At 38.7% G+C, this 72,089-nt stretch overlaps 2 protein-coding genes across 4 annotated transcripts in view; both read right to left on the bottom strand.

The window, feature by feature from the left end:
* Window positions 1-2,918, bottom strand: part of ADGRG6 (adhesion G protein-coupled receptor G6) — a 141,726-nt gene extending 138,808 nt beyond the window's left edge. For all 3 annotated transcript variants that reach the window (XM_014939586.1, XM_014939583.1, XM_014939584.1), the window contains exon 1: window positions 2,757-2,918. In XM_014939586.1, coding sequence (XP_014795072.1) covers window positions 2,757-2,758 — 2 coding nt within the window. In that variant the 5' untranslated portion in view covers window positions 2,759-2,918. The remainder of the gene's footprint in view (window positions 1-2,756) is intronic.
* A 43,298-nt stretch (window positions 2,919-46,216) lies between these two features.
* VTA1 (vesicle (multivesicular body) trafficking 1) lies at window positions 46,217-70,089 on the bottom strand. Its single transcript, XM_014939572.1, has 7 exons — window positions 69,995-70,089; window positions 66,195-66,322; window positions 65,402-65,477; window positions 63,162-63,273; window positions 55,925-56,104; window positions 53,891-53,971; window positions 46,217-46,373 (listed from the first exon to the last, which is right to left on the bottom strand). Exons 1-7 carry the CDS (start codon window positions 70,073-70,075, stop codon window positions 46,228-46,230), a joined length of 804 nt encoding a protein of 267 aa, XP_014795058.1. The 5' UTR covers window positions 70,076-70,089; the 3' UTR covers window positions 46,217-46,227.
* Window positions 70,090-72,089: the final 2,000 nt, after the last annotated feature.

Genomic DNA, 72,089 nt, shown 5'->3' with positions numbered 1-72,089 from the left:
ATATTATTCACCTATTAATATTATATTAAATTAATATAATATGTTTACATTCGTTTTCTTGATTATTACTGTTAATTAACGTCTAGATCTGAATCCAAACAGCATATAAATAATTCAACTGACAAAAAACCAGCAAACAGTTCTGGGTCAGTTAATAGCTTATCAAGGGCTGATACACTCCCCTGCTACAACAGCACTGCCTTGATGGCCCAAGAGACCCCCTTTGGTCGTGTGTTCCTGTTTTAAATACTATTAAAAGGATGTGTTCTGTCATTTAATATTCATCAGCAGCACAGAGAATGGGTACCAACAGAGCAACGTACTAAAAGACACCAAGAGTTTAAGCAAGCAAAGCAGTCCTTAACAGAGATCTCAGAACACAGACGGATTATTTCAGTCTTTAACCCTGGCTACGTTGCTGAACAGCGTTCATAGTGGGTTTTCTTCTCTGGTTTGTTTCAATTTAAAAGAAAAAGCCCTGTTCTGTCCCCAGCTGGTAAAGTGCTAGCAGCTCTGAACAAATCATTGTTGGTTGTCAAACACAGAACCGAAACAGTACGTTACTCAGTATATTTGGGGACTATTAGGACACCTACGGTAGGAGTACATCTATTACAGTTGCATGTACTCTCACAACAGCAATCCCTCTTAATGCAGTTTTTAATAATAAAAAAGTAGTGCATGTACTCTCACAACAGCAATCCCTCTTCATGCTGATTTAAAAATAACAATAAAAAAAGTAGAAAAAAAAAAATCAGAAAGTGACCTTGTATGGAGTCTGATAGAAGAACTACTTATTTTTCTATGGACTTGCATTATTCCCTTGTAGACACTGTGTGACATGACCAGCTATGCACTCTAGCTACCAACTCAATAAAGCCCAGTCCACAGCTACTCTCATTTCCTATAACATAGGGAGACAATGAGCTTATTCACAATTCATTCCAGAAGAGCAAAATAGACATGTAATTTATCTAAACCATAAATGGAGGGTAACTTGACATAGTTCAAGATGAAATTAGTGGCAGCCTCGCTACATCTAACTACTAAACCTTTTACACTAGGTGCCAGCAGCCAGATAACACGACACCATCACCTTTTGAGGGAGTATACAGCTCTGCAAGAAAACACACTCAAAATGTGAATAATCCTGGAACATTTCATTTGTATGATCTCAAAACATGCAATGCACATTTGAATACACCATTTTTCTTGTTCAAAGCTTCGGCAAAGTTCCCTGGAGTAGGATGTGAACTCTGCCTCAGGCAGACTGGCATGACTTTCTTTGGTCTTTGACATGTCTAGAGCTATTAAGGAAAAATGTTGCTGACACTTTAAAATTAAAAGAAAGATAACATCAATTTCACATTATTTTTTTTTTCTCATATAGGTTGTAAACAAAAAGATTTTAAGCTTAATCACTCTGAAGTGGAACTGCAACAAGAGAAAGGTAATTACAACTCACAGTTTAGTTTGGGCAGGTTAACAGAGGAGTCGCTTTTCACTTTGAAACCCTTGCTTTAAAGCGTAGTACACGGATGTCTTGAAAGATTAATTACACAATGCCACTTCAAACTTCCTTTTTGTCAAGCATTACTAGTTCCTAGTTATTCTTACAGTCAATCTTGAAAGAACCCTCACTCATCGAAAGAGATGTAAAAAAATGACACTGCCTTTTAACATAAAGGGTGCCAGCTGCACCAGATCCATCTCAGTCCCTTGGCTTCCCGTTCCAAAGGGACTTTTCCCAGTTGCAGGCAGCAAATCTGCTGGCTGTTTGCGACCCTGAAGCATTAGGTTTTAGGAACTTCTTCTCATTTCTACCTTAACTTCACTGGGCACTGTTAGGAAGCCCTACCCTTCTCCCCTCGCTCCAGCCACACATCCCCTCTCTCCCCCAACCGAACCCCCAAATCCCCAAACCTTGGTACCTCTCCTTACCTTACCTTCAGAGACAGCCTCTCAGTAACGGCAAAACATATCGAGGAAGGCGCCCAGAGGCCACGGCGGTGGCCCGCCAGGCGGCGACGGGACAGGAGAGAAGGCCACCGACTACTCCCGCGGCGCCCACCCCCGACCGCCCCTCGCCCCCCGACGGCGGCGGAGCCCGGCGCTGCCTCCGCTCCTCCGTGCGCTGCGGGGAGGAGCGGTGGGGCCGGGAAGGTTTTATGGAGCCCGCCCGGCCCTCCCTCTCCTTATTTATTTTTTTTTTTAAATTTTTGTGTGCTTGGCACCGCACCTGGAGGGCTGGGAACGGTGCCTGGGCTGGGACGGGGCCCCTCGACGTGAGCGACCACGGCCGGTAGGAGAGAGACCGGACAGGGCGGGTGGGGGGCAGCGTGGGCAGCGAGCGGGACGGAGGTTTTCGCCACTTCCCTTCGAGCAGGGGGGGAAACTCACCAGAGCAGCCCTAAGGAGGGGATTAGAGCGCTCTGAGAAGAAGCGGCAGCCCCCCAACCCCCCTCCTCGGGACCCTACCGGCGGCCCCACAGCCCGGACGGGGCAGAGCCCTGCCAGCCCTGCCCTCCCAGCTCCCGCCGTGGAAAACTCCCTCGTTTCCCCATTCCTTCAGCCCTACCTATCTGCGCGGCTCAGACCTGACATTACTCATCACCTACTGCGGAGAGGGAGGGGGGGAAAACCCTGTCTCATCTGGCCCGGGGGGTTTCTCGCCCCACCAAGATCCCCCCACGGGGGGTTCTCCGCGCTCCCCCGACGGCAAACCCGCCGCCCCTCGCCCCGGAGCAGAGACTTACATGGTGACATTACGGGGCGGCTCTCCTCCGGGTCTCAGCAACCACCATCCTCCTCCTCCTCCTCCTTCTTCCAGGCTCTCCCTGCCTCTGGCCCGCTCCCTCGCAGGCTCCTCGCAAAGGTCATCGCTGCTCGCCCACCTCTCCTCCGCGCCCGCCCCCGCGCAACGCCGCCCGCCGCGGACGGGACCGCGCCGCTCCGCTCCTCCTCCTCCTCCTCCGCCGCCGATGATGATGATGATGATGATGATGATGATGCCCGCCCCGCGCCGGGACCTGCCTCTCCGGGCACGGAATCGGGGAAAACTTCGGTGCCGAGGGAAGCCGCCCCCGCGGAGGCGGCTTCCAGGTGGCGGCCCCGAGGGCTGGCCCCGATCCCGCCGCCGCACCGGGGGCAGGACGGCACCCCCGGTCTCCTCCGGGGGAACCTCCCTCCCTCCGGGGAGCCTCTCCTGGGAACTGGTGAAAAGGGGTGGCTACCGGCCCCCCCACCTCAGCCTGAGACCCCCGGGAGAGGTGCTCCTTGGGCAGCACCAGATGCCATCTCTTACTTGGTCGCCCACTGGTTTGGGGCTAGCCCAGGGGTGTGCAGTCCCCAAGCAGGGGAGCCCAAAGCCATCCACAAAGGACACAGGTCACGTCTTAGGAGGTCCCATGCAGGCAGCACCAGATGCCATCTCTTACTTGGTCACCCACTGGTCTGGGGCTAGCCCAGGGGTGTGCAGACCCCAAGCAGGGGAGGGTAGTTACAAGCCCAAAGCCATCCTCTGAGGAGGTCCCATCCCAGGTTCACTACCCTCAGTAGTTGCCAAAGCCATCCCCAAAGGATGCAGGTCACCTCCTAGGAGATCCTATCCCAGGTACACTACCTCCATACATGCCAAAGCCATCCACAAAGGACACAGGTCCCCTCTGAGGAGATCCCATCCAAGGTACACTCCCCCCATACTTGCCAAAGCCATCCTCAAAGGATGCAGGTCACCTCCTAGGAGATCCTATCCCAGGTACACTACCTCCATACATGCCAAAGCCATCCACAAAGGACACAGGTCACCTCTGAGGAGATCCCATCCAAGGTACACTACCCCCATACTTGCCAAAGCCATCCACAAAGGACGCAGGTCACCTCTGAGGAGGTCCCGTCCAAGGTACGCTACCCCCATACTTGCCAAAGCCATCCTCAAAGGATGAAGGTCACCTCTTAGGAGGTCCCATCCCAGGCACACTACCTCCACAGTTGCCAAAGCCATGCCCAAAGGACGCAGGTGGCCTCTTAGGAGGTCCTATCCCAGGTACACTACCTCCACAGTTGCCAAAGCCATCCTCAAAGGATGAAGGTCACCTCTTAGGAGGTCCCATCCCAGGCACACTACCTCCACAGTTGCCAAAGCCATGCCCAAAGGACGCAGGTGGCCTCTTAGGAGGTCCTATCCCAGGTACACTACCTCCATACTTGCCAAAACCATCCTCAAAGGATGCAAGTCACCTCTTAGGAGATCCCATCCAAGATACACTACCCCCATACATGCCAAAGCCATCCCCAAAGGACACAGGTCACCTCTGAGGAGGTCCCATCCCAGGTACACTACCTCTACAGTTGCCAAAGCCATCCCCAAAAGATGCAGGTTACCTCTGAGGAGATCCCATCCCAGGTACACTACCTCCATACATGCCAAAGCCATCCACAAAGGACACAGGTCACCTCTGAGGAGGTCCTATCCCAGGTACACTACCTCCATACATGCCAAAGCCATCCACAAAGGACACAGGTCACCTCTGAGGAGGTCCTATCCCAGGTACACTACCTCCACAGTTGCCAAAGCCATCCCCAAAGGATGCAGGTCACCTCTTAGGAGATCCCATCCCAGGTACACTACCCTCAGTAGTTGCCAAAGCCATCCCCAAAGGATGCAGGTCACCTCTGAGGAGGTCCCATCCCTCGGTAGTTGTACCTCCTGGTCACAGCACCTTGCAGCAGGTCCCAGGGGGCAAGCACATGCTGCACACCCACACTGTACTGTGTACCCAGTACAGTAGGTACCAGCAGAGGTAAGCATGCACAGGACCTCCATACATGCCAAAGCCATCCACAAAGGACACAGGTCACCTCTGAGGAGGTCCTATCCCAGGTACACTACCTCCACAGTTGCCAAAGCCATCCCCAAAGGATGCAGGTCACCTCTTAGGAGATCCCATCCCAGGTACACTACCCTCAGTAGTTGCCAAAGCCATCCCCAAAGGATGCAGGTCACCTCTGAGGAGGTCCCATCCCTCGGTAGTTGTACCTCCTGGTCACAGCACCTTGCAGCAGGTCCCAGGGGGCAAGCACATGCTGCACACCCACACTGTACTGTGTACCCAGTACAGTAGGTACCAGCAGAGGTAAGCATGCACAGGCCTGCCTGCACACCTTTGGGAAACATGCCCACCACGCTGTGTCCCAGAGTGGCTGACACAGACCCCATAGCACTTAAGAAAAAAGAAAGGCATATTTTTTTTTTTTTTCTGATGTACACAACACACTACACACGATGGAAGATTGGCAGGTGGAGGTGACGCATCTCTGAGCCTTTTTCTGAACCATACAAGGCTGTTTGCTCCTCACACGACACAGTGCTGGCCCACACCTCACTCCTGGCTAGCATTTTTGGAGGACAGTAGTTTGCACCGTCTGCTAATGATCCTGAGTTGCTTTGCTCAGTTAAAATCTGTGGAACACAGTACTGCACTACAGCTAGGTAGGAAAACGTTGAAACGACAGAAAGGGAAACACAGCAAAACAAAAGGTCACAAAAGAAGCCCAACGTTTTCACAGTACTCATTGGGTCTGAGCTGGCAGGATTAGGAAGGATGGGGGAAGAGAAGACTTGGCATAGTGAACCATTCAATGAAGTTATCAGCAGGCAGTGGCAGTTAAAAGCAAACAGAATCTCTATTAAAAAAAATAAATAAAGAAAACGTCACTAAATTTTTCATGAACTTCGTACTGACCATTAATATTCACTCATTCAGGTCAATTTTTAGTATCTGTCTTTAAAACTTGCTTTCAGTGTAAGTTCCTGGCACTGACCACGGGTGCAGGAACCGCTGGGGCTGGAGTAGCCAAACTGACCTGGCCAACTGCGACTGGGGTGCAGTTATGGACAATTTTGTACATGCTTGTCCTTTTCTCCATGTCAAGAGCTCTGACTTGGACTGACCACGGGTGCAGGAACCGCTGGGGCTGGAGTAGCCAAACTGACCTGGCCAACTGCGACTGGGGTGCAGTTATGGACAATTTTGTACACACTTGTCCTTTTCTCCGTGTCAAGAGCTCCGTATTCCAAGTTGATACTGCACTGCTTTCCACCCTGCTTCTGGGCCTGGTGTCACTGGGGGGATCCCCTGAGGGGACTGTGGGAGACACAAAGAGAGGTCCGTGCCAGCCTTCCTCCAAGACTTGGAGTCACCTAGTCAACTGCCCTGTTGCTTTCTGTAGCAATCTGCTCTGTTTCTGCATACAGCCTGTGTAGATCAACTTGATATTGCATTTTCAACGAGTCCAATGTATCAGTGCACTCTTTCACGGGGAAGTCAGTTTGTGTTTGGGCAATAAACCTACCAGTTCTCCCCGCCTGGGTTTATTGTAGGCAGGCAGATTGCTTTCACCTCACATGCACGGCGAAGTCGGTGCGCGTAGAACGCGTTGGACTCACCGTACATGTGCAGATCAATGGAAGATTAAGCTCAATATCTCCCGGGCATATTGGACCCAGGGTGTACGTGATGCACATGGCAAGTCACGAGCATCTGGAAGAAGTCAATCTGCTGTTTGTGCAGAGATTAGTGATACCTGCGTACTGCGTATCTGCTGGCTGTGTTGGAAACTTACATCTTCCTTCCCTATTTGGAGGTTTTTGGAGATGACTGCAATTCCAGAATCTGGGAGACAAGCAAAAAAAAAAAAAAATTAAAAAAAAAAATTATGGGATTCTTCTCCTGTCATGGTGTTGTTAAACTGTTTGTTGGCTAATTCTCCTGTTCTGAGTTTTCTGTTGTGTACTTTTTGAATCATCACTCTGCTTTCCCCGTCACAGCATCAGCACTGCTGCTTCTGGTCCCCCAGACTGAACACTGCCAGTGCTGTCCCAGGGGGACAATGTGCAGTGCAGATTTTGTGGGTGAGGAAGTTGCTGGAGATAGATCTTCTCAGAGCTGCCGAGCAGCCTAACTGCTCCCAAGCAAATGCCCATCATTATCTGGCAGCAGCTCTCTCTGCCACATCTGCCTCTAATCAACAGAGAAACAACTCAGTGTGGGGTCAGTAGTCAGAGGGGGGCTACTCTTCTGAAGAAGACATTTTTACACCAGTTATTTGGCCCAATATCATCGTTGAAACAAATTCTTTGTAAGGGCAACGATCTCTTTAACAGACGTATTTCTTACTAACTTGGTAATGTGGTTAATCATCGTGACATGTTCGCCCTTGTTAACAGGGGATGACACTGAAAGGTTCAAGCTGCTGGGAATTCACCACTTCCATGTAATGAAAAAAAAGGGAACATTTGCTTTCAAAACCAATATGGACATGAATCATGTTAACGTCCCTTCTGTAATTTTGAGAGAATCTGCTTCACCAGAGTTTGAGTGTGTGGATTACAGTAGTTTTAAATCTCCATCTCCCAGTGAGAAACCTTACAACACCCACCTCAGGTTGACATTGCAAGCTGTGTTTTGCACGATGAGTGAGAGAAAAAATAGTACCAAAGTCTGGGAAACAGTGCTATAATCAGCCAGTGAAAGGTTTTTACATGGACAGCTAGTGAGCCATACCAACAGAAAGGCGAGGAGATCTTTTTATTCTTTTATTATTGTGGCAATGTTGCTTTATGCTTAAGGCCAGGCTGGATGGGACCTTGAGCAACCTGCTCTAGTGGGAGGTGTCCCTGCCCAGGGCAGGGGGGTTGGAACTGGATGATCTTTGAGGTCCCTTCCAACCCAAACCATTCTATGATTCTATGATTCTGCTACATTATATAGTAGTACATTACTACATTATGTATTTTATTATACTACAAGCAATGGAGTCTGAATATTGTTAGTTTTTCCAGAGTGTTTCATGAATATTCCAAGATGATTAGTGAAATATTTTGCATGAATTTTATAGGCCCCCAATTTTTATGGCTTTGTTAATTTATTTTTTTTTAACTTACAGTTAGGATGGTTTCCATATGTTTTCCGCAACATTGCATGGACCTCTGAAAATATTTTATATGAATGGTAAAGAATGTTTCATGAAGTATCGTATTTTATGTCTGGATACTTCATTTTAATGTTTGAGAAACGTGATTTCTCTTGGAACTTTTCTTTTGAAACTTTCCTCCTTATTATACCAATTACATTTAGGAAAACCTTTGTTTGTTTTCCAAAGAAGTGCAAATACTGAAGCTCTATTGCCTGTAACTGTGCAAAAGAAAAAACGGTTAACACACAACAATAAAAAGGAAGCTTAAGATAAATAGTGCAATGCTATAAAGTTATGAAGAAAAGTCAAGGTCATAAGCATTCCCCGAAAGCCCAAGGGCAAAAAAAAAAAAAGGCTTTGCACTCTACAACCATTCCTGGCTTTCTGCCTGGTCACTCTCCTATCTTGGAGAAAAAGTGGTAGATACCCCCAGCTGAGTCTCAAAGTTCAAAGGTGAGCTCCCAGAAGCTGGTTTTGAGAATCAAAGTCTGGGCGTTGATCTAAAAGGTGAAGTAGCTGAGCTGATGTGAACTGCTGCTCCCAATACTTGTAATTCAAGAATTACTTCAGACTCTTGAGATGTAGTTGACAGGGGCTCTGTTTCCCTATGCTTTTACATAAAGTAATTTTACAATCCTGCAGCTCTTCTTTTTGAGGGTCTCCGATCTCTCTGAAGACAACCTAATCAGCTCCCAGACTTCCCAGTCCCTGTCAGCCTTGTTTGCCCCTAGTTGGGTCACATCAGACTGTGACAAAGATGGACCCAGAGGAACATCTGCCTGAACTTCCTGGCTCTTCTACTGAGTCTGCTGCAAGGCCTCTTAACAGTACCTCTTTCCTTATTTTGCCTTATTTGGGAGATTAGGAGCCTTACCTTTCTGTTTCAGGTGTAGATGAGTTGAGAAGAGGATCAGGCAGGTCTTCTTTGTTCAGTTCTTTTATCTGGAGAGATGTTCTCCCTTCAGATTTGAGGTGCCATGCAGACAGGGCTGCTTCCCACTACTAAGAGGCTGAAGAGGTGGCACGTCAGTTCTCACTGTGAGAGAATCCATCTCTCTTTGTGAGAGAATCCATCTCTCTTAGTGCAATGGATTCACGTACATTCTGGGCAGGGATGGCTGAATGCTGGGTGAGGGAATCTTTCTTAGAGGCTGCTGATTCAGGAGACAAGGGGAAATGGCAGGCAGTTTCCATGTCTGACCAAGTACCAAGCAAGCATGGGCTTCCAGGGACTTGGGAGGCAAGGCAATTGGAAGGACCTTATTGACTAAAGCTAGTAATTGGTGATACTGCTTATAAACGATTGCACTGACCTCTATGTTCTTGAATTTAGTATTTTGTCTCCTGAAAACAAGCATAAGGTGAATTGTAACTCCAAATTAAGTTTACAATGCATGTACAGAACTTTAGGGGCTAACATACACTCCTGTGTTTGCCTCATTGGTACTTTGTGTGCTTTCATGTGCATAAAAATTAGATTATGAAATATTTCCTGTCAGGGAGGTTACCAATGGCTAAAATGCTGTGCTTTGTGCCAGCTGAGATGTCTTTGATGAAGTGTTGAGAGCGTGGCACATACAGTGCCTGAGAACACTGCACTCCATAAATTTCTGTAAACTCTGTGACCTCGAGCAAAGCAAGAGACAGATTGGGCAACAAACTAATTTGGATGGTTTTCACAAAATGTTTCAGGATTTTAATCCCTATCTTTTTTTTTTCTGAGCCCATTTCAACTCCTTGCTCTAGATGAAGCACTCTGTTCCTAAGGTCCTAAACCTTAGCCTGCTGCCAGGAGCACCAGAGCATGCTGCCACTGGTGTTCTTGCACGCATTTCTGGTCTGTGTGGTTGGGAGGAGACTGGAGGTCCTTCCTTGCCCACTTGTAAAGGCTTCCTGAACTTTCATTTCTCTCAAGGAGCCCCAGAACTTTTTCCCAGCTTTGGGTGAATGAACTCGGGAGCAGCGCTCGCACTGCATGGTGATGGACTCTGTTGCTATAAGGAACCTGTAGGATGATGTTTCACCAGCAATGAACAATTATCGGCAGCCTGATCTGAGCTGGCGTCTGGTATTCAAATAGGAAGATAAACCTGGGGAGCAAGAGCTCGTAGAATCAGAGGGTATGCAGGGAGAGCCAGCCATTCCTTGTGTGATAAGAAGCACGGGGCAAGAAGCAGAGTAAACAGAAGATCATGGGTAGTGAAAATAGGGCCTTCATCAAAGAGATCATTCATTTCTGCAAAGCAGACTTTGAACTTATTAAATACCAACCAACCAGGGTAGAATGCATTAAGCTAGCCAACTCTTTTGTCTAAAAATGTGTTTCAAAGTCATTTCAATGCTAAGTTCAACACCAGCTAAACCCAACCCCACCCCACTCCCCCACCTTCTCAATAGCCTAACTCTGAAATTAGAGCTATTTCAAGAAGGTAACACTGATAGCCAGAGTCTCCCCCAGAGTATTAATACTGGGAGGAAAACACACAGATATTTTTTGTAGAAAACAAGAGATAATCTTTTCCCATCAGGATCTGTGTACTACCCTCTCATGAATGAATAAATACTTGGCTGGAATGAGGGAAAATGCTCATCCCTGAGAGCTTCTAAAATGTCACCAAATTTGAATTTTGCTCTGCACGTGTCACTTCACTAACAACCAAATTCTAAGGAGAAAAAGGTTTTAGCTGAGCAGGCTATAGTTTCTGGTACCAGTTAACCTGATTCATCTCCAATTCTGGAGACTTGATTTTTTTCGGTCATGGATCAACCGGTTTGGAGGAGTTAAAAAACCAGTCATTTTTCACCTATTTTAAGAACCCAACTTTTCCTATAATACAAAACTTCTGGGCAAGATTTCTCACTTCCGGTTTCTGTCCAGATGTTAAAGATTTGGAACAACTGGAAGAAAAGCTGACCTCATGGTATTTCCATCAGGTTCCACTAGTGGAACAACTGGAAACCTCATGAGGAAAGCCCTTCTCTGTCTAACTGTTCAGACTAGTTTTGCAGACTCAAAAGCTTAGGAAACTTTGGATAAGTTTTGAGTAAGCATCCAAATATTTGGATGCTTATCAGAACTGAAACCAAAGTGAACATTATGAAGTTCATTCATCATTCTTTGTAAAAGCCACACAAGTGGTAACAAAATCACAGGATCACGTAGAAACGGAAATAATTGCACATTAATCATAATCAATTAGCTTTTTCCCATGCCATAAAAAATAATATACTTCTCATGCTGAATGGAAATTAGACGCTGAACACCCCTGCAACATTAAATAAAAAAAGTTTTCAAAGAGCAGTGTCGCCTTTGTAAGGTGGAAGCAGTAACCATACAGATCTATAACCCCTTCTGAATTTTAAGAGAAAGAAAGAAAAAAAAAGCAATTGTGCCATGTTTGAGATTAATTTAGGTATTGACTGCTCTTCTAAAACTTTTCACTGTATTCAGGCTGAGACCACAGGAGTTACACAGTCAGTACTGTAAAGTAATGTTCTGAAGGTATGAGAAAAAGTTCTGGCAATTCCACTTTTCAATAAATTATACCAAAAAAAAGAGAACAATATTGGTTCAAAACTAAGTGAAAATTTGACCTGCCTTTATATCTTAAATTCCTTTCCCTGTGCATGCGCATTATTATAAATCACACAAGCACAGTCTATCTGTTCCACACGACAAGCAAGAAACACAACAGTCTCTTGAGCCTGAAGCATAAAATGGAGTGATACAGGTAACATTTAGTTAGAACCTTCAGCTCCCCAAACCGAATAACGGGGAATGCTTTAAAAGCTGAACTAAATAGGGCATACTCTGTATGAATTCAGTGTAACGATTAAACTCATGCTTCAGACTGAATGCTTTAAAAGCTGAACTAAATAGGGCAGACTCTGGTGCAAATTCAGTGTAACGATTAAACTCATGCTTCAGACTACCAGACCCCAAGAACAGTTAATTAAAATTAAAAAAGGCTTTCCATTAAGACTGTGATCTGAGAAAAAAAATCCAAAACCCCAGCTTTTCAAAGTACATTTTAAATCACACTCACCATAATATCACCCTTGAGTGAATACATGGACTTAACCTTATTTTCCAAATAGGGAACTGACAGAGAGAGAGATTAAGGGCAAAATTACAGAAAAGTGCCCACATACTAAGTGTCCAGCCTGGAATTCTTAGGATATTATTTTCCCTTGTGGTTTTTGTGCTGTATATATAACACTTCTATATTTTTAAGACATTGAGCTCAGGCTTCCTCATAGAAAAAACTAATAGGGAAGTGGAAATACAGCAGCCAGTAAGGATTTTTTAAATTATTATTTAAAAAACTCTATGGCAGCTTCAGAAACCAGTTCTTCATAGCTTCCTTTTTGTCTGCCTTCAACTCCTTTCCCATGTGTGGTTCTCCCTTTCTCACTGTGAAGAAACATCTCATATTCTACAAATAATTCTAATTCTTGCAGGAATATGTATAAACTCCCAGCAGTGAATAAGGGTGGGACTTTGAGGAAGGTGTGGTGAGAAACAAATGGTTATATCACAATATATATTGTTATGATGTGGCTACTTTCTAACCATGTTCAGCTCACTGAGCTGCTCTTAAAACTGGATCATCTAACTCCAGAACCTCCAATTAAGTCACCATATTTTATCCAATGGGACCTGACACTGACACAACATCCTTGTTATGACCCGCAACTAAAGAAAAAAAAGCTGTGAGGGAAAAGAGCTTATCTGAAACAGGTTATAACTTATTTACTCAAAGGAATACCACTAGATGAGCCAAAAATGAGTTCAGAATCACTACATTAATGTATATTTGCCTCACCCAAACCTGGACTTTTCCAGAAGATTTAGGAATCCACACCTCTGCAGACCTCCAGGCTGTTTCTTCTCTGTATCTTCTATTTTCCTTTCACAGGCAGAAAATACAAAAATGCAGCAAAACCCCCTGAAAAGCAAAGGCACAGCCTCATTAAGAGAATAATTACTAGAAGAGGAATATCTTTTTATGATTGAGGAGGATGAGGAGAGGCATCTGTGGTGACTTTCCACAGACCAGCTGCAGAACAGGGGAAGGAAGTCAGCAGTGGAGAAACAGACACCAACGTTTTATAGACGGCTTTAATTCAGAATTGTAATAGAAGACCTAGTCCACCATCTGAACATGCTTAATTCATTGTGAAAGCTGAGCTTGTTGCATATGTTTTCAATTTATTTTATTCCTTTTTAAACGCTGCTGCGACTCTCATCATAGAAGCAAGACTGCACCTTCTTGTACCGCAATGTGAATGTGCGGCCCCATTAATTTCCCGTTTAGTGAACGTTTGTAGGATGTGCTTCTAAGTTCTCATAGCCCAAGTCACCCAAATTTTTTCATCTCTTTTAGATCCTTCGTGGAAGTTGATGCATTATCTTCATTTTTTTTAGCATGAGACATAGTAAAATGTTCTAAAACACAGCCTCGGGAATTGGAATCACTTCATCTTTTAGTGTTACTGCTATGGGGCACATGTTGAATGGTTGTATCTGTGCTTTTCTTCCCTAATTTAAGAGAGACTGCATAAGGAAAACAGCTGAGGTTGTATTTCTTCATGATGGATAAATAAAACCTGGAAAATATTGTGAGGAAGGGGAAAGAAACAAGGAACGTTTACTTCCCTAATTTGAAATCAGGGCTTGACAAGTCAAAAAAAACAACATAAGGAAAAAAGAAAATATTTTCCATTTAACCCTGTGTGAAACTTTGGTGTTTCATTCTTACTCTTATAAAATTTTTCCTACTCTCTTTTACCCCTTCGTTCCCTCCTGCTCCGCTTCTCCTCCCTTCCCTGTCCTCTCTCCCCTCAATTCCCTCCCTTACAAGTATTTGATTGTAAAATTGTTTTAATTAGAGATTCTGAAATCAATGTCATTCAACTTTATATTATGACCTACTTAAATGACCTACACTTTTTAGAGTATTTAAAAAAAATCTATATTTTGTATGTATTTTGAAAAGTAGTGAGATTAACATGTGTTTGTGGAAAACTACCCCAAGCCACATACTCCAATCTTGTGTTACCTAGAGATATTCAGTCATTTCCCTGAATTGTATTAAAATTTTCAAAACATCATGAAAAGAACAAACTGTATTACAGAACAAAGTCAGTCAAAACCTTAAAAAAAAAAAAAAAAAAAAAGAATAAAAGAAAGAAAGAAACCGCCCCTACCTCTAACTCTTTCATAATTTTTAAGAACTACTTTCCGTTTGATTTTGGGAAATATGGACCAATCCCACCCTCGGTAGAGGCACCTCCTGTAATCTTTTACCGGTACCCGGAGATCGTTTGTTTTACTTACCTAAGAGTTATATTATATTATATTATATTATATTATATTATATTATATTATATTAATTGTATGTGGCTATACAAAATAATCCTGTGGACTGTATCCCTGACTGCCAGGAGGACTTTAAGTGCAGATACATCTGGCAGCATAATCCCCCCCATACAACAACCCCCTCCCCAGGGCTGTGGTTACAAAGGCAGGGGACAGCATTTCCCTGTGGAAGGGTCCCAGCCCATAAGAAAAAATCACCCGTTACTTACTGAGGAGAGGAACAAGCTTTGCCCAAGGACCAGGACACAGGAGGAGAGGACAGAGCCCTCAGCACAGGAGCTGAGGCTGCTCCCGAATTTCCGTGCCTCGCTCCGTGTTTCAGTCTTAAGGTCTAACTCCTCGTGGGAGCTGCTACTGCTTACACGCTCCAAGTGTTACACTACAGCACACAGTAGGGTTACCGTGCTTCTGAGCTAAAAGGAATAAGCAAAATCCACTCTCATGGTTAATAATATTAATTACTGACTGCTTATATACACCCTTAACCTCTGAAATCTATTACAATAAACTATGACAGAGAGAAACCATTGCCGAGAATGTAAATACAGATAAAGTACAAATATTCAAAATTCCTAAAGTTTAAAGATGTTTGAATATCACTCACATTTAACTTTCATATTTTGCCATTTTTCAATTATTTTCATTAGAAACGGACAATGACAAGAATGCGGAGGGTTAAAGAACAAATTCCAAATAAATCCCTTGTAAAAAAACCATCTGAACCTAGTTTAATGATTTTTTTTTTGATAATCCACAAAGATTAATTAAAAAAATACAGTAATTCTTTTGAAGTTCACCATTTTCATTATGATGTTGAAACGTCTTCCTGCATCTAGCCTTTGTCTAATCAATCCCGAAAATGCTTATTTATTTTTTTAAATAGAAAAGGAAATTCAGACTGTTGAATGTTAGTGCTGCTTATTAATTTCACAACATTAATATTGTCAGTAATTTATCAAACCAGAGATATTTGGCGGACCAGTTAGAGTTAATGACTCAGCAGCTCAAATATGTCCCTAAAGCAATGATCTAATATACAGGTTCTTTTATGTCCTAAGCTATTGGAGACCGGTTCTCAATGACTGGGTTTTACCATCATCACATCATAACTCCAAATATCTGCCTTGGGATCTTTATTTCAAGTCTCAGCAGAGAAGCAGATGGAACCGTGGTGAGGACCGACGTCTCTTTTAAGGTACGTATATGCCATTCAACTTATGGACAAGAATGACCTGGGAAAGTCATTAGTTGAAGGACCTGGGAAGGCAGCAATGTCTACCCCAAACTCCCCCTATGAAAGGGTAGTCTGTACCACGAGAGTCCCACTTTCAAATAACTGCTGTAGGGCACTTAAAGTAGTATGCTAGAAATATTAACATATTAGTAGAGTTATTTTGCATACCATTAAATGATCCTACCGTAAAAGGCTGCGTTTAGGTATTCAGAGTGGGCGTTCCTACGGGTACTGTCCTCTCTTGCGAAACACGCCTCCTCCCTGTCTCCTCTCTGCCTTCATTGCCTCATGTGGTTTTTGGAGGACGATGAAAAGGAAACAGCACTGTGTCCACAGACCACAACAATGGCTTCCTAGTCATCTTTCTGCCCCCCAGGCGCACAGCACTCCCCCTCCACCTTCTCCTCGCTCAATAACAGGGAACTGGATCCACCCTGCACTGGAATTTCACACATCATCTTAGCAAATAAGGCACATAAGGAATGCAAAATCCCTAAGCATTGTTGAGGAAGAAGGGTGAATGCACAAGGTGGCAGAAGACAGACATCTGTGGGGTGATTAAGAAGATAGAGGCAATCTCAGGAGGTGGGAAGTTCCAAAGGAAGATGCTGGGAAAATGGTCGAAGTTTGGAAGATGGATTAGTGGAAGGAGACTGGATGGATAAACCAAAGAGGTGCTGAAGAGGTAGAGTCAGGACCTCATAATGGAGAGAAGGGAAATGGAAGCACTGCCACAAAGTGAAAAAATAGCAAGAGATATCGTAATAAAAAGACGAAAGAATGGAAGAGGGTAGAAGGACGTAGAGAAGGAAAGAACCAAATTAAATTGGAAAACTTTAAAAATATGAAGTAAGCATTAAGTTTATTAAAATTAAAATTGTTAGATCAAAAGGAAACGAGTATGGAAAAGATGATGCAAAAACTTGGACCTGGAGTTCATACACTGCAAGCAAGTATTTTTGTAATAATTTTAACAATTTAACTGGAAATGCACCTTTCAGAGCACTGTTTTTAGATATCACCCATATTATATGAGAATGTTTGTTTAGAGATAATGCCCACTATACTATATATTATGAAGATGAACAATCTAAATCATTAAAAGCCATGAATTTAAAATCATTACATTCTTCCTCCATTTCCCATCCTTTTTTTTTTTTTTATGAACTTGAATGCAGACAGCCATTAAGCTAATGAGGAAAATGGAGCTGGATTTGCTTCAGTCTGCCTGGAATGGCTCCCAATGCTGCTTGGTTCAATAGTGAGATTTAAATCTAACTTTTTGTAGAGTTTCCATAAATAACCAGGTCAGATTCAGAAAGTTCTGAACACCCCAAATTCCTACTGAAGTCAGTAAGAGCAGTGTCTATTAAGCTGCCCTCCAAATTTTGTCTCCTTATCTTGTATCAGAACTTCCTCTACCATTAAAAACAATCTCCAGACAAAAACCAAGTTTTTTTTTCCCTGAGTTATAATGACTAGATTACCTTGTATCATTGACATAAACATTTCAAAAGACAAGAAGAATCATTATGATGTCTCCAGTGATGGTTATAAATGACACAGTCTTTAGAAGCTGTACAGTTGTTCTTAATTTCTTTACTCCCAGTAGAGAAGAAAAAAGTCATTTATCTGTTGTTTTTCTGGCAGCTGTTACTACTTAAGCTTCTTAAAGCACAACTAAAAGAATATAATAGTAACTTAAGACATCATCAGCTTAGCTGTAGTGTTGGATTCTCAGGGCAGGTTGCTGATTTCAACCAGTACTTACACTGTAATCAGTGGTGGAAATAATTCGAAAATGCTCTGCCTACACAAGCAGAGCCGGTTCCCCCTGAGGTTAAGGGAAAGGTTCCCACTGGCTTCAACAGGCTTTGGATTAAGCTTTGAGTAAGGAGCTGTGCAGGGTAAATACTGGTGACAGAATCTGGGGCTCTGCCAGATAAACACAGAAAGAGAAACCGGGAATTTCAGAACAGTTCATTCCTGGAAGAGATGAGACTTTCTATCCTTTGTTTTTTAGCTCTAATTATTCCCCATCCAAAAAAAAGGGTCAGGAGGAAAGAAACAGCAGGAAAGGCTGAATTTTTCTTTTTGCTCTTGAATCTTCAACAGAATGCGAGTACATTCAAGAGAAGCCAATCTGTTTTAAGTAGTCTACTAACAATGACAACAACCAAAATCTGGAAGGTATGATCTAGGGAAACAGTTATTGGTGTTAGAACCCACAGACAATTTGTTGAAACACAATTCGAGTTAAATGTCAGAATGTACACTGGAGAATCCCATTCCCCATCAGCATCTACTTCATGCTTGTTTGAAAATAGTCTGATGATTAATACTGGGATATGCTGTACTGGGCACTGGTGAGGCCCCACCTTGAGGGCTGTGTCCAGTTTGGGTCTGGAGCAGGTCCAGAGAAGGGTAATGAAGCTAGTGAGGGACCTGGAGAACAAGTCTTATGAGGAGAGGCTGAGGGAGCTGGGGGTGTTCAGCCTGGAGAAGAGGAGGCTGAGGGGAGACCTTCTCGCTCTCTACAACTCCCTGAAAGGAGGGTGTAGAGAAGGGGGGGTCGGTCTCTTCTCCCAAGTCACAGCCGATGGGACAAGAGGAAATGGCCTCAAGTTGCACCAGGGGAGGTTCAGGTTAGATATTAGGAAAAATGTTTACATTAAGCATTGGAATGGGCTGCCCAGGGAAGTGGTGAGGCACCATCCCTGGAGGTATTTAGAAGATGGGTTGACATAGTCCTTAGTAACATGGTTTAGTGATGGTTTTTTATCAGATTTAGGTTGATGGTTGGACTAGATGGACTAGATTCTCTCCTCTTCAATATAACATTACCCCTCCTTTTTATCAATTTGGGAATATTAAGAGCCAAGGAATATCCCTTTTGTTGAATGCTCTTTTTATTGAGATTACAGTAAGACATCCCTCTAAAAGTTGATTTTTTTGGGGGGACATAGCAAAAATTCAATTTTTTTCTCTTAATTTTCCACTGGTTTTCATATTTGTAAATTAGTGAAGTGTTAATGCCTTCTGAATTACATTTACATTACATAGATTTAAAAATTATTACAAAGGGGGGAGCAAAACACCTTAAAAATAAATAATGTATATGCTATACCAGAATTAAAAGCACTGATTAATTTTCATGACATAGGCTGGATATGTATTAAATGGTCATATTAGGCACTGCAAGTGCTTAAACATTGTATTCTTTAGACCATCAATGGATTAACCACCATTTTTGTCCTCAATCACTTTCTGCTCAAGCAGACATGTAGACAAAAGCAGCAAATGTGAGCACTGTATTAAATTTATTGTGGAACACTCATGTTTTTAAGATATAACAATTAGATAGTTTTTACCAGAAAACCAGGTTTGAACAAGGACTGGTGCAGGGAAGCAAGTTCATAAAGGCTGTGAACTTCCAGCTCAGAGGAAAACATTTGTCCTTTTCTGAGCCAGAAAGCACATTCATCTTTCCCAGTGTCAGCAGTGCAAATACGTGCAATTTACACATTATTGTCTAAGATTCTGAAAAAATGTGGCCCCTGAGGCTTTTTTCTTTAGAAAATATAAAGTTAAGCTTCCCGCTAACATTTTTTTGGTGGGAATCATGTAAAAGCAGTTGAGAAGCACAATTAAAAAAACCCCTTGTCTGTAACCCATTCACCACACTCTCAAGCCCAAACTTAGCAGGAAAATAACACAGTGATACATTAGGGTTGCCTTACCACGACATGCCTAAAAAATCATCTTGACAATTAGGTTTTTAAAGAGCGGGGCCAAATTCTGTGCAATTTTAGTTAATGATGCAAAAGTTGTTGCAGGCAAGTTGGGTGCAATATTTTATATTCCACTTCTGTTCGTTGGTGAAACAGGTATATGAATGAGCCTTGATGAGATTGCAGGTCCCCTGACTTGGGTCTCTTTCAGCATGGGATAGGTTTGTACTTTCAATGCACAATAGATCCAAATGCCTGAGGTTTTGGTTTTATTTTCCCTTGAGGTAATAGTTCCTTGGCAACTCCCTGTGCCTTTTCGACTTGCTTTGCATAAGAAAAAGCAGGACAGCATGAGCAGTTCGTACAAAACAGTTTTCAGAGGAAATGATGTGTGTCATGATCAAGATATATTCATATATATCCTATATACGCACACAAATATATATATAAAATAACTAATTAATTTGTTGTCTGCCTGGGGACTGAAGGAAACTGAGAATTCACAGATACACACTGAAAAAGTGCTGTATTCAGAAAGTAACATGGAAAAACAATCAGCTTGCTAATGTGTATTGCTCAAGAAAAATATTACCTTAATAAAGGAGCTAAGAACCCACTTGTGTCTATATAGATGTAAATATATTCTAGTTTATTATTGTAGCTGTAGCTTACGATAGAATTACTCATTTAAATTACTGATGTAATAAAAACAAGTCTTGCACAGCCCAGTGAGTAACATCACCAAGACAACAGTTAAGATCTGGAATCCAAATGAGGGTAACACTGTCCAACCAAAAATCAATGCTCCTTCATCTCATACTTTATCCTTTTACTTCTGCTAGTATTTCAAACTGCTTAAACCATGGTAAATGCAGCCTTTTAGTCCTTCATCTCACAGTCATGATATGCTAAAATTTCAAAATTGCCTTCTGCTTGACGGATGCTGAACTGGTCCCCACAGTGTTGAAAAGAAAGCAGCTGCCTGGGAAAATTTTGGTACCTCCAGCCCATATACTGCCCACATCTTCTCAAAAGCCCCTTCCTCTCCTGACCTTCCCTGTGCCATGGAGAACCCAGCCCTGCAGCCTCCATCACATCCCAGTGAACCTCAGTGCTGTTCCCCGTGGTGCTCGGTGCAATGCCAGAGGATGCCAACCTTGAATCCTCTTCCAGATCTGCTTTCCACCCTGCTGTGGTCATAAAAAAAATAATTTCCTGTACTGTCACTTTTTTTCAGAACACAGCCTTTTACTTACAACGCTTTTCCTTCACACTCCCTCCATCCCATCACTGCATCCTCAGACTCTGGGAGTAGACCTGTAAATGAGAGAAACAAGCTGGCATGAACCAGATGAAAGAAAGGTAACCTGCAGAACTTAACTAATCCATGGGCTGTTCTTCGAGAAGACTGAACTAACCTCTATGAAAATGGGAAAGATGTTGGAGCCATCATGGAAATATACACATATATAAAACTTTGAGGATAGCCACAGAGCTATTCTCAACAGAAACGCGGAAGAAAAAATAAATAAGCTAATAATAATAAGCTAATAATAAATAAGAGAAAAATTACGTGCCATTAAATTATATATTTTCTCAAAATGCTAGGTCTGTGAAAGTACCGTGGATTTTATAATTCATTTTATAACTGATAATGAAAACATAGAGTTGGGATTCATTGAGCAGGTAAAAATGAAGCTGTCTAGAAGACAGATGAGGGGAGTTGAAACCAAGAAGAGTGGAGCAGTGCCATTTTACTGAAGCTGAGCCTAGGAAAGGGAAGGGAAAGATGTTTCCCTTGTGTTTAATTGTTTATGGTTTCTTCCTCTGAATCAATTATTAGAAATTTATGTTAACGAGCAATAAATAAAATAAATTTGACACTGTTTTCTCTGCAACACTTTTGGAGTCCCCTTCTGGTACTTATAAGCCATTGCAAATAATTTCTTTCCTCTTACTCTGGCTCTGCCTCTATTATTACTGTGTCATGGCAGGCTGGAGCTACTTCTCACATGCAAGAATGCTCCTCCTCATTTCAAAATAAGCCGAAGCATTTTTCAAAAAGTTTCATGTAGAATTGTGACCTTAACAAACAGTATTAAACAGAATTTCCAGGAGGGGTAACTCACTGCTGGTTTTGTTAACTGTATGAATGTCACTGATGATAAACATGTTGAGTTTCACATAATGAAACAACAGAGGCGAAATCTTCCTCCCTGCAAACCGAGGCTTATTTTCATGAAAATAAGTGTATATGTATATATAAACCAAATTCCTATAACGCAACAGGCAATAACAATTTTATTGGCTGTTTATCAAAATAATGAGAAGATTTTTAACTGGTATGGCCCTCCAACCGCAAGATGGTGAGATTTGAAGAGAATCATTAAATTCAGTACCAAAACCTTGATATATAACTCTTGACGTATCCTCTTATAAGCTTGAAGATAGGAAACTGCAATTTCCCAATGCAAACACTTATTTTAGGCTTAATCTAATCAGAACAATGATTCACAAGGTTTATGTGTACACCCTTATTATGATACACACATAACCACACTAAAGAAAAACTTAGAGTTCAATTTTGCATATCTACAAGGGGAGACTGAAGTAAACTTCAAGAGAGCTTGTTCTTAGAGCCATAGATTTCCTTTTACTCCAGGAGAAACTACTCTAAAATGATTTCCCATTTTGCATGTCAGCTTAGTTGATAGTCAAAAGATTGCCAGTATTTCATCAAAAGATCCTTTCAGTAGCCCAGGGTGGTTTATGCTGTTTGCACAGAAACAAAGTGACTAGACTTTCCTCAAATGGCCAACAAACGAGCAAAGGAAAATCTTTTTGTAATGGTTGCCATGACCATTTATAATATTTGTTAGTTTGTCATCCACTTCTACTCTTTCCTTTACAGAATTACTAAAAAAGATAATAGACCACAACTTAATTCAATCACAGCAAGCAAAGGATGGAAACAGACCCCACACAATTTCGTATTTCCTTTCTTTCTTAAGAATGATACTGGCATCTAAACAAAGAAAAATTTTAGAGGAACGAAATCTGGCTTTCATTTTTGGAAAGTATAAAAATAAGCCAACAATATGTTTATGGAGACAATCAATAACATATCCATCTTCGTGATGGCTTTGGCAGTCATCTTTTGGTTTGAATTTCCCATTACACAGTGTCAGAACTCAAGGTACAAATGCTCTCTCCACCTGGTCCAGTCTCGCTTCCCCTCTGCCCTCCCAAAGCTCATTGCTTATGATGAATGAAGTCTCAGCCTTCAGGAAGGTTATTCCCTAAAAGAAGTAATACATAGTCCAGGCTGGCTTAATCTGACTCCTTTCCCCACACTGCTCCTGGGAATCTGAATGGTTTTCTGAGTTGTCCTCTCATGATCTTACTCACTTGTTTTAGCCTTAGCACACCACCAGCTCACTAGATGCCAAATGAGACCCCATCCCATCCCATCCCCCATGGGATTTCACCCACCTCCCTGGCTGCAATGCCATCAGGCAGGGCCTGTGGCAGGACTTAAATCTTTACTACCTCTCTTTCTGAATTCCTCCTTCAGTTGGAATGCATATCGCTTAACCTCTCTCTACCAAGTGCCTTTGGGACATGTTGGTTGTAGGTCCCACCACATTTACTGAAAGCTGCATAAGGCCTTTTAAGATTTTAGCTGTTGGACTCTATGATGGGAACTCAAGGCAGCCCAAACTTTTGTGGTAGATCTGCTTGCACTTCTTCCTGGGAGTGTACTGAACACCCCAATGAGATCTTCTACCTATATTGGCATACTCAGAACACAAACCAGATCCAGATGACTCAAAAGAGAGGTCTTTAAATCTGCTAGATAAATCAGACAAAAATTAAAGCATTTGAAAAGAGGTTTTCTCTGTTGCCTGCTCTTGTCTTTAAATGACAAGACCTTTACTTAAGGCCTGATTTCCAGTTCAGCATTTTCCAGCAGCTTTTTGCAAGCACTGAGCACTGCATTGTTCTCCTTGAATGTCTATGAAAACTATTTTCTTATTATTTCCCTAGTCACTACTTTCCTCACAGTGCTCCCAGTATCCCATTTGCACTCTCTTTCACTCGTGTGTTGTGAGCTTCTCCCTTGCTGAGGTGAACTTCTCACCTTGCAAGGCAATGGTGCAATCTTCACCTTCTTCCCCAGGGTTTTCTGGGCTGAGACAGCCTTGACAAGACAAGATGGTAAGCTACTTCCTTTTCTGCCTTCCAGTCAAGTCCCCTCAAGAAAACATGCAGCACTAAGTACTCGTGGGAAATCAGAACATCTTATACGTAGGTGTCTGTATGATCCAACAGTTCAGAACAATATTTTTTTCAAGATCTGAAAGCATATTAATGGGACACTGCCAGGTCTTTCCAGAGGTAATGGTGTGCATATCATATTCCACTGCACGGTTAAAGAGATTAGGGCTGTGGCTTTTGAAGGAAAGGCTGTATTGCCCTTCCTTCTAGGCTAAACCTTTGATATTGAGATCTGAAAGCATATTAATGGGACACTGCCTTTACTCTCTGCAGGTCTTTCCAGAGGTAATGGTGTGCATATCATATTCCACTGCACGGTTAAAGAGATTAGGGCTGTGGCTTTTGAAGGAAAGGCTGTATTGCCCTTCCTTCTAGGCTAAACCTTTGATATTGTCTTTCTCTTGAGATTCTTTTTTTTTTTTGCTGTCACTTCAGGCTGGTTTACTCTCGGGAGAGCTCCTAAGACATTCGTACTTTCTTGCAACATCCTTTTGTATTTTGACAGAATGACAGATAAATTAGCACATGGTAACAGAAAATTTACTTGACTTTGTCCTGTCACTGTAGGAAATTAAGCTCCTATTTGTTGTGTGATAAGATTCTGCCTTCTATCTGGATGCTCCCTGCATGTGTTTCTCTGCCAGACCCAGTTTACAATACAACCCTCACCTTAGTATGACCTACAGAATACATCTGAGTGCTGTATCAATGAGCATTTCCATCTTGTTTTTTAGCAGTCACATCAGCAAGAACCCTCTCTTCAACTTTAGTGAGAAATACGTTAATGATATAGCTGAGAAATATCTCTATAGTTTCCATTATGCAAAGCAGAAGCCTATGAATAGTCAGGGTTCCAACTGAAGGATGGTGGGACCAACATGCAAACTCTTCAGGGTTCACTTTTTTCCGCCGAGTGGACATACATCTAATGAAATGAGTGGAATATTGCAAGAACGAGATATGGAGGCTTGTCTTTGTGGCCTTTTTGAGGATGATGATCTTGTAACACAAATAGTTCTCTCTGCAAGAAGTGTAACTACCACTGACGTTTAAAGATGATGGGAGAATATACCAGAATAAACAAGATTTTTTTGCTTGATAGGTACCGAATGATGAACTTGTCAGAGCAAGTCAGGGTGAGAATCACTAATAGCAGCACTTGCCATTTACATCTAACATAGAGCACTCATCAGTTAAGCTAAGATTTCTGTTCATGAATGAAGTAGCAAACGGTTGTTTGTCTGGCTGCATTATAGTCCACAGCCAGAAAAGGCCACCTCTTCAAAAATCTATTTACCCCTCTCTTTATAAAAATAAATAAAAACCAATATTCTTTGTCAACACATCAGTGTTCAGAATTAGAATTTAAGTTTTTAATTCTCCCCTAAAACGGCCTGAGGTGATTTGCCATTCTTCATTTACAGACATCAACTGTTCCATATGGCTCTGCAATGAAGTGCATTTCATCACTCAAGCAACAAGTTCTTAAAGGTGACAGTATTTCACTTTTCAGTAGATGCTACGCCAGATATAACTTTTATCCTGTAAGTAGCTATCATTCTCCCATCCACATTTGAAGGTTTCTTTGACTTTTTTTGCTCCTAATTGCTCCAAGTCAATGCTTCTGACACGTCTGTTCCTTTCCCGATTGCACATGAGAATTTCAAAGCTGAAGCTTTCCCTTCTGAAATATTTCCAAACATGGCTTAGTAGCCTGTGAAGCACATTTTAAGATAAGGGAATATTTGTAGATATAACCATGGTTTTTACAGTAGGTGGAAAGGGACAAGGAGAGCACACACAGGTCTCCTTTTCAATAATTTATCTTGACTCCTGCTGTCCCTCGCTTTAAGAATTTCAATTTTTTTTTGTTTACTTTTGAATTATTTTTTTGTTTACTGAAACTGCTTGCCAATTTGCAAGTGATCTGCTGTTTTTTCCACTATCTAGAATGCCTGGTGCAGTCTATTTCATATGGGCATGTACTGCCTGCCTTCCATTAGAAAAATATTTTATAGAGTTGTTCTCCTTGAATGTCTATGAAAACTATTTTCTTATTATTTCCCTAGTCACTACTTTCCTCACAGTGCTCCCAGTATCCCATTTGCACTCTCTTTCACTCGTGTGTTGTGAGCTTCTCCCTTGCTGAGGTGAACTTCTCACCTTGCAAGGCAATGGTGCAATCTTCACCTTCTTCCCCAGGGTTTTCTGGGCTGAGACAGCCTTGACAAGACAAGATGGTAAGCTACTTCCTTTTCTGCCTTCCAGTCAAGTCCCCTCAAGAAAACATGCAGCACTAAGTACTCGTGGGAAATCAGAACATCTTATACGTAGGTGTCTGTATGATCCAACAGTTCAGAACAATTTTTTTTTCAAGATCTGAAAGCATATTAATGGGACACTGCCAGGTCTTTCCAGAGGTAATGGTGTGCATATCATATTCCACTGCACGGTTAAAGAGATTAGGGCTGTGGCTTTTGAAGGAAAGGCTGTATTGCCCTTCCTTCTAGGCTAAACCTTTGATATTGTCTTTCTCTTGAGATTCTTTTTTTTTTTTTGCTGTCACTTCAGGCTGGTTTACTCTCGGGAGAGCTCCTAAGACATTCGTACTTTCTTGCAACATCCTTTTGTATTTTGACAGAATGACAGATAAATTAGCACATGGTAACAGAAAATTTACTTGACTTTGTCCTGTCACTGTAGGAAATTAAGCTCCTATTTGTTGTGTGATAAGATTCTGCCTTCTATCTGGATGCTCCCTGCATGTGTTTCTCTGCCAGACCCAGTTTACAATACAACCCTCACCTTAGTATGACCTACAGAATACATCTGAGTGCTGTATCAATGAGCATTTCCATCTTGTTTTTTAGCAGTCACATCAGCAAGAACCCTCTCTTCAACTTTAGTGAGAAATACGTTAATGATATAGCTGAGAAATATCTCTATAGTTTCCATTATGCAAAGCAGAAGCCTATGAATAGTCAGGGTTCCAACTGAAGGATGGTGGGACCAACATGCAAACTCTTCAGGGTTCACTTTTTTCCGCCGAGTGGACATACATCTAATGAAATGAGTGGAATATTGCAAGAACGAGATATGGAGGCTTGTCTTTGTGGCCTTTTTGAGGATGATGATCTTGTAACACAAATAGTTCTCTCTGCAAGAAGTGTAACTACCACTGACGTTTAAAGATGATGGGAGAATATACCAGAATAAACAAGATTTTTTTGCTTGATAGGTACCGAATGATGAACTTGTCAGAGCAAGTCAGGGTGAGAATCACTAATAGCAGCACTTGCCATTTACATCTAACATAGAGCACTCATCAGTTAAGCTAAGATTTCTGTTCATGAATGAAGTAGCAAACGGTTGTTTGTCTGGCTGCATTATAGTCCACAGCCAGAAAAGGCCACCTCTTCAAAAATCTATTTACCCCTCTCTTTATAAAAATAAATAAAAACCAATATTCTTTGTCAACACATCAGTGTTCAGAATTAGAATTTAAGTTTTTAATTCTCCCCTAAAACGGCCTGAGGTGATTTGCCATTCTTCATTTACAGACATCAACTGTTCCATATGGCTCTGCAATGAAGTGCATTTCATCACTCAAGCAACAAGTTCTTAAAGGTGACAGTATTTCACTTTTCAGTAGATGCTACGCCAGATATAACTTTTATCCTGTAAGTAGCTATCATTCTCCCATCCACATTTGAAGGTTTCTTTGACTTTTTTTGCTCCTAATTGCTCCAAGTCAATGCTTCTGACACGTCTGTTCCTTTCCCGATTGCACATGAGAATTTCAAAGCTGAAGCTTTCCCTTCTGAAATATTTCCAAACATGGCTTAGTAGCCTGTGAAGCACATTTTAAGATAAGGGAATATTTGTAGATATAACCATGGTTTTTACAGTAGGTGGAAAGGGACAAGGAGAGCACACACAGGTCTCCTTTTCAATAATTCATCTTGACTCCTGCTGTCCCTCCCTTTAAGAATTTCAATTTGTTTTTTAAGAGCACACACAGGTCTCCTTTTCAATAATTTATCTTGACTCCTGCTGTCCCTCGCTTTAAGAATTTCAATTTTTTTTTGTTTACTTTTGAATTATTTTTTTGTTTACTGAAACTGCTTGCCAATTTGCAAGTGATCTGCTGTTTTTTCCACTATCTAGAATGCCTGGTGCAGTCTATTTCATATGGGCATGTACTGCCTGCCTTCCATTAGAAAAATATTTTATAGAGGACAACACAACGTTTCAAGTATTTTTTTCATTTCATTGCACTCCACTGGATGGATAGGATCCACGTGCATATCTTATATCTCATTTACTTCCTTGCTTTGTTGTAGAAGATATTTATTTTGGCTGGATGCAACTATCAATCTATTAATTTCATTATTTTAGCAGTTTCAAATTCAAAACACAATGCAGCATTATTCATTAAGATTTGATACGAAAAAAAGTAGAGAGATTAAGTAGAAGGAGAAGCCCCAGAGGTAAAAAACCCTCCCTAAAAACAAATAAAAGAGGATATAAGCCTTCTTTGCATGGAGAGATTGTTGCACTTCATCAAATGAGACAACTACTGCAGTCATCCCTAGCACTGACCTCTTAATACTGAAATAATTTGCATCCACCAGGAGGGAAGACTAAACTATACTAATCATGCTGATGCTCCCAAAGGGCATTGTGTTGATGTAACCCTCTACATAGTTCCACCAAAACAGAAACTATACAGATCCAGCCCTAAGGTGCCACTGAAAGCTATTGCCCAAATCAGCTACAGAATTACCAGGTTTGACACAGTAACTATTTAATGAAAAAACAGAGCCAGGACAACTGAAATACACTGTTCCTCCCAATATTAAAGTCTGAGAAACTGTACATAAAGTGAAGACAAGGAAAGAGAAAGCTTTGCTGATGTCTGTCGTTAATAACACTATAATTGTTACAGCCCTCAGCACCAAGATTTAATTAAACAAACAGGCAGTCCCAGAGTAGGAAAAGACTTACGGAGCAGCATAAAAGTCAGTTTTGAGGAAGGTCTTATTTTTCATGCCTAATCTACTATTTCCAGTTATTGTTTTTAATTCTTTCATGTCAGCGCACTGCCGTTAATGAAACAATTTGTGTTTACTGCTTTTTACAGGTCCCTCGAAAATTGACATGTTATTTATCTTCTCTAGAGCTAATAATGATAACACTAATACACTAGTTATAAAGAGCAGGCTGCCGTCCAGACAAAGCCTGTTAAATTCAACTTTAATTCCAAGCACAGCAAATAAAGGCTAAAAGTGCCACACTGTGCAATGCACAACAAGAAAGTCAGGCTCCTCTGGAAAGGAAAGTTTCCATAGCCTAACAAAAGGTGAGCTAAGTGCAGCTGAGAACCACAACACCTAGCAGAGATTTAAGAAGTTCCTTCAATTTTTGTAGTAAAATCCCCTATCTTCCTCACTTCTCCAGGTAACAGTCAAATTATAATTGCAATTAATTTTTTTCTTACTTAAAAAGAATAAAATATCTTTTTTCATTAGAATCAACTACTTTCTATATCTAACAGGTGTTTGGGTACTTCCTGCAGAGTGGATGCAGCTTCAGCAAAGTTTCCAGAATTAAAGCTTAACTGCTGACAGGGAACATATTATTACCTGGAACTGAAGATTAGAAATGTACTTCAGGAAACTTCACTTCCTTAGGACAAAGTTAGCTGGAGTGGCTCATTTGGCTTCAGTGAATTTGAGTGGAATTTCGGCTGCATTGTGTTTGAAAATTGCATTTAGCTGCAGTGTATCTATATGATAAGGAAATTACATTTACTATAGTTACTTCTTTAGCTCAAGTTCTGCATTGGTACCGAAGTATGAAAGGTCATAAAGACTCTTCTTCCCCCAGGACCTAAGTATAAAAAGGAAACATTTTTTCCATTTCTGTTATAGAGATATACTACTGAAGTATAGGGGATGCCAAATACTTCTTTACATCTGTTTTTTTAGTAGCATTTCTGCATGTATCCGTTGAAAAAATAGAAATCATTTGGGCAAATTAAATTGGATTTGGTTTGGCTAGGGGATGCCAAATACTTCTTTACATCTGCTTTTTTAGTAGCATGTATCCTTTGAAAAAACAGAAATCATTCGGGCAAATTAAATTGGATTTGGTTTGCCTCCAAAGGTGTTTCAGTACACATCAGTTTCAAAATTACAAAAAATGTCAAAATTCAAAAAACAAATATTGCATAGCAATAAAAAAGGTCTTGAAAAGCATTTTGACTTGAGGAAAAAAGTAGACCACAATCAGTAGCTAAAGCTTCTTTGCTAGTAGAAAATGCAGATTTAATGCATTAGAAATAACATTACTAAAGTAAGCTCTTCCCAAGTAAAGGGCGTCACCAAAATGCTTAATTTGACTGACAAAGGAGTGAACGAGGACACTATTGCTTCACTGTTCAGAGGAACCTGTTTAACAGTCTAATTTAATAATTTCAGCATAATCTGACTGCTTAAACAGTAATGTACAGAGACTAATATTTTAATCAACCCAGGTCCAGAAAGCAGCATAAGCCACTTGTTGCTTTGCCCGTGGAAACAAAGAGCTCCCTTTTATCAGTTGGTCTGAATAGTCAGGATTTCAGCGACACGGGGAGTGGGAAAAGGATATTTACACCACCCAGCTTTAAGCACTTCACGTACTTCCTTCCCCCTCCAGGGTCTGCCAGGTTTACATCTGGGGCAGCTGTAGCACCTCTGGCTCCCCTGGGAACACAAGACCAGAAACGGCTTATTGCCTCAGGCTTTCTGATAAGCAGCAAGGAAACGGGGTTTAAATTCACATGACAGGTACTCGGCTAATCATTTTTCATAAACGATAGCACTGTTATGTTAGATAATAAACAGGGAACGTGTGTTTGTGTGTACAAACAGAGCCATTCATCTACTTCATCTACAGAGAAATGCTTTAAGGATCATGTTCTCATTTGCTTCATTGATTTTTTTCTCCACACACCACACACAAGAGTAAGATGTAAGATGACAACATCAACAGTTCTGGTGAAACAACAACTGAAGAGCGCTATCAGAGAATACCACTCAACTATGCAAAGAATTTATCTACAGAAAGATAGCAGTGCCATCAAAACTATCAGTGAGATGAGGAATATTAATATCAAACCGGGAAGCTGCCTTTAGAACGGAGAATGTTGGATTAGTAACTATGAAGACACCAGAGTTTACAAATATATGGCTTCCCCCAAATTTCCTACACTTGAAACTGTAGATCTCATAGACCACACATACCTGAAGCTTCTTCACCTTGTTCCAACCACCGTAGGGGTATATGGAAGCTGCTCCTGGGGACAACTCTCCACCCAGGCAGACAGGTAATATAAACTGAATTGGTATCTGTCTGGTAGTTTGAAAACAGAGATTTTTAAATACTACGTATCAATGAAATGCAAAGGTTTTCAATCTCTATGGGCATTTTAGAATGGAATATGATGAAACTAAAGTTTTATTCTATACTGTATCGTATTGTCATGCATGGAATTATTAACCCTGCCCAGCTGGATATAAGAAGAGGTGGAAATGGGAACAGTGACAAAAATGAAACTTTAATTCTTGATTGGCGAAAATGTGCCATGAATTCCACGCAGCCCCATATTGTGTTCCTTCAGCAGAATTATTTACACAATGTTCTTACATTGTGTAAATAATTACATTCTTACATTCATCCTTTTCTTGAATCACATCTTACATTCATCCTTTTCTTGAATCACATGGGGTTGGAAAAGACATCTGAAGATCATCTAGTCCAACCCCCCTGCCAAAGCAGGTCCACCCAGAGCAGGTTGCACAGGAACATGTCCAGGTGGGTTTTGAATGTCTCCAGAGAAAGAGATGCAGTAAGTTAAATACAGTCCGACCTTATGACATGTCACTGTGTTTCACTATAGATGCTTCTCCTCAGTGAAGTCTTTAGAAAGCGAGAAACTGAAAGGCAATTAAAGCTCCTGCTTATTTGGTGTGTTTGAAAAGAACTGTTAAGCTCCCTCTTGTCATCCTCAGATTATGTTTCTGTGTATCTGTCCAGAATTGGTGTGTTAAAAAGGTGCAATGTTAATAGCGACGTTCTGAAGAGTTAAAAAGACACATTCAGAAATTCCTTACTTCACTTGGACAACATGATCTCTCTGCTACACTCACTTACTTGTTTACATACCATTTGTCTGGTTTTCATTGTGATAATTGCCACAGCGTATGGTAGTACAGAGCCTTAATTTGTAACACCTTGTTCAGTTGCTCTCAGCCCAGGAGCTGCCATTGCCGGGGCCAAAAGCACAGCTAAAACCCAAACATCAGCATCACTGGAAGTATGTGTGCTAATGAAAAGAAAGGGTTGGGTTAGACTTTCTAGAGCCACTGTACTAGTTTAGTTCCAGGCATGATTTATTTTCTCTTTCTAAGCATTTGAGTAACTCGAGTGCCGCGTGGAACCAGCTGTGCCTCTTCTGTGTAGCCTCTTAGTGATGCTGAGTGCTGAGATCTTCTGCTGGAAGATTTAGAAACTGTGTCGGTTTATGGAAAGTAGAAGTTACCCAGATATCCTCCCCTCAAATTACTTGGATAGAACACACTGTTTTCCCAGTTTGTTTCCCTTCTTCACCACTGGCATCATTCATATCTAAATTATTGCATTAGCACACTTTAGGATCAAAGGTCCTGCATTTATACAAAATACGTATTAGGACATAAATATTTCCTCAAGTTTGGCAGAACTACAGGAAAAAAAGCAGAAAAACATTGGAAGAGGGGATTAAAACAGAGAAGGCAGATTAGATCCTTCAGTGGAGTAATCTGTCACAGCGCTGGAGACCAGCTCCAACCAAACAAGGCAAATGGGCACAGACACTGCTCCAATAAAGCCAGAAGATCTGGTTAGACACAGGGGGAAGGGTCTGAGCCGTACGTGATGGTCCCTGCCCCGACCACTGCCTCCCTCATGGCTGCACCAGCCCCCCTGCCACAAGCGTGCCAGGAGGGATCCTGAGGAAACAGAGCTCTGAGGAAGAGAATTTGTCCTGAACATCCTGTCTGCAATAGCACATTCTCCTTGTGCGTTTCAGGAGCGTTGTTTAAATATTTATGAATAGCTTTTGCTGCCAACTACCTTCAGAGAAGAGCAGAGAGACGGGCTGGGGAAGGCAGAACCTCTCCAACAAGTGTGGCCCTTATGGATAACAGAAGAACAGCCACAGTGGTGATCTCTCTTTTTGGCAGATGGATAAGTTAAATCTCTTGTAAACCAACAGCAAGTCCCTCTGGGAAGACAGTAAAATATATCAAAACTTTATCATTAATAAATTTTATGGTTAATAAATTGCATCAGGTGAGGTAAGAAGCACTTGGTTGTTGAACCTTTTACGATTTTGGTTCCCCTCAATAGCAACTTTTCTTAAAATGTATCAGTTCTATTGAGCTTGTGCTACAGAAAATGGAAAACATGCCAAATAGAAGGGGCACTAGTTGAATAAGACTCATAAGAAATTACTAGTAAAATAATATAAAAATTAAAACTAAACATGATTATAGAGATCCATCACTGAATCAAAGTAAAGGCTAGATTTTCTTTTATTATTATTTTTTTTAATACCAGTCCCATGTCATAAAACAGGTAGTCAGAGCCAAATATAAAAATGCACAGCTCTCCCTTTAGAAGTTCAGATTCATTAGGAAGGTAGGAAAGGCAAAGCCCTGTCTGTTCCTCTGCTCTGCACGCCTCCTAGTTTTGCCAAGGAAGCAGTACACAATAACAAATAGGCAAGAGTAGGAAGTCTAATTAGTCTGCACAGAGACGATTATTCCTTTGTAGTCCAAGTGACACTGGACATACTTCAACACATTAATACACTCCCATTTTTAAAAGAAGAAGGGTGCTTTGTAAAAGTCTGGCACGCTTACATCCTTTTCCTTTCGTAATGCACTATACTGTGGTCAGAAGTACAGCTCTTGGATAGCCATCAGAGCAGCCTCCAGGACAAAATTAATGTAGACTTATATGTCTTTTCTTTTTTTTTTTTTTTTTTGCGGCGTTGCTGTGAGTGGTTCAAGTCATTGTTGTCTCCAAGGGATCCGCGAGGCAGCAGCTCTTCTGCAATCAGGAAGTTTCCCTCTTGCAGCCCTCCATGACAGATCCTCCTGCAGCAGCACTCATAACTTCAAGTGTTTGCTCCAGTCAGATTTTTATGTCTTTTTTTTTTTTTTTTTTTTTTCTTCCCCCAGAACACCACTCCTATTAGAAAAAAATTAGTTAGAACTAAAGAAAAAAAAAATTAACAAAAAAAATGGAGCACATCTATTGAATATATTGAATAGGTAAATCCCCCATATAGAAAACTGGTAGCTCTTACGCAGGGCAATGACAGCTACTGGTGCAAAGCTGAGGGATGCTGTTTGACACAGTGATCTGCTCCCCTCTCTCCTGCCCGGGTTCCTCTGGGTTTGTACCCTAGTTTTGTTATCCAAGAATATTCCAAAAGACAAAGCCAAACTTGATCAAAATGGAATCGGCACTGCAAAATACTGACTCACTTTTTCCCCCTAAACTATTCTTGCTTCACTGGGTTGTAATTTTGGCAAATCTAGTCCAGTTTCACATCCAAAACTGTAATTAGAGAAAATAAACCGAGATGTATCCTGTTAAGAAATCATACACTCAAAATTATAATGGAAAAAACAACTGAAAAGCCAGTATTTGCCGACGTGGAATAAGGCTATATATATATGTATAAAAAAAATCATATAAAATGATGTAATTTTCTCTTTCTAGTTTGCAAATTGTTTTTCTTGCATAAGATGCTGAAGAAAAATACGTTCAAGAGTAGTTGTAAAGAGAAGAAAATGATCTTTGGTTAGTGTGCTGACTTTTAGCAGAGTTAGATACAGAAATAAGTGAATCCTTCCACCCAGAGCTAGGCTGCTTTGAACAAGGATGTGGCTCTAGAACAAAAAGTGAGAAGTTGTGGAAACCTGTATCCCAGGAGAAAACATATGGAAATTCCACTGCACGTCAACCATGTCACGGCACAGGCAGAAAACTGTGCTCTCCAGGAGTGCCCAGGTGGGGGTATCCCAGCTGGTCATTACAACTCCCATTCCCAAGCAAATCTTGGGAAAAAAAAAACACTACAGAGGTAGGAAGCAAAATATCTGAACAAATGTGATGCACAAAAGCCTTTATAACATATAGGTAGCTCTTTTTACACCGTGTGCTCTACAGAGAGCAGACCCTGCTACTGCAAAGCAAATAGACAAAACCACGATAGCCATTGATGATACTTCATCTGTATAAAATTTGAACCTGTGTTCAAAAACTTCAGGAGCTAAAATCTGCAGTGCAAATTTAGCCCTGAACCTCTGAACTGATTCTTCAGACCATTTTTCTTTTTTTAATCATTTTTTCTTCCACTTACTGCAATCTGGATGTAAGTTCTCCAGCATCCTCAAATTATTCTCCACCTCCATCCCTGGAAGTTTTCCCCACCTTTCCTTTACATGCTCTGCAATCATGTGTCACAAAGAATATCTGTTCCTTCTCCAAGAACCTACTGTTCCTGTAGCAACTGTACAGATTCATGGAAATCTCACTTGCAGCAAATATGTAAAACAGGATACATATGTATGAGCGTGCTCTATATCTCAGAAGAACAAAGAAAGCCATTCACCAGCAACTCATGTAATTTTTACAATATGATGTTAAAAAGACCCAACCAGCTACTGTCAAGTACCTGCCATTAGTGTTGCCACATTGCAGGGGTCAAATTGAGTTTCTTTTAAACTGTTTCTGTGATTTGTTCATGACTCATGGCAACTCCAGGAACCAACAAGCTGGCTGCATGCATGGAACAGTAATTGAAAGCAGTCAGAGAGGTTAAAAAGAAAAAAGAAAAAAAAAAAAGGTGTATTTTTCTTGCACATAAATATTCATATTGCATAATCTTCTCTGCACAGAATTCCACATACTAACTGAAAGTTCTTATCTTTGTCCCCAGGAACGTGCTTAATGTCATCATTTTAGTAGAAGATCTCTCTGGCTCCAGATTCCTCCTCCCATAAGTAGAAAACCTGACACTAAATTAGATGCGATAGAACCAGACGTTACTGAGCTGGAGATCAATGCTCATATGCTGAAATTTATTCACTTTCTTTTCATGTAAAATCTGATCAGGTCATTTTCTCTCCTTGCCTATTTTGATGACACTAATCAAAATGTGTGGTACCAGGGAAGGGAACCCCTGAAGAAATCTCTATTTCCATCCAACAGCTGAATGTTTGCAACAGGTTCCAGGATTCAGTGTGGTCATGAAGCACGTTGGCTCGTTTGCGAATGCCATAATGCAAATTATGAACCTTCATTTGGTGGCCACTGTAACATTTGAAGAAATATCAGACAAAAATGGGAACTTTTAAAGCCATACTTCCCAAGTATGGAATATGTTTAAATGTCTATGGGGCAAAATAGAAATTTGCATCAATGTTTCCCAAGATTTTTACTTCGCATCTATTTGTCTAAAATACAATTTGAAGTACAATAGTTAAGCATGTAACCCAGTAAACACCCTGGATACAAAGTGTCTGTGCAAATCTCTCATTCTGGACAATCAAATGAATCTGCTAAGAAAAATACTTAAAGGATGAGTGAATTTTGCTGGGGAAGTTTTCTTTCCCACTTCTGGCCTCTCTTACATTTTATTATTTTGAGACTTCAAATAAACCTTCTGGTTTCAATTACATCTAGCCAGACAAATATTAATTACATTAAAAACTATAATTTCACTTACACGAGTTAAGCACATATTCATCTTATTATGATGCTCACGTAAAATCAAAATAGAATCTTACAGTATCGAAAGCAGAAATTAGAATACACAACCCCCAAACCCCCACTGCAACAAAGATGCAGGCAATTTGATTTTCAACTTTCGCTTTACTTTAGAATCTGGGTTCTTTTTTCTTTTTTCCATCCACTTCTGTGTGGATAGTTTTGTGTGGGATGTGATTTCCAAATTAAGTCATTTTACTGGGCACTGCTCAGAGCAGAGCTGGAAAGAAGGATAAATATGAATGTCCACCCTAAATTTTCTAATATTTTATCTTTTGCATCTGCATTAAGTTTATAATTTACACTGCATCTTCATCTACATTATGGTCACTTTAGTGATGAAAAGGTGCCTTAAAAACTTGTATGAAAGAGATTAGTTATAGGTAACTAATTCCTTCTAAGGTGTCTTACCTACAAATACAGCAGCTCTAGCTAGAAAATGTCTCTATCAACCCTCTCCATCCATTCCATCTCCAGGGCACATTTCCAGCAGCATCTGCTCCACTGTCATCCGTGGTTCTACCTCTTCTCACATCCCCCCGTCACAGCCTCCTGAGAGGACCTCCACAACAAAACTGCCAATTGCTTGTAGACACAGACAAGAGGACATCCTGGATGAGCTTCTATGAAGAGAAAAAGATGAAGCCACCACGACATTCACCTACCCTTGGTTCTGTGGACACACTTAAGGATGAGGACAGGCAATGGTTTCAAGTAAGACTTCAATACTCATCTTTAGAAAAAACCAAAAACAACTTATGGTGAATCCTCAAAGTAACCTACTCCTTGTAAGGATGTAGAACATCAGGTTTGTACCCTAGGAACTGGTTCTTTCCAACTCTCCTGAGCAGATTGACAGCTAGTAGAAAAAACATTTTTTTTTACAGGAGACAGTATAGCCCTTGATCAAAAGGCTGGTAAATCAAAAATACAAAGACAAGATTAAGTGACAGCAAAGATTCTGTCTTTCAAAAAAAGGAGAAGGCATCACCAAATGCTTCAAATACAGGAGAGAATATTCAGAAACCTGCAGCTTCAACTACCAGCTGTACCTTGGCTTCTGCATTCAATGGTTGGGGCCTCTTCAGTCTCTAAAAACATTATGTGTGGAAAACTCAAGGTTCCCACCCTGTGTTTTGCATTTCCCTTTTCTAATGGCTTGAATGTGAAAGAGCTTTTAAGTTGAGAGCATAACCAGATGTTTTCTCTGGGGAGCTCAAGTCCTTACATTTTGCATAGCTGAGGACTAAAAAGACAAGGAAGTTGACTGAAGATCAAGAAATTTCTAGACAGGAGACTAACAGCACACCAGTCACTGAGAGCAAATGGTTGTAGAAAGTAATATTATTTTTAATCTAAGCCCGGAGCTGTGTGAACTAAGGGAAAAGGTAAGTGGGCTATCCCTCGTCCTGAGGATTTGCACAACGTGCAGATGTTTGTGGCAGCCTCTGTGTCTACAGCGACTGGAGAGACTGATCAAAGCAGTCAAAAGAAGCAAGGTGATCTCTGAGAAGATGAACAGAGGAAGAAGTTGTGGAATCAGGACTCAGATTTCAGCAGAGAATAATTTTGATGACATTTCGATCGTCAGAAACTGAAGAAATTGCAGGTGCTAGAAATGCTACTACATTTTAAGTTGAAAGAAGATGAACAGAGGAAGAAGTTGTGGAATTAGGATTTAGATTTCAGTAGAGAATAATTTTGATGACATTTCCATCGTCAGAAAGTGAAGAAATTGCAGGTGCTAGAAATGCCACTACATTTTAAGTTGAGAGCATAACCAGATGTTTTCTCTTGGAAGGTGCTTAGCACCCTCCAATGTGCTTAGGTTCAGGGAGCTTAGTGATTTGACCAAATACACATGGATCTGTAAACCTGACATACACAGGTGGAAACACAAAGAGATTACCAGATGTTTTCTCTTGGAAGGTGCTTAGCACTCTCCAACGTGCTTAGGTTCAGAGAGCTTAGTGATTTGATCAAATACACGTGGATCTGTAAATCTGACATACACAGGTGGAAAAACAAACAATTACTTCACAGAAAGCTGACTGAGCAGTACCAACAAACATCACAGTTACTGTGAAAAGTGGCTGTAGGAAGAAACCTTCACACAATGCTGTTTGTATCTCACTGGAGCTTCAGCAGGGACAACTGCTAAGTACTCCCAAGAGTCTGAGGGACAGATATATCACCAAAGGTATGTGGTGAGAGGAAGAAAGCTTTAAGAGTGTTCACAATGCTCCCTTCAAAAGAGAGCTGAATGTTCTGATTTAGGTAGGTGGCAGAGAGTGAAGAAGAATAAAAGCTGCTCTCTCTCATGAACACCTGCAGGACACATGGATGGGCCTGTTCTGTGGGGCTTGTGCACGTTCCTGCAGGTGTTGCTGAGAATAAAAATTTCTTAGCTAATAAGAGCTGTGTTTAGATCTATCTGTACCATAACATGTACCGACAGAGCTTTCAAAGGAGTACTGTCCTTTTCTGCAAGTCTAGTGCAGTTAGGTTCAATAATAAAAGATTTATCATTATTATTTTGCATAAAGCACAAATAAAAACTCAGCATTTCCCAACAGAAAACTTCTGTCACAAAATCTGTCAGTGTAAGGAGTATGAGATTAGAACCCCCCACGCCGGGGAACATACCACACGTGGACCCATTAAAGCCACTGCCATTGTTCTGGCTGTATTTTACTGAAAAACAAGCAAAGAAAGCTTTCTGCCCGAGCACAGCAAACACTTCTCTACGTGAGTACTCTTACTGCCTCAATAGGACCATTCACAGGGGTGAAGTTACTCCGGGCAAGTAAGTGTAGGAGAAAGGCCACATGTGTGTAGAGCTGCTGTTACCAAAGGGCTGCTGAGCTGAAGTGCAGCAGCCATGAGTACCTGCATGCTTGTTTTACAAATAGAGGTTTAAAATTTACACTGAATAAAGTATTTTTCCCAAGACTGTGCTGATACACTTGATTACCTTCGGCAAAAAGAGAAATATTTGCTGTTTTTTTACAACAGCTTATAGGGATTTCGGTACGGGCCAGTTCCTGCAAAACTGTATCCACACCAGCAGGTATGGCCTCTATTTTTGAACGGTGCCATACATCTAAATCTTTGATAAACTTTTCATATTGCAAGTTTAAAAGGTGTCTGCATTTAGAAACATGCAGACTGTGGATACTCTTCCAGTCACAAGCGAACATTACACTAGGTATTGAATTCATACAATGCACAAAAATCTGGGTCATCAAGAAACATCAGATCTCATCAAGACAAAACAATGCATCACTGGAAGACACTGGGAGAAATCAGGCCACCACAACATCTGTTACTGCAATATCTTTTTTTTTTTACAGTAATATTTTCAAGGTATATTGGGAGATGCACCACTACCTCAAGGAAGATCAGAAGCCAGAAACCATCCCAAAAGCTCAGTGATGGACAAATTGCAATTTTAACTCTAGGACTACTTCAATCTGGCAATCCAATCCATAAATTTATCAAGATGTCTCACAATAAATTAATGCTTTGACCCTAATGCCTTAAGACAGCCATTCCATAACCAGGCTTAATCTATTTTCAAAAAATAAGATTTTGACCACCTCAGTAGCCCATCTTTGCATCTCTTACTAGTAAAGAACTTTCATCAACAATGATCAGAATCAAAACCAGTATTGTGACAGTTTATTTACTCTCTGTATTGAAACAATCTCATCCAGTGGTTAAACCAACAGGCCTCAAGTTGAAAGTTGATCACGATTTATTTTTTTTTTTAAATACAATTGCTTTATTTACTGTTCTTCTACTGTTAAAAACTAACTCTCAACTTACAGATCCATTAAAAGTTCTTGTTACTGGATTTATACTTATTTCAGTACTGTAGAATGGAGGTTACGTTGGTTATCTAATAAATACAACATTTTAAGATTTGCATTAGACATTGCTACTCTATATAAATTGCTGCCCATGACTTACAACTACTCTGTATCTCAGATTTCCTCATTCCTGCCCATTGTCCCCTAAATTATCCTATCTAGGTTTTTTCCATTTCTTATGCTCTTATTCTACACGTTCTCTTTACATTTTAATATCTTCTCCGCTTCTAAAAACTCTTATTTATTTTGGGAACTTGTTACCATAATCAACCTTTATCTTGTCACTACTTGTCTTATATGTCACTACTTATAATAATAAGGAATGTTGTATCTGAAGAAGCCCATTTTACAGACGGGTTAATTGCGGCGAGGAAAAGTTGCCAATTTCACCAACCATTTAGGCTTTCGGTCTCCAAACTCCTAGAGATCAGTTTGTTGGGTTCTGATTGGGATTTCCACATATCCTTCTTAAAATACTGTGGTCATACTGCTGCCAAAGAGCCTCTGGAGCTCAGGAGGGAAGTACAATGGCTACATTATTCTCCATTGCACACACCAGGTAAAACCCAGATCTGTTATCTTCCCAAATTACCTGACAATGTCTAAACATGTGGGCTATCACTCATACTTAGCGTTGCAATCAACCACAACCACCTCCCCTCCAGCTATGGGAGCACCACAACAGAAATACAGTGAAAAAGGGGAGGCAAATCAAAACAGGAAGGAAAGCAAAAATCCAGGAGACAGCATTTTAAGGACCAACACGGATCTCTGCAGTTCTCTGCAGACACTGTAGAGTTAGTTATGCAGTCTCCTATGTTTTCCAGAAGGGCAATTTAAATTATTTAATAAATATGACATATTTTAATTTCTGCAAAGGTCCCAAGGATGAGAAGATCTGCCCCTTTCCATTTTCAGAATGCTGTCAACCTTTGTCAAGCTAGACTTTGCTATCATTTTCTCAACTTACATTAACATTCTCCTGTGCTATAACTCACATTTTCCCCAGTTTGCTGTAAAAAACCAAAAGTGGGTTACTTTATCCTTCTAGTGCTCCTTCCCACCACTCCTAGGTTCCTGTAATCTTTTGCTTTCTTTCTCCCCTCTTTCAGGCTTCTAAGTAAATCAACCAACAACTCTAACCTCATTCCAATCACTGCCATGTTCCCATCCCATGTTGGATTCTACATATTTCTTCTATTTTCTTCTGCAATTTCTGTGCCCCATCCCATTCTGTGGCAAGTGTGATTTCTTTTTTCTCCCCTAGCATATGTCTCTTTCATGTTTGTTTTCAATGCTCTTATCTACAAAGCTCCTCTACTGAGATGATTTAGGGCTTTACATTCAGAACCACCCCTAAGATCAGACTGTTTCAATACTCTTGGAAGTCAAAAAGAGCTCTGCTGTCAACATACCAATCTTTTATTGCTGATCGATAGTGAAATACTGAATGTAAATTCCTTTTTTCTCCAATTCTTGTTACTACAGCTGTGCACTGAAAGGTGGCAATGCAATAAAAAAATGTGCTCCTTTCCCCACCAAACTTGGTTATCCAATTCTTGTTACTACAGCTGTGCACTGAAAGGTGGCAAGGCAATAAAAATAAATTGCTCCTTTCCCCACCAAACTTGGTTGGAATCCCAACATTTAAAAATAGGAACTGTGAACTGATTGTGAAAAACAGTTGCTGTCAGCATCAGGATGCACTGGTGGTTTGAAACTGAGCATCAAACTTCAGGTTTTCCTAATCCAGGCTCAGACTCTGACTCTAATTCCATAAACTGCACAGGAAAGGACATGTTAAAATCAAGAACTATACTTTAGAAGAAAGGGCACTTTGCAATCTCAATCAGAACATTACCACAAAGACTTGATGAAAAACAGAAACTATCTTTGGCCTTCAGTAAATCCAACTTCCTCTAAATCTGTGTTCTCATTCTTTTGTACCAGGCTCCTATTTTATTGTTGACATGTAAAAGGAGAAAATCAAAGACCACTCATTTGGAATACTGCACAATTAAGAGTTAACTTCTGGCACCATACTAGCATGAAGAAAAACATTTGTCTGCATATTTGTCTATATATTCATACCTGACATTTTTCCAATACTTATAAACAAGGTACTAATTATGTTTTTTGGAAGACATTCTTCTAGCTCACCACTGGGAGAAGAGGCCAACACCCACTTCTCTACAACCTCCTTTCAGGTAGCTGTAGAGGGCAATGAGGTCTTCCCTCAGCCTCCTCTTCTCCAGACTAAACATGATCATACTTAAATCTGTGCTTCTGAAACTTTGCTTACAAAAGACATAATTAAAAATTCCACCTGAAATGACTGCAACAATTGGAAAAGAACATTTCCAGTATTAGTAAATCCAATTAGTGCATGTTTGAAGATACCTCCACCACTTCATAAACAATGACCTGCTCCACAAGACACTTTTCAAAGAGCATTGTAGGAATCCTGTATGGAATTTCCCCTGCAGGGAGGAAAAAGAACTGCAAAACCATGAAGTAATACCAAAGGCCTGTTAAATATTGGACAGATTTACTAAAAATCTAGCTTACATAAGTGGCAAAAATTGAACACGGAACATCTGACGGAAAACACTTCTTTCTACTTTCTTGAACAAGACTGAGAAGATTGAGAACTCACAATCCAAAGGAGAAAAGCCAATGTAGGTGGCATGTAGGTGATGGTCATACTGGAGAAGAGAGCTGTCGGCTGTAACACACAACAAAACAGGCACTCTCCTTTATTTAATAGTGCACTCACAGTTTTGTATTGGGAACTGGCTTAAGAGGAGCTCTGGGTTGATACTTTATCATCCAAAGTGGCTGTAAAATGAATCAGTCAACACTTCAAGCTCACACAGTATTTAACAATGGGGCCATAAATTCCAGCGCCTACCACAAATTGCAATTTGGAATAATTACAGGCTATCTACCTGCATTCTCCTGCCATTTTCAAATATGTACACTTTCGGAACTGTTCTGCAACGTTGCTTTGTACTTTTGGGCTACCTGCCACATTTAAAGCTGTCCCACAGGCTGGGCTTAATGGAATGGAAACGTTTTCCTATAATTTACTTTAGGCACCAGTTTGGATGATAAATACTCAAGAGTCTGTTGCATTAAATATTAGCAGCTTCAAGATGTGGCTTCAAATATGGTTTGGCGGGCCGTTACAAAACTTCTAAATTAAAAAATAAATTATTATAGCAATATAATTTTATGCCAAAAAAATTTCAATATGCTAATTAAGGTATTGTGGTCTGAAGATCAGTATTAGGATATGTTTACTTTTACAGAATTCATAAGAATTTTATATGATAAGTCTTATATTATAAATCTTCAAATTTTATATGATAAATCTTTATATGGTAAACACTAACCTATTTTCAAGAAGGATGTCCTGACAGCTTCCCTAAGAAATTCTTCAACTTTCATATTAGCATTTTTATCTCCATTCCACTCAGACAGACTTATTTTAATTTCTCTAATTCTTCAACTTTCATATTAGCATTTTTATATCCATTCCACTCAGACTTATTTTAATTTCTCGCTAAGCATAAGAAGGTAACACATTTGTAAATGATCACTCAAAAAAATTGCTCATGGCTTTTTCATTGCATCTCGCCTGGTTTCCTAGAGGAACCTAGAGGTTCAACATAAACATGGACAACAGAAAATCTTTTATATACTTTAAGAAACACTAAATTTTCATTTGCAACCTTCTTAAGTCATGTACTTCCATTTCATATAATCCAATCACCAAAAAGAAATATTAGTATCAATTTTAATTGAAAAGCCTCATATTAATACAGTATTATATCACAGCTTGCTTATTTTTTCCATGTAATACAAAAGCCCTGAAGTTCTTTTAATTATTTTATAAATAGAAACAAGAAAACTGACTTTCCTCCTTCAAGTGCTGGAGACTGAGGCTGGTAGAGTAAATAGTGGTATTAGTAAATATGATCTCCAAATGAAAGCAACTTCTGATTTTTTTATACCAATGCAATAAATATATTTCTACATGGATCAACGTTCTATGTTCTTTCAACTGAAAAACAGCTTTTCCACCACAATAATATACATGGAGTCATCTACAGTAATCCAGTTTGATACTGAAGTGCATGAAGCACTGTACAAAACAGAGGCTGAGTGCCCAGGTCTGTACAGCATTACAGTCAAAAAACATTTTGGACTGATTTACTCTAAATTTCCCCAAACAATTAAAAAATAATCCAAACCACTGTCCAGATTAGCATGCTATCCCATATCAGAAAGCAACACAAACAATCCCAGATGTTTTATCTATTCTCAGTCAACTAAAATGCTAAAGCATACAACACAAACAATCCCAGATGTTTTATCTATTAAGTCTCAGTCAACTAAAATGCTAAAGTTTCATACTACCCTTTTCACACTTGCTGTCAAAGACTCTACACTCTTAAAAGGAGACAACGAGCTAAACTTTAATGCATGCTTATATTTAATTTTCTTTTCCTCATCTTTTTGCTTTGAATATCAGATGTATTTTAGTCACTGCAAGATAGTGCAGCTATAAAGAATACGTGGATTTGACCCGGCAGCTTGCAAAGAAATACAGATCAGATAGTAGTCATTAAAGTTATTACATAAATCAGACATGCTTTATGGTGTACTCAGTTATTATGTCATGTCAGTTAAAAGACTACTTATTCTTTCTTTTAAACAGCACGGATGGATTTTTGACAATCAAGAGCTCTATAATTGCAAGGGCAGACCTCATAAAGACTCAAAATTCAGTTTCCAAGCAATTTTAATTAAATCCCAAGTCCAAAAAGTCTCCACAACAAAGCAGACAGGAAGAATATTAGCTGGAAATACGAAGCTCTATGACACTAATACCAGAGATGAACCTATACTGCTTTAATGGCTGAAGAACAGGCCTTTTTTTCATCCTCTTAAAAAGATGGAAGAGCTATGAAGTAAATCTCCCTAAAAGTTCATGTTGTTTAGAATTTTTGCCTCCAGTTTCAGGTTCATCTCTGATAAATATTAGTACTTTCTCTTAATTACCCATACATATACAAAATTGTAAGTGTGCACACAAAAGGAGCAAGAACTGATAATCAAGAATACATGTAGCAGTCCGTACAGTTGTGGGGGATTGGGTTGGAACACCATCAAAATGTCTCTCTCTGAAGAACCAAGAGATGTTCTTTCCAGCCTGTTTTAAAATGAGATACAAATGTCCTCAAGTCTCCCTCAACTTTGACTTATGTCTCAGATAATAGCCAAATAATTTATGTATAGAAAAGAAGTCCTTCCCATTGTGGAGGTGTCGGCTTAGCTTCCTCACATGCTCTTATTTCAGGAGGAAAGCGCTAATCTTAGTTACCATTTTAAAGCTATTATACTTTTTAAATAACTGTTTGAAATAATAACATCCGAGTAAGAATTTTAACAGAACATTCTTAGGTGCGAGGTTTTGTTTTTGTTTTTTTTTTTTACAGATTCAGCATTTTCTCATTCCAATAATCTAAATAATGCAAGGTGAATTCTAACTCTTGAGCAGTGTTCACAGTACTGTCTTCAGTATCGCGCTGACGTCAACCCACCGCGTTCGTGTAGGTGAATTCTAACTCTTGAGCAGTGTTCACAGTACTGTCTTCAGTATTGCGCTGACGTTCGTGTGTTTCTAGCTCCATCGTTTGTAAAAAGAAAACAGAGATTCCTCCTGTACCATTAATTGCTATAATGACACTGAAACAGTGATTTCATTGTCACGGGTGATGGGATCGAGAATGTCTGTACAACTCCACTCCCCTAACAGGTACAGTAATAAGCTGTTAGTTCTTTAGGCAAAAGAGATGAATCTGTTGAATAAAGGTCTCATTCTCTGCCTGTAATCAGTAACTTGAGGGCCTTCTGTAGATTCTGCACAGCCGTGCTCACGTCTTCATATTGCAAAGCACTGCCAGCATATTTGCAGTATTTTTGAGCTCTGGCAAAGTCCTCTGGAGTCAAGCGGACATCCCCTGCAAAAACATAATAAGTATTACAAAGTTATTATAAAGGAAAACTGACTGAGGCTTCCTTTCATGTGATTTTGATATTATGAAAACCAGGCTAATATTTGTGGTAATATCACAAAGACCAAGCTATGGTGTTTCTTCTATTCATTTTTCTTTCCATTTGTATAATGCTTAACTTCTTGGCTGCAGGCACTTGAAAAATATAAGAGGATCTTTCTAAACACTGGTATTTGTATGACCCAGTGCCTTTCAAAAGTAAGTCAATACCTTTGAGAAAGATCTGCTCTTCATCTAAAGCAGCAAAGGAAAGCTTTTAAACAACAATAAGTTACCTGTAATCACACCACCACCTGCAAGAAACAAGACAGTGGTTTTTGTGTTCACAGGATAGTTACTTTGCTCTTTTCTTCAGGAATAATACATAGTTAGAAACCGTTCCTTCTCAACCAAAATAACATTTCAAAATGCAGAAGCATTTCTCACTGGCATGTTTGGGCACATATTATATTTCTGTTTTATCCAAGCAATGTTTATGTTTCCAATTTTATGTCAGATGACTGAAACCAAGACTGATCTCATTAATTGTGCCCATTTTTGTAATACCAAAGAACATTAACAAAAAATATTTTCATAATAAATTATAAAACCATTAACTCATATTTATTCATCAGAATATTGTCTGGACATAAGTTTAAACATTGGGAATTCTGTAATGCTCAAACACATGCATTCTGTCTTCTAGAAAGCAAAAAAGATTTAATATATGAATAGCATCACTGATGTGTGCACAAAATAAAGCAGTTATGTTACTGTCCCTCCTTCCACCCACAAATTCACTGGGAATTTTAAGACTAATCCCATGCCACCCCAATAACCTATGGATAAATTATAAAACCTTTACTCATGTTCTTTTCTGAACAACTTAAATTGCAAGAGACTGATTTTTATGGACATGGGTAAATAATTATATGCAATACTAAAAAAATTATGCATTTATTTAACAGGTTTTCTCACAGCATCTTACAAGCAATGAACAGATTTCACATATTAATAAGAAAAAATGCCTTTTATAATGTGCCATAGATTTTATATAAAATTGGTTAAACAGAGACTTAGCTCTCTAAGTTCAGCCTTCTAATTTTAAGCAAGGGCATGAGTACTTAAATGCATTTTTATGGTACAATTGCAGTTAGCTGGATCCCTTTCTTTCACAATAAAACTGTTAGCAATACTGTGAGAATGTTTACTAAAGAATCTCAGTTCTTATCAGAAAATGTCTATTATATTTGCTTTTCCTTTCCCCAGTCTTATTATTTAAGAACAGCTTTTAAACAAATAAAACGGAAAACCTGGGAATATTAAAAACTAGATTGGTCTTGCTGGTTTTCCAAACAAACCCTACCCCAATAAAAAGCAGAAATGTAAGTGCTCTTTAAGATTAGTTTTATCAATGTTTAAAATATACTCTAGAAGTCTACTTATTTTCCCTTCAGTAAGTATAATCACAAAAATACTCTAGAAGTCTACTTATTTTCCCTTCAATAAGTAAGTATAACCACAAAATAACTATTGAATATTGGAGGCACATGACAACTTGGTGGGCTCATTATCATTGCAACGTACATTAGTTTATTGTGGAATAAGTGAAGTCACATTAAATCTCTTAAAATACATACACATGTGAATAAATACACGTGAGAGAATGCATAAACACAACCACACACTTAGGTTATTTTGTAACCTAAATAAAGTCACAGACTAAAAGCAGCTGGGGTCAATCTGCGACCACATTACTGAACATCTTTAAGAAATTAAAAAGACCAAGTTCCCCTCAAAGTGGCTTTATGCTCTGATGCCAAAAGAAACTACAAAATCATTCTTTAAAAACTGGCCAAGGCATCAGTCCAGTATTCAACTAATTTATTGGAAGGAAGCCTAAATTCACCAGTCTAATCTTATTTTTACAGTATGAGCTCTATTAATGTTTTGCTGGCATAAAGCCTTATTTATTATGAAATCTACTTCAGATGCTATTATGACATAACTTGAGGGGAAAAAAAGTTAACAATTTTAAATTTATAAACCAAAGTTTACACAGTAAGGGTGTTGATCTTTTGATGTGCTCAGTGGCCTCAGCTCCTATTGAAGTCAGCACCTCACAATGGACCAGCAGAATAGAAATAAAACAGCTCTGTGTTCTTCAGCTTTCAAAATAACATGAAACTCCACTGTAACATCTGTACTTACATCAAAGGTATAACCACAAAAGTTAGCAATGGATTTCAATTTACATATTCTAAGGGTTAAGCAGCTTTGGAGAAAAAGGAAGCAGCTCTGAAGATATTCTAAGGGTTAAGCAGCTTTGGAGAAAGGGAAAGCAGCTTTGTAGAAAAAAAACCTGGGGCTCCTGGTGGATATAAGTTGTCCATGAGCCAACAATGGAGAAAGGGAAAGCAGCTTTGTAGAAAAAAAACCTGGGGCTCCTGGTGGATATAATTTGTCCATGAGCCAACAATCTGCTCATGGCATCCTGGGCTGCTCTAGGGGGAGCGTTGCCAGCAGGTGGAGGTGAGGCCACACGTTGAGAACTGTGCCCAATTCTGGGCTCCTCGGTATGAGAGAGACTGCCATCCTAGAGACAGTTCAGTGAAGGGCCAAAGATGAAGAAGGGACTAGAACATCCCATGCTGAGAGAGGTGGGACTGTTCAGCCTGGAGAAGTGAAGGCTCAGGGGGATCTCATCAATGGATATAAATACCCAAAGGGAGTGTGCATGCAGGGGGATCTCATCAATGTATATAAATACCCGAAGGGAGCGTGCATAGAGGACAGAGCCTGGCTCTTCAGTGGTGGCCAGTGACAGGACCAGAGGTGGTGAGCACAAACTGAAACACATGAGGGTCTTGTCTGAACATCAGAAAACACTTCTTACTGTGACGGTGACCAAGCACTAACACAGGTTGCCCAGAGATGCTGTGGAGTCTCCATCCTTGGACATCCTTGTCTCAGTGCTGCAAATTAAACCATAGTGGAGTCTCCATCCTTGGAGAGATTCAAAAGCTGTCTCAGTGCTGCAAATTAAACCATGGGGAAAGTGCAGGAGCAGGAGAAGACATGAAGGACAAGGTCCAGAGCAACCTGTTTTACAGGACCTTTGCTTGAGCGGAGGGGTTGGACCAGGTGTCCTCCAGAGATCCCTTCCAACCTCAACCACCCTGTGATTCTGAGCTGTGAAAAGCCCCACAACACTGAGATAGGAAAAGGATACTGTACTTACCATGAAACAAACTTCCAACCTCAACCACCCTGTGATTCTGAGCTGTGAAAAGCCCCACAACACTGAGACAGGAAAAGTATACTGTACTTACCCTGCTTCTGTGTTATCTGAAATTATTAGCACAGAAGTTATAGGATAGAATCATAGACTAGCTTGGGTTGGAAGGGACCTTTAAGGGTCACCTAGCCTAACCTCCCTGCAATAAGCAGGGACATCTTCAACTAGATCAGGTTGCTCAGAGCTCTGTCCAGTCTGGCTTTGACCTGGACTTGAATGTTCTCAGGGATGGGGCATCTACCACCACTCTGGGCAGTTTTAGATTGAAAATAATGTGTATTTTACATGATGAGTCTGCTTCTCCCTAGTATCCTTTTTCCATCCAGCAGATGTTTCTCCTTTTTATGAATTTTCCCAATACAAGGCAGCTGATTTAAAAAAAAAATTAATAATGCAACTTTGTGTATAAAAACAGTGATTTCAAAGGTAACTGAAATGATTTTTGAAACAAGATGCTCTTATTTTTCCTCACTAAAGCACTCAGGGTATTTGAAATATAAGTTCTCAAAGATTTCTTCTTAAGATCATGGAAACAAGTAAAACGCCAAATTATTATTTCTACTTCATGTGTAGAAAATCAAACATTATTATACACACAACTAGAATGGACAAATGGTTTCTCTATACTATGCCACCTGTGGAAGGGAGCATATGGTAATGTAAGATTTTATAAAAACTCTGTGTAGCACAACCATGAATGCATTTAGTGTTAGCAAAATCTAAGGGTAATAAATTTTTTAAACAAACTACACCCGAGTAGTGCCCGCACACATTATACAAAGTTGCTGTGTAGCTCTACATTCTGTTGTCAGAAACATTAACCAATGCTTAATTGCATGAGCTTTGACACTCAAAGTCAATGTTAAACTCTGAAACGTGCTCCCACAGGACAAGACAATTATTAAAGGATTCACATCAACTAAAATCAAAGGAACACTGTTACTTTAATGTAATTTTCTTTTGATAAAATATTCCACTCTTTTCCACGAAAAGTTTCTCTCCCATCATAGCGTGAATCAAATTGCTTCTCCCGTGTTATGGGAAGGAAAGAAAATACATAATTTATTTTAAAAATATACATTTGATCTTCTACCAGAAGGAGTCTTGCAGGAATATGTGGAATATCCTGTTTGGCTAGGACTATACTAGTGCATTGAGCAGTGCCAGGGAATTCGTCTCAGCGCTCAAGCCTGACTGTCTACACTGTCAAACTGCTGGGACAGACTCCAGTATGGTTTTGGCCCAGGCAAACGAGCACTTTCCCAAACAATTCCTGGGCATGACTTGTGGTTAGAGCAGGCTAGAGACCATTCAGTATTGGCAGTCTTCACAGAATACCTTGTTTGGAAGGTTTAAAAGTTTAATAGTATGGATGCGAGTGGTTCTGTGCCAGCTGTTCTCAGTGGCAAATATTTACAGGCATATTTAATTTATTAGTATAGACACAGACACGGTGTCTAAATCGTGGAGCAAGTGTACTTTGCACTGTGCTAGCTCTGTGGATCTACTGGGGGGCAACACTGATCCCTCCTCCTTCTCATCCAAAGGAAACTTCAGTTCCATAGGAATGGTGTGTACCAAAGTCTAACCTCAATATGCAGCCAGGACCTATCCCAAATATATATATCTATATACTGCAACTCAGGAACCAGGCAGGGCTCCTGGGTCCCAGTTTATTGTGAGATACAGATGTTTCTAAATCTCCTTAGAGGTCAGGAATAAGGCCACCGTGGAACAGAGCACTGTTGGCATGGAAAGGATTCCTCAACAGCATGAGCAGAAGAATGGTATTTGCTGTTATTCTTACACGTATAGCTGAAGGGAGGATGCTTTGGGTAATGACCAGGCATGCATGACAGGATGGTGGTAGGCGAGGACAAACCCTTTCCATTGCTCCCAAGCTTCTTAATTCTGTGCATGCAAACAAAACTGTTACCCTATCTCTGCTGACTAATATACCCCTTACACCCTCTCAGACTCCTGCAGAACCAAGAGGGCATTTTCTAAGCTTTCAGACCCTCTCAGGGTGCACTTTTGCCAGACTCCCTCGTAAGACTCTAACCCTTTAAGCTGTTGCAAGACCCAAACTTGTAGTGACAAACCAGATGTGCAGAGGAGGAATTCAGGCATGTAAATCCTCAGATTAGATCAGGTTAGAGATTCATCACTGTGCTAGCAATGGTCTTAATCTCTTAATTATAGGATAATAGTTATTATGAATTCTCACAAACACAGGGTATCTTAATTCACTCAATTCCTTTTTATTTATATTTATGTACTTGTTAAATCAGGTTATCGCAGGCAAGTGGCGAGAGGGAGCAATGCACTGATACCATCCAGCTATTGAACAATGCAGCTTCTAATACTTGATGAAGAATTAGAGTTTAAATCAAAATTATGACATTTTTGACAATTAAACATTCAAACCGGGAAACAATGATGATTAAACTTTTCAGAGTAGCGATCCAAAAACTTATTTGAATGGCTGTGTAGAGCACCACCATAAGCTGATTAATTATGAGAGCTCTGCTGCCAAACACCACAATTCTTGCTTTCCTAAACTTTTCAGAGTAGCGATCCAAAAACTTATTTGAATGGCTGTGTAGAGCACCACCATAAGCTGATTAATTATGAGAGCTCTGCTGCCAAACACCACAATTCTTGCTTTCCCACCAGCAGTTACTACAGTAAAGCTTAAGCAAAGCCTTCAGTCCTTTTGGTTAAGGTGCTACCGAAACCCCAACAACAGTCCCTAAACCTCAAAAACTACCATCAAGTTTAAATGGGTCAGCTACAGGTCTGAGGTCTTGTTTTCAATAAAACAAGTTGTCACCTGAGACAGTCATATGCCAGATTATAGGATGTGCCTTTTATTCTTCCAGAGAATACTAAAGGCTAATGTATCTCTATCAAAGGTGAATTTTGTTATTTTTATCCTTTTAAGACATCTACAAAAATGGCTTCCTAATACAGTAAGAGGAACACATCCCTAAGCATGCTTATGACAGCAGACTAGCATCAAGCTAAAAACTGAGTTCCTACTAGAGCATTGAATTGAATCAAAAATGCTTTTTCAGGAAAGCTGGTATTTCAACAACATAATAAACTAAAATATCTAACTATTTTTAAGTTACAATATACAGGAATATACCCATCTAAGCTTGGGAGTCATAACAGGCAACATTTAACTGTACCTAGTACTGGAACTTAACATCAGGATTTCTTCACCTTCTCCTCACCCAACATCCATGTTGGCAACAAAAATCTGATTATTACTAACAGCTGCAAGTTACCTCTATTCTACAGTTGGAAAAATTCCTAGAAAACTGTTAATAATTTGCCCAACTGTACATCAGTGTGTGGGTGTCTATTTTTGTCAGTTAGGTTGACGGTTGGACAAGATGATCTTTAAGGTCCCTTCCAACCTAGAAGATTCTGTGATTCTGAAATCAGAATCTAGGATAATTCCAGCTTTATTGTCAGTCCCTACTCTTTCGTGGGCCACAGTTTCCCTATGGTTAGCATTTATGTGTGCGCTTCAAAGTGTGATATATGCAAGCAGCCATAAAATACAAGTAATATAAGTTATCAGTGATTTTAACATCAAAGATAGATGGCATTTTAAAAGATAAAGCCTTAATTATATGGCACATCAAAATGGCATCATTAGTGGTACTTTATAAATTATTTCATTTAATACAGGTATTATTTAGAATCAAAAAGCACACATAACAATTATACTGCAACAGAAAACACCACTGGAATGTTGCAATTATTTAATGAAGTGAATAAATTAAAATTTTTTCTACAAGGTCAGTATGTAAGTAAGAGGAATGTGTATTAAATACCAAAAATATAATTTAGCAAGACCATCAGAAATATAGGCTTTGCTAAGTGTATCAGAACCTCATCTGAGAAGCAAGATAAAATAAGATAAATAAGATAAATAAGAAAAAGCCTAACACAATGCTAGGTCATTGGTTCAAAAAGGTCAGACCACTAATCATACACTGCAGCAAAGCTTTCAGGAATTATCAAATTCTTAGCAACACAATGTTTAGATGATGTCCACTGTTTTTAGAATTTCTGAATTGGAAGCATTCAGATAATGACAACATAATTCTCAAACTTCTCCCTTCAATGGAGGGGAGGCACAGAGGACAGAGCACAAACACCACCCCCTTACCTGCAGACTGAGCGCTGTAAAGGGAAGGATCCACCAGAGGAATATTCTGAGGAGCAGGCTGAATGGTGTTACTCGTCACTCCTGCAGAGCCATGCAAAAAGATTGGACTTGGCTTATTTTTATTTATAGACTTTAAAGTAAGCAGACAAAATATGAAAAGGGAAGAGATAAACCTAATGGTTCAATGATTTTCAAGTTAAACAGTACTTGGCTTATTTTTATTTATAGACTTTAAAAGTAAGCAGACAAAATATGAAAATGGAGCAGATAAACCTAATGGTTCAATGATTTTTAAGTTAAGCAGCTGACAGCTTCCCAATTCTGAAAGTTTGTAACAAATAAATTCAAAGCCCTCACTTTATAAAATAACACAGAAGAATTTACATGCTGTCATCCATTTTATTGGTACAGTATTTCAAAGAAGTTTAATTTCAAGCATTAGAAAAAAAGAAAACACTACTCCAAGAGCCACTGGTTGCCCCAGAGTATGGAGGAAAATCTGTTAAAGAAGAGTAAGAGTAAACTTTTATATTTGAAGTCTAAATTCTACCATGTAATATCAAGAGTCTCCATTATGGTATTTTTAAAGCCCCATGCCTGCCATCTCACACCTGCAAAAAATGTCCTGCCTAATTTCCTTGAAAACAATCAGTGGGAATAAAAAAGCCAGCTGGATTTAAAAGGAAAATGGTGATGCTAGAAGAAAAAACAGCACTTCTCACTGTGAAGCATTCTTGTATCTGTGGTCACATTTTAGACACTTTCATTTGCATTGATCCAAAACTCTATTTTTGCAGTATGTCTAGAACATGCCAGACTGATCTAAAGTTATTTCTACAACATCTGCTATGTAGAAAGATGGCAGAACCACTTTTCTATATTATCTCTTATTTCATGGAATGACTGACGGGGTTAAAACTATATAACACAAAAAATTATTGTATTCCAACAAGATACATATGCCATTATTTTCAGATCTGGTAAAAACAAAGAGCTAAATATTTAGCAAGGTTGAATGCAAAAACAACACTCTCCCCTTCCCAGACCCAAAAAACCCCACCTATCTGAAGGATTTCCCTTTGATAAAGCTGAAAAAAAAGAGCATCCTGAACTTTTCATAGGGTGAAGCATTTTTAAAATGAGAAAGCAAAAGAAAAGGAGGAGGGGTGTGACAAAAACATCTCGTATGTTCTATAATATAAAAATATATCTGAACAACCAAATGATCATCAAGACTGAAATCAAGAGCTTTTAATCTTTTAGTCTTATTAAGCATTATTATAAAAAAGAAACACAAAATTAAAAAAGTTGTATTCACAAATAATTTCATACAACTTTTTTTTTTTTTTTTTTTTAATACAACAACTGGGAGGAACTTTGTATTTTTAAGAAGTTGGTTTTGCTCCAAAAATGACACAAAAGATAACACACCCACACCCCCAAGAAGGATGTAGGGGCCAATATGTTTAGCGCTAGGGACAAAATTTCCATTAATAATATTGTTTGAGGTCAATCACCCCACATCAGTTGCATGGGAAAAGGAGCATAAACCAAACAGAAGAAAGGTATGAATGGTACATCAAGTATGAGTGTGATAGTGTTGTTGTAACAGTTTCAACACTCTGTTAGATATGCTCCCACAAGAAGAACAGCAATCTATCTGCACAGGGAAAGTTAAATATGAAACTAAGTAATACAATTTCATCTATCAAGTGAAAGATTGAAATGGTGCTTCACAGTATAGATGTTCCAGTGCCTGATTCTAGAGAAGAAAAAAAACATTCTGTCTGCAGGAACACTCACTCTTTCAGTCCATATATCTCTTCTGGCAAAATGCTCAGAAATATGAATAACATAATTTAAAAAGCATAAAAACATAAAAAAATATTTCCAGTGGCATTTTTACGATGTTAATTTATGAAATTGCTTCTGCCATAGAATACCTATATTATTTTACTTCGTATGTCATGGAAAGAAGGCTAGAATCTGCCTCTCAATAAAGGCATGAAATTTTTGGGTGGGATTAGGACATACCTGTGTTGTGAGGTACTTCAGCTGGAGTGTTGGCTGGTGCGTGGGCACCCGGGGGTATATGTATGCCAGTGAAGTTACTAGTTGGTATGTTGTTAGCTTCATATGTAGATGATGATGATGATGGTTGAGTTGTTCCTCCACTTTGGACAGAAGATGACCCTGCTTCTTCCCTTTCAACATCTGTCAAGACGACACAAAATAAGAAAGAATTACTGCAACTCTTCTTGAAAACTTAGGCTTTCTTTTAAAACCAGCTTTCAAATTTTTGTTAGTTGAAAAATTGCAACCACGGTGTGACACAAAACATTTATCAACCCAAATCACACACGGTTGATTTGACAAAGTAAAAAAGCATACCATAGGATAAGGGTCTAGAAACTCATATACTTTCAAAGATCTCTCCTGTTTAAATTGAAGGATTGTCTCATTACTGGTCCAAATATAAGCAATTTGTCTTACAGGTACAATCCCTTCTACTTCTGTGTACTGCATCCACGTTAGTTAACCAAGATACTACAAACATACAGTAACCTATATTTTAATACGTACATGAACCAGAATATGAAAAGCTGTATTTGCCTTGCAAACTCTTCATAAAAAGAAAAGACAGTGCCAATCCTTCACCCCATAGCAATTAAATAAACCACAAATAAATAACAAAAAAGAGGTCCTTTGGGAAAGTAACACCAAACAAGAAAATGAAATGCAGATTAGCCAAGTCATAACTGTATCTAGAACAGCTAGATCACATAATGCACTGTAAGAATAACAAGGTTGAATATAACCCATAGCATGCACAAAGAACTTACATATTATTTTTCAATCTAGTCATGTTCTCAAGGTTCTAGTCTAATTTATTCAATGTTGCTTTGAAGCTTGTAAAAGTAATGGTCCAATTGTATTACGCTAATTACGCAGATAATTTAGAATATGGTTGATTTCTGGTCCTTAACTTGAATCACAGAATACATAAATTCAGTTCAATTGTAAAAAGCTAATTTTCTTTTACAGTGTATGTATTCATCTCTATCAATAACATCAGGTGGAACGAGCAGAGTTTTGGGAACAGCTTTGTTAACAGCCAGTTCTTAAAAGGGAACAAAACTAATATGGGAGCACAAAACTCGTATACGTCTAGAGCTGGCAAAATAGGTGTTTTTTCTTTATGGAATCCACACTGATCTTCAACTATACAAGATTAGATGTTATGCAAACACCTCTACTGCTTAATAATTAAACAGTCTACTATTACAAATATCAGATTTTTTCCCATGTAAGATCCCACCTCTCACAGAAAAAGTTCTGTTACTACCTTTATTAAAAATGACTAAACACCACCTAATTCACAATAATATTTACTACAACAAAAGGCTGTAAGGCAGAGTAAAGTCAATAGTATTGTCATTAGGACTTTCTACTGGATAATAAATACACAGTTAAAGAATATATTTTTGGTTTATATTGCAAAATTGTAGCAGTTTACTTTTATTCAGAACATCCAAATACTAATAAATTCACAAATCCCCCAAATCCACAGTCTAATACCAAGAATCTTTATTTAAAAGTATTAAAAAGTAAAGAAACCCAGAAGTAAAGTTCTGTCAGGAGTGTTGAGCACTGCTGGCAATATTTAATGTAAAAACACTGAACGTTATAAAATGTATGTTACTCTCGTGAAAATTATTTTCACTTGCTGCAACCAATAATTCAGACTATGGTTTTAAGAATCTATTTCTGACATACGCAAACAAACATCTGGCAGATTTCTGGAAGGCAAAGGATATCTTAAGGTGCCAGATTTTTCCTTTGCTGTATTTTTTGCTAATAACTCATATTGCAATATCATATTGCTAAAATGCATGGAAGTAAAATGAAATATGTTAAAGCAAAAAAAAAAAAGTGAGGTCCAAAAGCAAATACCAGATATGCTACCTTTTAAATAATAATGTAATGATAGGAATAAGCCATTGGTCAAATGCTGTATTTTTCAATGTTTCTGATGTTAATCAAAAGAATTATTCTAAAAGTTTCAGAAAATAAAATTTAGTTTAACAAAATACCAGAGATTTATGTATGTAACATTAAGGAAATAGTTATGCAAAACACTCATGTTGTCTGAAGGTAAGGCTGGCCAAGTTTACTTGTGCCACTGTTATCAATTATTTATAACTTGGTCAAATTGTAGCCATAAAGATGGATTTTCCATGTTGGTGTCTGCCTGAAGCTAGTATGCTGGGAAAGCTGTTGTAAAAATTACTAAGTCACTTTTGAGGTTGAAGGTACAGGAGAAAATATGCTTTCATTGTACTTCGTATCTCAATTAAGAGAAATTACCTGTAAGTTCTCACCCAGACCTAAAATGTTAATGGATTTATTACTTTATTCTGCTCCTTGCAGCTTCCTCTTGCCCTGATCTGGCCCCCTGCACCAGGACTTCATATCCCCTATCTGCAACCCCTTGCCCCATATTTGTGGCTGTCTTGCGCCGTCTCCCAATCTTCTCTCCAACACATTCTCAGATTCAGCCTCAAAATTCCTCACTGGATAGTTCATGGTCTCTACTCACTCCTGTAAAGGCTCAATGCTGGTCTTGGATGATGTGAACTCAGACTGTTAAAGTTTGGCAATGTTATATCAACAAAACCCCTACCCCCCCAAAAAAAAGCACTAGAAGTGCTGACCACCCTTAATAACAGTGCCTGTAAGAGGCAAATTCACAAAAGGGCAATATATACTTTAAAATCAGTTATATGTAGCAAAAGATCAAGCTCAACTGTTTGATTTGCTCATTATGCAATTGGCAAATGTTAAACTCTATCAGACATAAAAGTAGCTTTGTTTAAATTAACTCTTCTTAGCTGTTTCAAGTGCCCAAATGTCATCAAAGCATTGTAACTACTCTTTCTGCAAAGTAAATACTTAAAATATTCTTTATTGAAGATTGAAGTATTAGAACCATTTTTGAGATACGTGCTTGCAGTATTTGTGAAGGGTTTTAACAGCAGTGCTACACAAAAAGATTTCAGGCTGCTGGAAAAGAACATTTAAGTCAACAAACTGTTAAGTTCTGTGGTTAGAACATCCATAACATTATTGGAAAAGAAATCTTTTCCAGGGAATGGGAATGAACACTAGAAAAATTAAGAGAATTAATTTCTCATAAAGCAGTATTAACCTAGAATTTAAAGTTCCTGGCTATTTGCTTAAGAATGCTGAAATAGTAGGCTGTGAAACAGGGACACAATTGTTTCACATTCAGTTTCAGCTCCAGCTGAGTTTCTTGTCTTGGAACCTCATCAGCCTTTGTGCTTGGATCCCAGCATAATGCATCCATGTGCTCTTTAGACTTTCCTCCCAGCTACAGAATACTCAGACTGCTTGTTTGTTTGTTTTAAATTATTATTTATTTACTGAAGGCAAGACTTTGTGGAATAAAGCTGTTCAAAGATACTTTCATATAAATCAAGGATTCTTGAGGCTTAATGACATCCCCTTGTCTAGTGTAAGGGAGCACCAATTATGACTGAACTTCAGCAGGCCAAAGTACTAAATTTAAAACTTGCAAAATTTTTCTTTTGAAGGAATTCAGACTCTTCCTATTCCCTGGACTCGTACTGTTAGGGAGTCCAGAGAATTAAAAATGTAATCTATTAATTATAATTGTAAAACATCTTTTTCTCATTCTGCTGCACTGTTTCTCTTTAGCTTGAAATGTTTCTAAAAGATGCTCAATATAAGGTTCAATTGGAACTGCTTTTTAAATATATATGTATATATTTATGTATATTTTTCTACAACATTCAGAAATGAACTCAAAAATCCATCAACTTTTCATACACTGTTCTTTTTACTAGTTGGGACTATAAAAGTTTCCTGGAATTCTGTAATATAAACGTAGAATACTTATTATATATTGCAAGGGAAGTGGTGATATTTAATGTATTTTACTATGGCTATACCATGACCATTTAGGAACTTTTTCATATTTGAAATTGCATTTTTATTTTTTTTTCCATTAGCATAAAATCTTGCTGTATGACCTAGGGCTACTGCAAAGTGACCTTTATGTGTACTCTACCACTTGTATTCCAACTGCATTAATACATCAAGCATGTCATTTTAAGGTTTCCATGGTGGCATCTTGACAAAAGCATCCATAAATCCAACAGCAGAACTACATAAAGCATGCCTATGTTACTGTAAAAACATCTCCAAGAGTTACAGTATGGTTTTCAAGAATCACAAAGAAAATAACACTTTGGAAAAAAATGGTAATTTGTCAAGCTACAGAGACCTAGTTTCACTCTGTTTAAACAGACTTTTTCCACTTGCAAGGGGAGGAAGAAAATGAGCAAGCAGAAAGGAATGGGGAAGGTTCAGTCGTACATTCAAACAATGCTGCTTTTCTTCTTATCATGCACAAAGCAAGAATTCACACTTCTTTTTTACTGATTCTTCTAATAAAAATTAATTTGCATACATTTTTTGTCTTGGTTGTGTAAAGCATTATGGACGCCTACATTATGGATTTAATTTCCAAAAATAAACATCAAAAAGTTATTTTTCATTTCATAGCTCAGAAAATAAAAGTGCCAGAAATTCTCTTACTAAATGAAATGCAATTCAACAAATAAAAAGATATTACCAAATTATAGATATTGGAGGCTTCCTATTAATAAGAATGTTAAAATTTTGGGTCACTCATCATTTGTGTCCCTTTTAAGTTGTAGTCATAACTCACTAATGAAAACAAGTCTTCACCTATTCACACTATTGCTTTTAACGACCTGCAATGAATAGTAAGGATTTGAGTTAAGCCTGAATTCTACTTCCCCTCCTACAGGAGTTTCTTTTGCAGCCTTGATCAAGTCAGTTACCTTTGCCTCCACATTATTAAAATGAAGACAGAGCCTCTTTGCTGCTGCTGTGGAACAATTTACTGTTTCTACACAAGCTGCATACACAGATTTTTAGCAAAAGCTCTGTAATCTTTGCTCAGAAATTCTATTTTTGCAATTGCTTAGAATTCATAATTCATGTCACATAATCAGGTGAGCTTTGTAAACATTATCACATTATGAGCCAGAGCACTAAAAAGCACTCATTTAAAGCTAGAAATATTTAATTGGGCTATTCATTACATTCACTATAACAAGAGCTTTTCCCACATGTTGTCTTCTCCCTTAAATTATCAAACTGCTCTAATTTGACTTATAAAGATATAGTGATGTTTGCAGCTGGAGTTGAATAGAATCATAGAATTGGTTTGGGCTGGAAAGGACCTTAAAGATCCTCTAGTCCCAAACTCCCTGCCATGGGCAGGGACACCTCCCACTAGACCAGGCTGATCAAAGTCCTGTCCAACTTGCCCTTGAACACTTCCAGAGATAAGCCATCCAGAGCTTCTCTGGGCAACCTTCTAATTCTTTCTAATATCTAACCTAAATCTATGCTCTTCTAGTTTAAAACCGTTACACCTTGTCCTATTCCTCCGGTCCCTGATGAAGAGTCCCTCCCCATCTCTCCTGTCGCCCCTTTAGGGACTGGAAGGGGCTCTAAGGTCTCCCTGGAGCCTTCTCTTCTCCAGGCTGAACAACCCCAACTCTCTCAGCCTGTCCCCACAGCAGAGGTGCTGCAGACCTATGATCATTGTAAGTTTCTCTTGCTACAGCTGTACGACAGTTAAGAAAACTTCCTTGAAAAAGACTGTATGTTGAAGAAGAAATCAATTTGCTGATGCTTCACTTCAAATATAGCTTTGCCTAGACTGATTGGAGCATATTTCAGTGGGTAAGAGAGCCAGTCCAGTGCTTAATTCTGTAGGGCATCTTTAGGTAAGGAAAACATAATAACAAGATTAAACTGGTAGTTTGGAAATCAAATTGTATCACACTCATCATTTGTTCACAAATATTTGAATTTACTTACGTTGCAGTGTTTCTAGAGTATTAACAATCAAACAGTATTTAATCCAAGAAACTACAAAGAAATACTTTGTAGAACACTTTTGTTGACTTTTAACAGAAATGAATCATTTTTGCATCTATTTTGCTTTTATCAAGAACTGAAAAGCATGGTTAGTTTATACACAGAGCAGAAATACTATTACCTATTTTAGCAGTTTCACAAAAATGGTTTTGTAGAGTATTTCATTTGACTTCACAAAAATTCATACATATCTGTGAAGCCTGTGGATTTACACGTTAGAAAGAGGGTGACATTTATAAAGTTTAGAAATAATAAGGCAGCTCCAGTTTGATTGTTTAGTTATTTTTAGTAAAAATACATATGATGAAATAAAAGACTGGAGCTGTCTTTCTCAGAATAGGTTAGGATTTGATCTCTGTGCTCTTGTAAGAGAGAGTCTGCGTAGTACGTGTTCTGTTACTTCATGGAGAGGCCAGTTTCTGTCTGCTCACTGGTGGTGCCTGTTTTCAAAAAGCTCGAAATCAGAAAGATCTGGATGTCCCTAACGCTTCTTACTGAAGCGCAGCAGAGTTTGGACAGGTCTGAGTGCATTAAAGAGAAGACAGTAAAAGTTACAACTTGGGAGGTTTAAAACACATTTGTTCTGGTGGGTGGGTGTCCTTGGAAATCACTTTTTATCTAATGGTTAAGGAGGTAACTTCGAGGAAACCAGTACAGGGAAGTCAGGTAGCCAGAAGAATACAGGGAGTAACTAAAATCATGAGGAAAAGGGGGATGAGTGATAAAGTGGGAGGAAATCCAATCTATAAAGACTGGGCCATAAATTTGCCTTGAAAACCACATTATTGTACAGGGAGTAAAGGGCTCTCTCAGGTGTTTGAAGTTGAATTCATCTACTATTAAACTACTTTTGACTCCTATTCAACTTCTGAGAGAGGATCAACTGACAAAGGGATTGTAACTTTAGAGAATATATTTCAAAGGAGGACTGTGGGTCGCGTTAAAAAAAATGAATGGCTCCGACCCAAAGGTGACAATGCCTTCTTAGACAGTATTTATATTCAAAATAGCAATCTCCACTACAGAGGAAAGAAAAAAAAAAAAATTAATACGTAAGTCAATCGAATAGTAAGGTCCAATAAAAATAACAGTCGGAGAAGCAGAAAAGAAAAAGCAGAGGGCAGAGTGAATGGAACGTTAGAGGGAAGCCGTGCTTCCTGTGGGGTGCTCCCTGCAGAACTGCACAAACCACCATTTCGGTTTTGGCCCAGGTCTCTGCTCTTCTAAAAAGAAAAGGCAAACAACATACCAAAGCTCTCTCCTTCCATCCCAATCGGGCCGGGCTGAGGAGTCTCCCCGTTCTTCAGGCAGTTATGAATGTAGGCGGCCTTCCACCTGGCGTATTTCCTGTGCTGGGCGTTCTGGGGAAGGGAAAAGGCCACCACTTCCATGAATTAATGCATTCAAAACAGAAATATAAGCAAGTTTTCCACCCTGAGATTATAAAACTAAACTGCTTTCTCTGCTGTCATTAGACACACCTTTAAAGATAAACCGCACATGTGAAATTCATCAGCGAATTAAAAAATAACAGAAAAAGAAAAGAACAGCTCTAATAGGATCTCAGCATGAAGGAAAATGTGGTGATCTTCAATTAGTGCAGCACGTCAGGAAAAGGAAATAAATTATACCAGGACCATCTAGTGTGAAAGACAGAGTACTGTGTAGTAATTACTAATGTGAAGTAATAAAGGAAACTCCTTTATTCCTGTCTCCATAAACTTAGATGCTTATTTACTTTAGATACAAATATCTGAAATGCAAAAGGCTACTCCTGCTTATCAATAATATATTTTTTTCCTAATTTCATTATTTTAAATTTTAAGAATGTACTTAGAAGTATGAATACAGAAAAGCTGCTATAGCTGCAGATTAATGTAGAGTGTGCATGTGATATTCTGGGACATACAGTATTTTGATTTAGCATCTTCACAACATAGCTAAAAATCAGATGAGGAACTTCAGCAATACTACCTGCAGAGTGAAGGGTTATGACAATAGGATTTTAAAGAAACTGTTAACGACAAGTTTAATAGGTCAGTTATCAAAAAAAAATATTAATACTTCTCAAAAAAATTCACCACTATGTTAACAGTCAAGATAGTTTTTTGCCAACTCTCATCTGAAATGGTGTCAATATGAAAGAATAGCAGTGAGAAGCAAATCTCCTGCTTGCCTTTCTCATTCCATTTTCACTGTAACAGTTGGAAAGGGAAAAATGTGGCTGCAATTTCAGTATTCTGAAAAAAAAACAAGACACCAACATGATTTTTCACTATTTTCAGTTTCTGGAAAAAAGGAATTGAGGAAAAGCATTTTACTTTGGTGTTCATAGATTCTTCTTTTCACAAAAAAATGAAGGATTGAAATAAATGTCAGAATCTCAACTATTTTGAGATTTTCCATTTAATTTTTTAAAATACACTTTACTGTTCTTAGGCACAACTTCAGTATGTCAAAACATGAAATGAAGATTGGCCACTTTACATCTCCTGGGACTGTTACAATACTGGTTTTTCTAATCCAGGAAGAGTTCACAATTGTTGAGCAATCTTAAACTGATTATGCAAATCAAGTACTTTGTAAAAAGTAAATACTGATTATGCAAATCAAGTACTTTGTAAAAGGTTCTAAGAGAAATAACCAGATCTGACAGTTATGAGGTAATACATTTCAAGGAACAAGGCTGAATATAAACAGAGATGAGAAATGTGGAAGGATGAGTGGAATAATTTGGCCAAGCAAACAATACAGGTTGATACCATGTTTCACATCAACATCATCACCTGCAAGGTACTCGATGAACTCAGATTTCCACAATAATAACCACAGTGGTTTGGAAACTGCAAACAATACAGGTTGATACCATGTTTCACACCATCATCACCTGCAAGGTACTTGATGAAATCAAATTTCCACAGTAATAACCACAGGTAAAGTGGTTTGGAAATTAAGGTAAACAGAATAATCTCTTTAAAAGTCCCGAGTGAAACTACATGCAAAATTTTTGAGAATTAATAAACTGAAATTCCAAACTGTACTTCACAAAGTCTATTGCTTGCAGGGTGAAAAACACGAAGGCAGAAAAAGTCAGGAACCCTGCATCGTTTTTCCCCATAATTCCTGCTTCCTCAATGTAATGCTGTGCTTTCCACAGTAATAATCAGACTTTGAATTTCTAACTGATACCTAAAGTCACGAAGCATCTTCTAAAAGATAACATTTATCTAATATTTCATGTATAATTTATTTGAATTTCTTAGCGCAATTCCTTATGACTTATTAACATGTATTTGGCCACACAATTAAAACCTATGTTCTTTGATGTTCATATTCACAAATTACAAGAACAACTTTACAGAAGAAAACCAGCAATTTGCACCTGTACTAAGAAAAGCAATCAGATAATATACCTTACAGAAGAAAACCAGCAATTTGCACCTGTGCTAAGAAAAGCAATCAGATAATACTGATACCCCTAACACTTACCTCTTCAGTGAGCTCCCCAAATACTGTCAGAACGTCTATCAGGAGACTTGCAGTATAAAAGGACTTTATCATATTTCTGTAAAAAAGAAAACATTTCATGAACTTTATAATGTCAGTCACTCGGGATCACACTTTAAAAGTTGGCATTTTAGATCACAGTGGCTTATTTCAAGCCCATCATCACCAACTTTTTTCTTTTAATCTGATGTTACAGAACTTAGTTCACAATGTTTAATTTTAGCAATATATTGACAAGTCTCCTGCCTACTATGCAGAAAGTTTTCAGTATTTTTTTTAAAGCCGGTCATGTGTTCTGCACTTAGTTTCTAGTTTGGAATGTTCAACATAGGACATCCTATATTATCTTAGGAAAGGCCTAGCAAAGACATCAATGTGCTATAGTAACTGCTGTAAATCAAACCACATAATGTATCATAACAATTATTTTAATATCACTGGACAATAGAACCTGTAACATGCTTGATGTCAAGCTCAGGATTAGCCTGGGGTTTTAGAAGCCTTGCCCAGTAGGTGAGCAACCTCTTAAAGAATATAAGGAGGATACCAGTTAATGTGTGAAGTTAGAGACATGTAAGCAGTAACAAATTGAGTTCGGATACCAGTTAATGTGTGAAGTTAGAGACACATAAGCAGTAACAAATTGAGTTCTCAAAGAGAAATAAATGCATTAAGGCCCAATTCTATTTTCTAGTCAAATGAAAGAGAGTTTGGATATTCAAATTTCCTGACCAGGATCTTAATTCACATAACAAACCCAAAGATTTTCACCTACTTATGAAATTGCCCAGCTCTGTCTTCGTTGTCTGCATACAAAAACATTTTCAAAGCATAATTCTCCACATGAGCAGAACCAACAATTTCCTGAGTAATTGCTTCATTATCACCAAATTGCTTTTTCATCTGAAAAAGAGTTTTACAAAAATACATTAATTACCTTATTAGACCCTAGCAATTCTGCAATCTAATTCAAACACAAGAAGCTGCTGATTTAGACAAAGGCAAACACAATTTTAACAAGAAACAACATACACATCTCCAGCTTCTAACATAACAAATGTTATAAGTAGCAGGCTAAAGAGAAAGCACATTCCTTTGGAAGGAGAAATATTATGAATAAGTAGCTCTGAGTACCATCTTCAATCACAAAATACTTTTAAAACAAAACAAAACAAAAAAAATTCCCACATTAAAAATAAACACAACTACAATATTGTGAAGGAACAGCTACAGATATTTTCCCCCTTACTATCCCAAAGACCAAGCACTCTGAAGCCTGTGTCAGGACTCAACACAGTTGAAATGATAAAGTAATGCAGGCTTTATAAAGATACTGTAGGTCAGAGCGATCATGTATCTTCTCCCTTGTAAGGTTATTTCACTGCAATTCATTACATCTTTCACAGCATTTGAGCCCAGCCATGACTGGTTTTAGTGACCTATGGACTAACTGGAATTTTCAGTGTAAGCAGTGTACTGCAATTCAAAGACCTCTTTTCAAAGACGTTCGAGTACAAGAATCCTCAGGTTTCCTAATAAAAATCAGTAAAGCAAATAACCCTCTAACAGTTACAACAGGTGGATTTACAGCTTCTGAATAGGCTTACTGTTGACACATAAGGAAATCTCAGGTTATCCTTAGAGAACAAAAACAGGAACACTGCATGATACTAACCTGCAACCTTTATTTTGCCAAAAGACTTAAAAACAATCTCTGAATAGCAGTTATTTTTCATTGTGCGTGTAAAGAAAACTTAATCACACAGGCTGCATTTCCAGATTTTTTTTAGATTGCTGCCAATTTTTTAATATGCAGAATGTTGCCAGAAAAGTTACTTGATTACAGTAATGAAACAAACTTTCTAAATAGAACTCTACATTTGAAGACTTTTGTCAAACTCATACTCTACATAGTTTTCAAAAATATGTTTCACAAAGTGTCATTGTTTTTCTTATGAGTGTACAATTTGTAAATTGCAAGATACGTAACTGAAATGAAACGCTGGAGTTGAGGAAGAAAATGATTTATTTTTATATATATTTCTTCAGTCTATACATACATCTTACACTCAGAAAATATTGCTATACTTGATCTGATGTTCAATGGAAATTTTTTTAGATTGCTGCCAATTTTTTAATATGCAGAATGTTGCCAGAAAAGTTACTTGATTACAGTAATGAAACAAACTTTCTAAATAGAACTCTACATTTGAAGACTTTTGTCAAACTCATACTCTACATAGTTTTCAAAAATATGTTTCACAAAGTGTCATTGTTTTTCTTATGAGTGTACAATTTGTAAATTGCAAGATACGTAACTGAAATGAAACGCTGGAGTTGAGGAAGAAAATGATTTATTTTTATATATATTTCTTCAGTCTATACATACATCTTACACTCAGAAAATATTGCTATACTTGATCTGATGTTCAATGGAGATTTCAAATGCACAAATGATATTCAGTTACGTAGCCTTCTAAAAATATTAAAGCTTTTTACTTTTGAAACTATCACATAATCTGTGATTCAGTACAGCAGTAATGATATTAAAGCTTTTTACTTTTGAAACTATCAATCACATAATCTGTGATTTGGTACAGCAGTACTAATGTTTTAAATGACAATTCATAGTTTGAACTTAAAACCAAGCAAATTTGGTTTTATTTTACTGAAAGCATTTAAAAGAAGCAGTTATCTGTTAGAAAAGCTAAACAACACCATCATATATAAAAATATTTCTGAAAGAAACGTGTATTTGGGATATAAAAATCACTGTATTTAATTCACATATTTGGAATATTATCAGAAACATGCATTTGGGATATAAAAATCACTGTATTTAATTAATTCACATATTTGGAACATTACGAAGTTTCTTGCAAAGAAGACATCTGGTAATTTCTGGATGCATCTACACTTTTATTCTTTGCTACTATAAAGTTCAGGATTGTTTGTAAGCTTCTGTCTTAACCTCTAAAATAAGAAATTGTGGCAACACACAGAAAGCTGTGAGAAATACTTAGCACCCACCTGCAGCACCCCTTTGTGCCCCCTGCTGGAAAAGGGCAGACTGAAAAGCACTGCTCCTGAACTACTCAATCCACCCAAGCAGAATCCCTAGCCCCCCAAAATGCTGTATTAGACGTGCTCAGGAGTGCTCTCCCCATCCTTCCACCACTTGGCTACGTAGACGGTACTTCAATACCTGAGCATCAGTTGTCACACAGACAATCTTACCAGCAACTGAAAGATGAAACCATGGATTTTTGCTGGTTTTCTAAGGCTTTCCAAATTTGAAACAAAAAGGGGTAACTGAACACTGCAGACAAATTAGTTGCTGCAGTACCACATGGGATCAAATAAATTTTAACAATTCTTAGAGAGTGAAGAGGAAAATCTTTCAGAGTTTTAATCTCATCTGTCCTGTCACTTCTTTTTCTTTTTGAGCATTAAAATCAGATCCATTACAGATGTTAAAACTTGATGAAATAACTCAATGCATACTGGATTTTCCATTGCTAAAAAATCAGAGATAAAACATAATAAAAATCATAAGGTATGAACAAAAGATAAGTGGTTCATATTTCTTTTTTTTTCTTTTTTCTGAAGAATTGAAGGCTGTTGCACTAATTTCACACAAATTCTTCAGGCATTGCTATGGCTAGATTTTGGATGGAATCATTAATACTAAACATTTTCAATGTTACTTTCTGCTTCCAAATGAGCAGTAAGCCCTTCAAATCAATACTTCCTTGGAGACTATTGAAAACTACAACATATGAACATAAACATCTCCTGGAACTTAAACTGACCAGCTGTAGTATGACTTTACCTTTCTTTGTTTAACTCTGTTCTATTTAAGGTTGTTTGCTTTTTAATACTATCAGGTCCACTCCAAAGAGCATGGCATAGCTATTGCTTACTAACACAGAAAAATTCATAGTATGGGACTCCCAACCTCTCACAGAGGATATGATCAAAAGTATCTTTATGTTTCAGATAATGTTTTCAAAAACTCCCTGGGTACAACAGTTTAGGTCAAAAATTTCAAAAGGACCAAGGACTAGGCTAGCTAGTCCTATAGCAGTGAAAATAACTCTCACAAACTTCAAGGCATCAAGGACAAATCAATAAAAGAAGTCTTCTAGAACTCCTTTCATTTATTTTGCAACTCAAGGCATCAAGGACAAATCAATAAAAGAACTCCTTTCTAGAACTCCTTTCATTTATTTCGCAATGAATTATTACTTCTTATGAGAACATGTGTGAATAAAGCATTGTAATTTACGCTGTCTAGACAAAACCTTACAGCAAACGTCTGCTGTATGAAATTTCAATTATGTTTATGCATGCATACATATATATATATATAAACATACATACACATATAGCTTTATCTCTTTTCAATCCTTCTGCCAATTTGTTATACAGAACTTCATTCATGCACTATGCCTGCATACAGAGCAGTTGCATCAACGACTGATGACAGATGAAAGATAGTATTTTCAGAAGCTTAAATAAAAATTAAAGTAACATCATGAATCATTTCAGAGAAAAGCAGTAAATTCTACTTACAGCTTCCAACTGATCCATAAGTTTAGATAAAAATTTACGGCATTCTGGGGTTTTACTATCAATCTTCATCCCTGTTTGCATCGCATACAAACGACCTTTAAAGTAGACAAAACACACACACACAAAAATCAGAAGTTATTAAAGGCAACACCCATAAGCAAACACACCAATGCCACCCCCAACAACGACCTTTAAAGTAGACAAAACACACACAAAAAAGATCAGAAGTTATTATTTAAGGCAAAACCTGTAAGCAAACACACCAATGCCACCCCCAAAGCATCTGGAAGACAATATCATCTTGTGGTTTAACAATGTATTACTACAGTACCAGTGTGCAATGACAGCAAAATCTAGATATATTCAGTATACTGGGAGATGTTTTTCTAACATTTAAGCTTTGTTTTCCTTAGAGAATATTTCTGCTGGTTTCAGATTGATGCTTGTGTCACTGTGATGCAACATTAAGTGCTTCTGTAAATAATCATCATCCTCATTTGCAACTCAAATAGGAACAAGTCGATTTTTATCCCCCATTATGCATGAATAATTTTCATATGACTTACATATATGTATAAAGTGAGTGGATACATCTCAAAAATGGCACTTCATGTAGCAGAAACTAGCTAGCTAAAAAACTCCACTTTAGCAAATGGAATTAAGCATCTATTATATGCATGGGTATGCATACATATCATCAAAAGACCCAAGATACACACTTTATCTTTAAATCAGACAAAACAGAATTTATTAAACTTTCCCTGCAAGTAAAGTTGCCAATTTTTCATATTATCTTGAGAATGAATGATTAACATCTTCTGATTAAAAATTATCTTTTTAATACCAAAAATCTATTAATTTCAGATATGCACATGGCTGAACTTTGTATGCTTCAGGAAATTGTGGGTAAAACTAAACAAATATTATTTACTAGGACTAACACACACAGAAGAGAAAATGGACAGAAACATTCAATAACGAAATGCAAAACGTTTTTCACAAAAAAAACCCCATTCCACTAACTCTTACTCCTGACCCTCAAGGGAGTCCTATAAAACACCTTCAAATGCAGAGCTTAAGAAGTAAAAGCTGTAACTATTAAATATCATGAGCTAGTTATTACGGCATACCCCAGTGCCCTTCTTCCTGCAGGACACAAGAGTTCTCTGCAAGTGATCCTTACTTCCTTCTCAGCTTTACTATCTCTCCTTCCAAGCATCTCTTCGTACCCTGGAGACAGCCCTTTCCCTTCAAATTATCTCAGTAAACATAACACAGTTGTTTTCAAACTGCACTTATCCTGATGTTTGCTGCAGAATAAAGCTTGTCTGCCTTTCCCATCTATTATCAGTCTGTCTAACAAAAGTAGATTTCTCTCTACAAAACTTACCTAGGGTCTGCTGGTAAGCATCACAATTTAATTTTTCTGGATTTTGAAAGTAGTAATTTCACATTTCATATACAATTGATTATACCAGAAAAAGTGTATATTCCTTATTTGGGACTGCAAAGCTAACAAATTTTTTAATGTTACAGCTGTTGGGCTACCCAACCATTTAAAGACCCCCAAAAATAAAGTACTTGTACCTTCCAATTCCCCTCTACTTCTGCATTTTCAATTTATAAAACAACCTAGCACCTTTGTATTCAGGTTTTCAGTAAAGAACAACCAAGTAAAAGCCCACTATAAGTGAAACTTCAGGAATGAATAAACACTATGAACAACTACAACAACTGACCACAGCAAACAAAGGACAGCAATTTTTGTTAAAATTGCTAAGTAGGTTCTATGCTATGGAGGTTTTATCAAGTGACAACACTAATATTAAGCTAATTACTGATATGTACTCTTAAGCCCACCTTATTTACCTTCAGGATGTTGACATGTTAATACTAAAAACTATGAAACCAGCACATGTAAACTTGAAATTACGTTTCAAAGAAATCTAAACATAGAAAGATACAGAGATTTGTACCTAAGGCGCTCAATTTAAGTCTGCTGCCTATTAAAATACCACAATGACATGATGAGGAGCTAATACTTACATTCTTCAATTAAACTGACTTTTAAATACATGTTTGATTGTCAGCTTCC

The sequence above is a fragment of the Calidris pugnax genome, unplaced genomic scaffold (genome assembly GCF_001431845.1).
Source record: "Calidris pugnax isolate Ruff unplaced genomic scaffold, ASM143184v1 scaffold57, whole genome shotgun sequence".
Lineage (NCBI taxonomy): Eukaryota > Metazoa > Chordata > Aves > Charadriiformes > Scolopacidae > Calidris > Calidris pugnax.
The sequence above is the reverse complement of the archived record's forward strand: the minus strand, read 5'-3'. Positions and strand labels throughout refer to the sequence as shown.

What these genes read in the sequence shown, in the direction of transcription:
- VTA1 (XM_014939572.1), bottom strand. Translation starts at nt 70,075, where the DNA reads ATGCAAACAGGGATGAAGATTGATAGTAAAACCCCAGAATGCCGTAAA. An exon ending in TTATGGATCAGTTGGAAGCT is followed by an intron (nt 66,323 to 69,994) that starts GTAAGTAGAATT and finishes ACTCTTTTTCAG; the next exon opens with ATGAAAAAGCAATTTGGTGA. An exon ending in TTACAGCGCTCAGTCTGCAG is followed by an intron (nt 46,374 to 53,890) that starts GTAAGGGGGTGG and finishes ATGTTTTTGCAG; the next exon opens with GGGATGTCCGCTTGACTCCA.